This window comes from Argiope bruennichi, chromosome 7, assembly GCF_947563725.1.
Source record: "Argiope bruennichi chromosome 7, qqArgBrue1.1, whole genome shotgun sequence".
Lineage (NCBI taxonomy): Eukaryota > Metazoa > Arthropoda > Arachnida > Araneae > Araneidae > Argiope > Argiope bruennichi.
Genome location: NC_079157.1, coordinates 112,680,274 through 112,752,362, shown reverse-complemented (window position 1 = coordinate 112,752,362; position 72,089 = coordinate 112,680,274).

Sequence of the window (72,089 nt, the reverse complement as noted above, 5' to 3'; positions counted from 1 at the left end):
CATCAAAAAGTGATGGCTCAGTAGCATAAGCGTCAATAAAAGTCCACTATGATATTGTTTGGCTTCGAATCCAAACTAATATTTTCTGACATGTTCCGGAAAAACTTTTTTAAATACTTCAAAGATCCGGTTATGTAGTCTTCGTCCTAGTTCGATTTTGTTATTCGTCTTTCTTTTTCCCGTTTCCCAAAATGGACAAACAGGTATGAATCCGATTTAAAGATCAAAGGATTATAAATTGAATATTCATTATAAAAATGGCGTGAAACTAGGCAAGAGTGTAAAATTCTAAACCCCTAAACAAGCAATAATACAAAAGAGATGTCATTAATACTAAGCACACACAATATTTCCAATAAAAAAGCAGGGAGCCGAAGGCAGCCACTATTTGATCAAAAATATAAGAAATGTCAAAATATAGAACTGGCGAGAAGGTATTTTAACTTTTCTGTTCCTTAATTTAATTATATGAAATCCCGTTTTAATGCAACACGAGACATTTTAGGACTGAGTTTACAAAATTTTGTCTGATAATGAGGATGACGTTCTTCCCTGGAAATTTTGCTATAAGTTGTTGATTGCGTGATTTTAATGAATAGAATTTCTACATTTTATCGCGAGTCATTCAGTAAATAAAAATGTTTAAAATCATTCCAATATTTTATTTCAAATCTGCTATTCATGTGCTAGATGCAGAATTTGTGTTTGCGTACAGGAATTTGTCGAATCATTCAACTATCCCAAATGGGTTCATATAAATATTGAAGGGTATTAATAAAATGACATCGCACACTCTCACCTCACTGATTTTTTTCTTATTTCGCATTTAGGAATACACCTAATGAGTCACAGATTTCTATTAAAAATAATGCAATGTCCAGAAATGGAAAGGAAATATCAGTTTGTCCCCCTCCCCATCTGCCCTCACTGACTGGAATTTTGGATCACAAAAGTGCATGCCATCTGTTAAATCTCTAAATTATTTGTGTATATATATATATATATATATATATATATATATATATATATATATATATATATATATATATATATATATATATATATAAATTAAAAATTATAATTATAATAAAATTTGTTATATATTTGAATTTTTTAATTAACCTGCTATTTCTGTAAAAATTAAATCTTCATTTTTAACAATAAACAATTGTTTTATTCAACAACAGAACAAGTTACAAAATCAATTAAAATAGAGTATTACGCTTTGTTTTATGGTATTGTGTAACAATAAAAATAATATCGCAGTGTTTACTTAACTTTACAGAAACAATATAATTTAAACAGTGAGAATCTTTTAAGCAGTATCTTTGTTAAAAGGGCCATTTTTATATTTGAAACTGCTTGAGGTGTTGAGTTTGATTTTGAGCTCTTTTAAGAACGTATTTTTATTGATAAATAACATTTTTCCCGTAGTGAGAAATGGGTGTGCTGGAATATGTTTCTGTGGGCACATTCATGTGGATTTATTTTCGAGTTTTTGTAATGAATGAATGGATTTCTTGCGTTTACTTTATTCCATATATTTTGATATTGAAAAACTTTCTGATGAATGAATTTAAAAAACAAGATAATGGATGTCAAACATCAATGGATCACAAACCAAATAATGCCAAAATGGATGTTGGGACCTCCGTTGATGAAACATTTCTGCCACTTAACGAGGAAGAATCTGACTCGAATTCTAACATAGACGAAGCTTTAATCCTTCCTCAACCAGAACCAGCTACCACCACAATCACCCTAAACCCATTCCTCAATCCTTTTTTCGAGTATCTAACTTTTGATGACCCTCTGGCACATTTGGAAATGACTGAACCAGACGAACTTACCGCCTGTGCAGAGTGGATTATGAAACACCAAGCATTTTTTTAATCTTGAAATGAATGCATATATAAAAACTTCAGCAAACAATCTACAATAGCAATCTTTGAAAATTATTTGATCATCCTTTGTGGACCTCTGTTTATCAACATTCAAAAGTAATAGCTGTTTTTCAACCTTCAGAAAATGCAACTAGAAAAAAAATAGTCGAACAATCTACGGTTATGAACTGTGGAAAATGCCTGAAATCTCCTCATTCAGAACAGCCTTTTGTACCTAATCTTCTAACCTTCCGGATTCAAAAATAAAGCAAAGTTCCTCAAGCTCCAAAAGAAATCCAGTCATGGACATTTGTGTATATACTGTATATAGTTTTTTGTACATATTTTTTGTTGTTTGTATATATATATTTTTACGCTGCGGACCATTTTTATTGCTTTTATGATACACTTGTGATACTGTTTCCTGATGATGGACTTTTCAGTACTCGGACTTGACATGAAGACCGCATGCGGTCACCCTACTTGTGACTTCGTCTATCTATTGTATAATGTAAGAAATTCATCGAATTTTGAAGAGATTTTGCTGAAAGCTGAGATCGCTGTCCTTCTAACATTGCATCAAACATCTTATCCGAACATCGTTGCTTGAAGACAATTCATTTTGGACTCTTATCAATAGGCGCATTCAATAGCATTTAATTTTAATTTTGTTTCAAACCATCAACCCTCAAAATAAAATAGTCTCAACACCAAAATTGTCTCTATTACTGTGTTTATTTTCTTTTCAGATTTCATAGTTAGGTAAATTATTATTTGAATTCAGAATTTAAATTATTCTATAAATTATATTTCTGATGTCACATTCATAATTTGAATAAATAGTATTATTTTGTTTTATTTTTAATGGTATCTTCGCGGAAAAGGCTGCGGTTAAGAAGAGTTAGGCGCATTTAAAATTTAATATACTTGTATTTACTCTTTCAAAATATAGCTTTACTTTATATTTATTTTTATATTACTTTTTTATGATAATTATCTAACAAAATTAAATAAATGCAACTAATTTGTAGGAAAATACTTGCATAAGAGTGCATTTAACTTATTTTACATAACCGCACATCAATTTACACTTAGCTACTTTTTAAAGAGATTTGGGGAAAATTTTGAATAATTCTTTCTGAAATAACATCGATTATAAAAAATGGCGCATTTAATTGGATGCAAACATAATAGTATAAACGATTTAGTTGACTCCCTGATGTCACGATATCAAGGGCATATTTTATTTCCAGACTGATGTTATTGCCATATAAAATATTATCACAATTTATTTAAAAATAATAATTTCTTTAAAATTATTTTCAATCTAATTTAATAATATTTATCAAATTAAATGAATATTGAAGTAATCAATTTTTAAATATTTTAAAGCACATTCTTAATAATGCAGTAAGTCGAAAACATATATTTTAATTATCTTCTGGTTTTTAATCTTGATATATTTTGTTTTTAAAATACACTATCAGATGGCACCACTGGTGGGAAACCAATTTTTAAATTAATTAATGACTAACTGATAACTATGCTTAGAAAAAGTTAATCAGATTATTTTCATTGGAATTACATAAGCGTATAAAAATTCAATCTTCCGGAACACAGGGAATTGAATGAAAAAAGAATGACCGAATTTCCCCCTCACATACATGATATGAATGAAGGTGAGTGAAAGTTGTTAAAAATGTTAATTTTTCAGGAAATCTGTGGAAATTCTCTCTGCTAAGAGTGAAGTAGTCAGAGACGTATCACGTAGCACATAGGGAGTTTTACAGTTTCTTTGTACAACAATCACATATCAAATATTATACGTAACTTTCTGCAATAATTTTCAACTTAAAAATGGCCGTTTGCTCTTGTTGCTTTCATCTATATCTATATCTATACTTATAATAAAGCTCAATGTGTGTGTGTGTGTGTGTGTGTGTGTGTGTGTGTGTGTGTGTGTGTGTGTGTGTGTGTGTGTGTGTGTTGGCGCTCTACAGGCCAGACCGTTTGACATACAGCTACCAAATTTGGTACATGTATACCTTGGAGGTTGGGAATGTGCACCTGGGGTTTCTTTTTTCGAATTTTTAATTAGAATTTTAATTATTAATTAAAAACTAACTTTCCCGCCAAAAAAATCTTCCATTTTTCCCACCGCCAACTTTTCCGCCAAAACAATCTTCCATTATCCCCAGCGCCAAACGAGAAAGGCTTCAGTTTTTTTTTCTCCCAACAGTAATGAGGCTAGGGTTAAAATTTTTCGGCGGATTATTTCAATCGGTTCTGTTTATTTTCTTAATGTTTGATGCATTTAAAATTAAACATTGTTAATGAATCAATCTTTCAGATTCATTCTGAAGTACTTTTGAATTAAAATAAAACAGAATAAAGGAAATTAAAAATTCCTAATCCGCATAGCGTTACCCCAACTGGCGTAGAAAAAATCACGTATTTGCGTTACGTAACCGGCGAAGAAAATTCACGCATGCGCATTCTGTTCTGATTGTTGCCATGACAACGTTAATAATGGATGATTTAAATTATTTTTGGGTTAGTTGCATGCTTTTGTAAGTAAATTGTATTTATGTTAGTTATATATTTTTTGTATATGCTTATAGTTTTAAGTACATCGTTTTTTAAGTAGTTTTTTTAAAACCTGTTTTCAACCATTTATTTTAAACGATTCGTTTTATTTTCTTAGTGTTTGATGCATTTAAATTTAAACATTGTTAATGAATCGATATGCTCATAATGAATCTAAGAAAATTTTGTTGACCAACTCTTGAGATATTACATAAATTTAAAAAGATATTCTTTAGTACCCATAAAGTTTAAACGCTGAGTGACTCTGTTTTCAGTAATCAGATTATAAAAAAATGCTTTGTTTCAGTAAACAATATTATTATATTAATTGAAGATAAATTCTTTCCACTTTAATTTAAAGCATAAATTCTACGGGTGCTAACAGAAAATGAGAGAGATACATATTACGTTATGACTGAAGGCCTTTATAATATTATGAATGAATTATATGATAATCAAAATTTGAAGTTTTAAAATATTTTGATGAAGAAGCTATTAAAGTAGAAATTGCATAAAATATTTAATTATTAAAATTTTAACGAACATTAAGATTGGCGAACCGGCTGGTCGCCAAAGGTGGCTAGTATTTAATATATTCATACTTCTTTCTGATTTTTTTTCTGCTAGCTTCCTATTAAAATGGGCTTTTAACGAAACATTGTGCGAAATTTTCCATTTGTGCTTTAATTTGTGCAAAAGGGAATTAAATAGGCACTTAAAACGACCCAATATTCTCCCTCCATTTATATTTTCAAACATTTGGCAAGCCCGAAAAACCATTGCATACTGATTTTACCAACTTTGATTTCGTATGAAAGTGAATGATACCCAAATAAGTCGTCTGTAATCCCATTCTCATAACCATTTCCTATTTACGAGAGAAATCTCAAAAACATTATTTCACTCTTCAATCCCCATCTAGAGACAATTTGGCAGATTTCCCCAGTTGCAAGCACTAAAAATATTATTGAATGCATTGATTTCCCATTTTTTTATTTCATCTAAAAGCTAATGACTGTGGATGCAAATCATAAGTCATTTACTCATCTTTATCTCTAACTACAACGATTGACTGATTTTGGAAAATTATTATTTGTCAATTGATTGTTTTCACCTTCCAGCAAGTACTTCTAACTTAATCATCGTTGATTAAGTTAGAAGGTATTAGAAATAGTAAGAAAAAATGAATCCTGTGATTCCACTTTTATGAGCTGCCTCTTATCACAACAAATGTACAATCAAATAATAATTTTAATAATATAAGTAAAAGTTTTAAAAAAAGTTTTATTTTAAATTATGCTGCCATAGGAATGATAGAGCTTACAGATTTGTAAGCTATTCTTCCAAACGACGAAACCCTAAGGGTGGCAACGAAAATTTCAGAAATTTGCTCATGGCGGACGAGGACTCTATCAAATTTTTAATTTGAAATATCTTTCTAAGTGGCGAGGAATGGAGGGAATAGATGACCGCTAATGACGTATCTAGAATGAATGAGCATTTATATGAAAGAAAAATTATTGAAGTCGTTTCTCTGATTGTAGCTGAGGCACTCTGTCGTGTACTTTTTCTTTAGAGTCTGTACAATGAAGCGTTTTCAATTTCTCTCAGAAATAGAGGATGATAAAAAAAGTACTCCATGACATATCTAGAGACCAGTATTTTTAATGCAGAACTCTAATTGTATAAAATCGAGTTTACACTTTGAGGCTGGGGATTAGTTTAATTGTTTTTCTTGTATATATATATATATATATATATATATATATATATATATATATATATATATATAGATAAATATATAATGTATATGTAGGGAACATTTTTCAATTTCATTATTAGCGGATACCTTATTCATTATTGTAAAAAATCATAATTTAATTAGACTAATCATTTAATTTCGAAAGTATAGAAATTTTAATCAAATTCATTAGCTGCTTGCTTCAGTTGTGAAGAATTAAAATTGAACTAAAATAACCTATTATATTATAATTATTTTATGATGACATTGCAATAGCCTATGGCCCTCAAGAATATAATGGGTGAGAATTTTGGATAAAATGTATATTAACAAGGGAAAAATGACTATTCTCCGGTACATAATCCACCTATTTCTCATAATCTTAAATAATTCTTACTGATATTTTCTATAAGATAGCCTACAGTTCTCTCTTGTTTTTCAAATTCCAACATAAATTTTAAAAAAATGGTCTCTTTAAATATGTACTCCAACACAGCACTTTTATTCCGCTTAATTTCATTGTATGGACATTTTTAATTAGCTCGTGCGTCATTTACCGTATAAGTGATAACATAAAATTAATATTATTTCAATCTTATGATACAAAAATGTGAAATATCAAATAAATTCATTCCATATTAATACGTAATCAAACAGAAATGCTAATATTAAAGGCAAATTTTTACTATCAAAATCTAGTGGCCAAAAGAGGCCAGTACAAATGTATAATTCTCAATTTTAAATACTGTCTTAAATGATTTTTTGTTTAAAAAAGAAAATTTCGGAGAGGCTTTAGCATATAACGTATATATATATATATATATATTTATATATATAATGCTATAAGACCAATCTTAAACATTCAGATCCTTGTGGAGTGATAATATGCTAGTGCAAGACTCAAAGCTGAGTACTTTCCATGATCTATTGAATATTAGAACTAATTCTATGCAATAGGATTGTATCAACAGAGCTATGAAATGGAGAGTATTAAAAATCTTGACTAAGAGGAATTTTAATCAATTTAAACTAAGAGAGCTAATCCAAAAGTTTCTTCATATCCTAATTTGATTTATTTAACATTCTGTCAAACATTATAATCAAAAACAAATTGTCTTATCAGTTACAGAAACCTTATTAAACAAAACAAAGGCCTGATATGAAGGATCAGGTTTATGTTATAGTATTTTAATAAAAAAGAAAACAAATTTATCATGAAAATGCAGATATGTAAAAGTAATAACGAATAAGGAAATAGTACTTGTTAAAAATAGCTGTTTATCAGGGAAAGACCAACTGAGTTTTTTTTTCTAATAAAATTCTTGTTATAAAATTTTTATTTGTTTTATACTTTGATTGGAGAGCTATTGTGGAATGAATGTGCTTTAATGATGCTTAAATTTCAATAATCTGCATTTTCTGAACAAAAGTAAAGTTTTAAAAGTAACTGAAACCTTTATTCAAAGAATTAACCGTCACAACAAGTTTTAATAATTTAGGATTGATTCGTGCTTTTTAAAACTACAAATTAACTTTAATTTTCAGCAATTATAATATGAACACAAAAATATTTACTTTTTTTTTATCGTATTCTCCTAGGGTTTACATAACGGATATCAGATTAAGCCAAACTCGCCAAGCTTCATTATATTTAGGATTATAAGATTTCGCCAAGTTTGTACATTTCAATATTTGCTTAGCAAATTTTAATTTACTCAAGTTCGTCATATTCGATTTGAAATTTTTTGACGAATATTTACATTTTTTGGCAATTTATTGTCGTAAAAATAAGGAGAAACCCAATAAGTGTTTAATATAGTTGCAATTTCTTCTTGTATAAACACAAAAAATAAGACAAAAAAATCTTATTGCAAAATATAAGATTTGAACGATAGAAAAGGGAAAAAAATTGGTATTAATGAAAAGAATATTTTTTAAACATTAAATTGATGTGAAAATAGCTTTTCTGCAAGCAATATACTTAGAAAATGTTAATGAAAAACTTTATATTTTCTATTAACTTAAAATTTAATTTTAGAAAATTTAAAAATCATATACTATTTAAAGACTAACTTTCTACCATATTTGGTTGAGTAGGTCAAACATTCTACCTCACATAATGTTTCAACCATTTTTGCATCATTTTTGTTGTATCAAGCACAGCTAATGGGACAATTTACAAACAAATTCCTACCTAAATATATTATGTTAAATTAATGTAAAACCTTTAAAATGATTAAAATCTGTTAGATGGTGTATTAACTGTAAATTGTGTAATCACGATACAAACGTTGTTCGGAATTCACTACAGGGCAGACTGTTAGAACTGGAACTAGAAATGATCAAAACTATGAATGTTAACTACTTCATAGAATTACACACTAGATATTTTGAACTAGTAATTACAAAACATATTCTAATTTTAATGACCTGTAGTAAAGTTCAAATGGAAGAATATAGGCATAAAAATCTTAAAATATGTCTTATATAGATATAATAAATGGATGCCTTACACCACTGATATCAAAACACATTTATAAATAAGGAGTTTGAATAAGTATGTATTTTTATATTTTAAAATTTCTTAAAAAATATAATTTTCAATACTCTCAGATAAATTCTTGTAAAGATAACTATAGATGGCCCATTACTAAAAATTTTCAATTATAAAACTCAAAGTATTGTAAAAATTACATCTTTCAAAATTTCTCCTTAATTTCCTAAAATTTCTGCTAGAGTATTAATATAAATACTCAAAAACCATTAAATTTCATTTTACCCGATGTTTATGTATTACAGATGATCATGCACATATTCAATATTTCATTAGATTTTTTTATTCTTAAAATAATTTCAATGGCTTAACTTGTGTTTTGAGCCACATAATCAGTTTCAGTAAAACATTTTTTTTTTTTTTTTTTGGATATTTATATTTTTAGATAACTATTTTAAAAAAATCTTTCATTTTGGAAGTACATAAATAGTTGAAACTTTAAGGAAATAGAAAATTAAACAAAAGCATCTAATGTCATGTCACTTATAATATAATTTTATACTAAAGTGAGAATTTATATGAATACGTTCGGAATGACTTTTTTTGAAAATAGCTAATGGTTATTTTTGAAAAATGGTTATATTTTTCAATTGTTACATAACAAAAGGTTCAAAAGGATTTATGATACCAAATTATTCCTGTTAAAGGGAAAAAGTTTTTTCTGTTAGAAAAAAGTAGTTTTTTTTTTGTTTTTTTTTGGAGGCGGGGGGGGGGTTAAAAAGAGGTATTAAAGAAAATTTTCTGGTTTAGAAGTTTTTTAAATATTTTGCTTAAATTTTGCAAATAGCTTTAAAAATATAATATCTAGTTCCTGAACTAAAAAATAACCTGCACTTCTAGATATTTTTTAAACAATCGGGTTCGACTGATAAATTACGAGAAATTTTCCCTTTTTACACATTTGGTTGCATTGAAACAATTATAAAATATTTCTAAATAATAAATTACTTATTCTTTAACTCAAGAAACTACAGAACATACTGAAAAGTTGTTATACCGAATTTGAATTTAAAAAAATGAAATTAGAACTTTATTGATGAGGTTTTTTTGAAAGAAAATTCTACCAGAGATTAGAATTTGAGAAAATCGCATATAAAGATAGTATTGAAACCTATATAAAAGGAAATATAAAAATAGACCTAAAAACAAAATTCAAATGGTTTTTCATATTTTTTTAAATATAAAGAATATTAAATTTTTAAAAAATCAAAATTTTACAAAAAAAACTGCTTTCAATATAGTTTACTACCTTAAAATAAGAATCTTTCAAAGGCCAAAAGTTATAAATGGTTCGCTTTATATGTCGGGAGGGGTAGGTTGATTCGTTTGCTGATTTTATTCAAATGCGCGTGAAAATATTTGCCGAATACCTTTATTTGCTGTCGCCTATTTTGCTTCAAATTGAAAATTTGAAGCCATTTTGATTGAAAGATGTTCAAAACTGAAAAAAATTTTTAATGTGGTTATATTAAATTTTCCATTAGTTTTTGCTCTTTAAGAACTCCTTAAATATTACTTACTTACTTATAAAAATTACTTACTATTTAAGACTCCTAAAAAATATTAAGCTAACTTATTTTAGAACATTTGAATGTTTTCTTTAGTAAATTTATATTTTGCATTGATAAATGTATTTTGGAGAGATAATTAAAAGATTTTGGAAATTGAGAAGTGGTTGCTTGAAGAAATGTAAACACAAAAATATGCCCTATACGATTGATGATGATGACATGTCCACGTCACCACAGAAAAGAGGTGCAATAGCTTCTGAGAGTAAAGAACCCTGGGCAACCGAGGGCAGAAGTCTTAACTTCTAGCTTGTTTGAAGTTTACACTCACACACTCAATTTCACAACCTCTTTTTACAGGGAGGCTCATTCACACACCTCGCAGATAAAACACGAAATGAAGAACAACCATGCCCGAACCATGACTCGAATCTGGGACGGTCAGATCAAGGGGAAGACGCATTTCTCCTAGGCCAGGACGCCAGGCCCTTATGTATTTGAGAAATAATTTATCGATGACACATAAATTTCAACTTTCCCCTACTTCCTTTCAGCTTCAGTTACTGAATTTAAAATTCCTTCAATTCTTCCAATTAACATTTCCGTTTTGTTAAAGGAATTTAAATTTCCAAATATTAGGATTTATAATAACATGTTAAATGCCTTGTCATGAATTATGTTAGGAATAATATGTGATAAAGTATCTTATGAGAAACAGTTTTTTTTAAATAAATTTTGATTGTTTACAGCTTATTTTAGTATATTCCATAGGTCTTTCAAGTGAATAGAAAAAAAAACAGGTAACACAGTTTTGATTTATCGAAATTTTATTCAACAAAATTAGTAATTTGATGAATTAACATACGTGTAATTTCCAATACGTTAATAGCATTGTTTTAATTGTCATTTTTAGAATGAATCGTGTTTCGGTGTATGTATGCTTTTCTTGTAAAGATATTAGACACCTGTTTATATTAACATATTACACGATCTGTTTCAAGAAAATTCTTCATAGTGTTTCATTGCTTCAAAATTTTTTAAAAATAATACGGGTTGTACTAATTCAACGCTAAGCTTATTTATGTAATGCATCAAGAACTGAATTTCTAAAAAAAAATGCAAATAAAATTTTTAATGTTCATAAAGTTGTTATTTTATTGTTGAATTCTTAAAACATTATTTTATATATAACATATATTGATAAATTTAAACAATACCTTAAGAAAGTTATCATTTGAAAAGAAATAAAATATATTAATAGAAAAAAATTGAATTATTTAATGTTTTATCTACGTTCAGATTCTAGGTTATTTATTATTCTCTTCAAACTTGACCATTTTAAAACTGGTTTAAAAATTTGATTTCAAGATCTTTTATCTTTTTTACATTTCAGTTGTTCGTGGAAAAAAATATTTGTGGATCAAACAATTTTCAGTTCTATAATTTTAAAGTACAATCTTGTTGCCCATTTTTTTTCCTAACTGCACACCGGTAATACACAAAATGATGTTCGATGCTTCCCATATGCATATTGTATGCTTTTACAATAGCAGATTATTTTACATTAGCTTTTTGTTTCAGTTATTTTGACTGTTTTCTATCTGTTCCGATTGGCTTATTACCAATACACGTGAATAAGAGTCACGGATTTACTATCTTTCAACCTGACAAGGCACATTTTACTATCGTCTGTGACCAATTCATCCCATTCTATTCTTTTAATGCATTTATCAGAATTTTCGATACATGAAAAATTCCATTGCTCTCCCTAAAATCGCTTTGTCTTAGAAGTTCAACAATCTCCTCTTGGAGTTAAAGCCGCTTGATGTAAAAAAATTATTAATAGCTAATAAAATTCTGTATAATCTATACATGATGCCGGATTGAAATAAAAATGACTGACTACAAGGCAGCTATAAAATAAAATTTTCTTAATAAAGTTAAAAAATGAATATTTTTAAATTTATATCTTATTACATTATAGAACATAAGAATTATTTATTATAAAAAAATATACAATATATTCAAGGAAAATTTGAAAACAAGAGCTCAAAAGATAAACATCACAATGGATCGCAAGCAGTCTAGAAATGGGCACAAAACGCCTAAGACACACGTATGTGTACCTGAGTTAAATTTATATTTTCACCGTTTCTATTACAGATAAGAAGAAATACTTTGGTAATGACTTTAAAGGGGCACTAAGTATTTTATAAAAAATATACAAGAGTTTATTTTAGTAATAAATGTTAAAAATGGTACTTATATTGCTGAGTTTCCTTGTTCGACGCCATTTTCTTAAATCTCTAATTAATAGCGATGGATATGAATAAAAATGCCGAATTCTAGTGTTATTTATTGATGAAAAATGCAAGCTACATTCATAAATATTGAATTGCATGCATTTTTTCGTTAAAATTTTACTTTATCGGGTAAGGAAAATGAAAAAAAAAATGCAGGTACACATATGTGTACCTGCATTTTTTTTTTTTTTTTTCATTTTCACATATGTGTACCTCAGAACTGAAGGGGATTTATATATGCCTGAAATTCTCTTTTGTAAATAATTATAAATCTATAAACAAATAAATGAAACATCTTTTCAGCAAAATAAACTAACTATTAAGAGTTAATTTACTCAATGAAATAAAACTATTTTATAATTTTTATGAAACCTTCAAGGCATTAAAATTTGTATCTTGAATTTTAAATGGATTCACTACTTTCGTTTTGTTCTATTATGTTTTCTTTTCTAAATATTTTTAAAAACAATTGTGTCTGATTAAATCTTCAGCTTCGTACTGAACAAATGTATCGTGTCTAAATACGTGTAGAGTCCAAAATTTGTACGATTTTTTTTTACTAAGCTTACTAAGAAGTTGAGCAGTTTTATTTATTCTTTTAGAAAGTAAGTTTTCATTTTCGAACACAATTTGCATTTCTACCAAAGATTTTTATCGCCATTCTTCGAACTCTCTTATATTTAAAACTTTAGTATCCAATTTTTTTTTTTTCATGCTCTATAGCATCGAAATTCAAACTCGGCAAAAAAAGAAAAAGTTCCAAATTGCCAAAAACTTTGGCAGTATGGCGTTTGATGCAGATTGGTATTCAGAAGAGAAATTATACGTTTTGCTAGTGCCTTTTCTGCGCCACAAATTTCTGGCACCATAAAGTTTCCTGATTACTTCCATCCACATAGGATGGTGTTGTGTTATTGTGACGTAATTAACGATTGACGTGACGTCATCTAGACTGAAGAAATATGCGCAGATTTGTTTGTTGTAGGGAAGAGGATTAAATGAAAAATTAATTAAAAAAACTGAATTTCTATATATTAAATTGCGTAAGATTCGGTGGAATTACGTATAGAGTTTGAGAGATAAGCTATGACAACAATTTCACAGCTTTTATTGGATCGACTTCGAGGATTGATTAGATAAGAAAGTTTTCAAAGAAGTAACATCGTGCTTAATTTGCTATAGGTGATATTTATCTTGGCCAACTATTTCTTTATGGAGGAGCATTAAGGTGTTGTAATTCATATAAGTGCCCAATTTTAGTATTCATTCTGCATTTGGGAAAAAGAAGAGACGTATCATCATAAAGAAGCCTACGATCTCAATGAGATAGAATTAAGATGAAATGACCAATTATGTCTGTAATATAAATGCTAATTATTGTTGTAAGTATTTGAAATTGTTTATGTTAATAATATCTATTTAAATATAAATGTTAGTACTTAATATGCCTTTAAAAATATCTTCTCAAATTATTTTCACGCTTTTTAATAACTTTTATTCGATTTTTCTTTCATATTTCTCAGACGATTTATATCTACTTCGATAAAGAATTAAAATTTCTTAAAACTTGTGTCTCTATGGAATTTTTTTTATGTTTATAATTTTTAATTATCAGTTAATCATTAGTTATTTTAAATTTCGCTTCTGAGCTGAAGTTGCTATATATTAGTGACTGTAATATCACTAATATCATATAAAGATTGGATCTTTACTGACTGAATAGCCCAGGATGACTGAATTCTAATGTTCTTATCTTTAGTTTTAAACTGCATCTTTTTCAAAACAATGATGAGAAATACATCATTTTATATTATTTTAAATTAAGAAACGAAACGTTATTATATACATGTATAATATACAAAATAAAATTTGAAGAAATCGATTTTGAGTAGCGATGATTCATTTTATTCTTATTAATTTTAAGGAAACCGAACGATTTTTATCTATCGATAAAACTTCCTCTTCCTCATGGCGAGAGCAATACATTGAAGTGAACACAAAGTAATCAGGAAAGAGATAGAAAGAAAGATACAAACAAATCAGAAAGGCACCGATATAGTGTATTAAGATGGTGTTTGTTGCTATTTCCATGTTTTATAAAAACATCTTATCCTTTAGCGAGAAAGCCTTTAAATTATAGTCATGCTTCACACTCAAAATCTGCAGATCCTTCATCGCTTATCTGGAAATACGTATTTAGAGGCTATTACTAAAAAATTTTCTTGATATTTATATTTATAACAAAAGTTCTTTTCGAATACAATCTTGGTATCAAAATGACATTCTATTTTTCATCAAAATCAAAAATAGTTTACTATTCCTCATTTCATATTTAGATCACCTTCTTCTGTTTACGGACTTGTACACTGTTCATTGTACAGCGACTCATTTCCTATATACACGGATGGCTCCAAAACTCAGTCTCATGATGGCTGTGCATATGCTTGTGACAGTATTGTTATCAGTAAAACGAATTTACTTCAATTTTTACCTTAGATATCACATATTTATATCGTTCTATACAGTATATTGCGAGTAATATGTTTAAAAAGGCGATGAGTTATTCCGATCCTTGGAGATCCCTTCCAATCCCCATTCGAAAGACATGAGATTTTGCCTAAATTTCTGATGCTAGGGATTTGCTTAAGGATCTATTTAGAAATGTTTTTGAAATTCTTCTCCTTTGGATTCTTTCTCACGTGTGTATTCAAGGATATAAAAAACGGACAATGAGAAAAATCAGTGAACGCATTTTACAAAGATAGTATTCTTCATGATGTTGGCTGGTCTTGTATTTGTAAGTGGTTTTTCCAGAACTGCTTGGGTCATTGGAACTTTGAGACAGAAAAAAAAAAAACTGCACACTTTCCAACTTTTATAGAAACTTGGTTTTCCACCCTAAATTGTCGATGCGATATTATTTTAACATTATTATGAATTAGGTATTATCGAATATCTCCTAAACAACTACTCTTTGAGCAACCACCACCAACTTGCAACCTATGCAGTGATGGTTTAATTTGCTGATTTTTTTAATTGAATGTATCTTACTGGACTCATTGGGTCTTAAACATTTTGATTCAGTTATTTGTTGTCTTTTGCTTTTAAATGGACACAATCTTCATTTTAATATTTTCCTTTATTTAAATGAGGCTGGTTTTATAAAGGAAATTTGATTTCTTCTTATCGATGTTCTTAATTTAGGATCCCTTTCCTTAAATTAGGATCATATCCTTTTTAATATGTGATCATAAAGTTATTTTACATTTGCATAGTTTTAAACCGTAGCTTTTAAAGTTTGCATCTGGTATCGGAGCAAAATATCCAGAGAAGAGATATTACCCTAGGATAATACTCACTCACTTAATTATTCCCTCGTAATAGACGTTATCAGAGATTCCATATTTAAACCTCATTATAATTTGTAACGATTTTTTTTTTATTTTGCATTTAGGAATACAGTTAATAGGTCAAAAATTTATATAAAAAATATGCAATGTTGGAAAATGGAAAGGAGATATTGCAGAATTAACTTTATCCCCCCCTGCCACACTGGAATTTTGAATCACAAAAGTGCATGCTATCGGTTAACTCTCTAAATTATTTCTATATAAATATATACAAAATAAATATTTAAACAAATAATTATATATACAAATATATATAGTCTGTTAACTTTAAAATTTGTAATATATATTATTTTTAAAACTAAAGGACTATTTCTACAATATTTAAATCTTCACTTTTAACAATAAACAACTGCTTTATTCTATAACAGTACAAGTTATATCAACGCTTAAAATAGAGTATTACGCTTCTTTTTCTGGTATTGTTTAACAATAAAAACAATATCGCAGTGTTTGCTAAATTTTACAGAAACAATGTCATTTTAAACAGTGAGAATCTTTTAAGCAGTATCTTTGTTAAATTGGTCATTTCTATACTTGAAACTGCTCGAGGTGTTGAGTTTGATTTTGAGCTCTTTTAAGAACGTATTTTTGTTGGAGAATAACATTTTTCCGTTGTTTGAAATGGGTGTGCTAGAATATGCTTCTGTGGCCACATTCATGTGGATTTATTATCGAGTTTTTGTAATGAATGACTGGATTTCTTGCGTTTACTTTGTTTCGTATATTTTGATATTGAAAAATTTTCTGATGACTGAATTTAAAAAACAAGATAATGGATGTCAAACATCAATAGATCACAAACCAAATAATGCCAAAATGGATGTTGGGACCTCCATTGATGAAAAATTTCTGCCACTTAACGAGGAAGAATCTGCCTCGAATTTTAGCATAGACGAAGCTTTAACCATTCCTCATCCAGAACCAGCTACCACCAATCTAAACCTAAACCCTTTTCTCAATCCGTTTGTCGAGTATATAACTTTCGATGACCCTCTGGCACATTTGGAAATGACTGAACCAGACGAACTTACTGCCTGTGCAGAGTGGATTATGAAACATCAAGTATTTTTTTAACTTGAAATGAATGGATACATAAATACTTTAGCTAAAAATCTATAATAGCAATCTTTGAAAATTATTCGATCATCATTTGTGGACCTCCGTTTATCAAGATTCAAAAGTAATAGCTGTTCTTCAACCTTCAGAAAATGCAACTAGAAAATAAATAGTCGAACAATTTACGGTTATGAACTGTGAAAAGTGCCAAATTATTATAAGAAATCTTTTCCTCATTCAGAAACCGCCTTTTGTACCTACTCTTCTAACCTTCCCAATTAAAAAATAATGCAAAAGTTCCTCAAGCTCCAAAAGAAATCCAGTCATGGACATTTGTGTATATAGTGTATATAGTTTTTTGTACATATTTTTTGTTGTTTGTATATATATATATTTTTTACACTGCGGACCATTTTTATTGCTTTGCAAATATTTGTGATACTGTTTCCTGATGATGGACTTTCCTGTACTCGGACTGGACATGAAGACCGCATGCAGTCACCCTACTTGTGACTTTGTCTTTCTATAATGAAAGATATTAATCTAATTTTGAAGAGACTTCGCTGAAAGCTGAGATCGCTGTCCTTCTAACATTGCATCAAACATCTTATCCGAACATCGTTGCTTGAAGACAATTTATTTTGGACTCTTATCAATAGGCGCATTCAATAGCATTTAATTTTAATCTTCTTTCAAACCCTCAACCCTCAAAATAAAATAGGCTCAACACCAAAATTGTCTCTATTATTGTGTTTATTTTCTTTTCATTCTTATTACGCTTATGAATACTTATGCGCATAGTTAAGATTTAAAATATTTATATTTACTCTTTCAAAATAATGTTTTACAAAGTAATTATTTTCAAATTTTTTTTTGCAGTCAGGTAATGGAATTAAATAAACGCAGAAAGATACTTGCATAAGTGTGCATCTAACTGACTTTGCACAACCACGCATCAATTTACTCTTAACTATTTTTTAAACAGTTTTTGAGAATATTTTGAATAATGATTTCTTTCTGAAATAACATCGATTATAAAACATCACGCATTTTATTGGGTGAAAACATCATATAATAAATGTTTTAGTTGTGTCCTTGAAGTCACGAAATCAAAGACATATTTTAATTCCAGGCTGATGCTACTGTCATCTAAATTATTCACTCAATTTATTTAAAAAAAATATTTTCTTTAAAATTATTATTGAAAAAATTTAATAATATTTATTATGTTAAAATAATATTGAAGTAATTAATTTTAAAATAATTTTAAATATTTTTCACGTTGTACAATAATTAATAAAATCATGCTTAGAATTGACGCCGTTCAATTTTTCTGTTTAGAATTTAGTTCATTCGTTTTGCTCGCTGTTATATAGATAATGTACACGTCATGGAATTTTCTCAAATTCCATGATTTTCATTATTAGTTGATATCCTAGTTATGGATTATAGATTCATAATTTAATGTGACTAACCATTTAATAGATAATTATAAAAATATGGAATTTTTCCTCAAATTTCGTACCAGTTGGCTCCAGTTGTAACGAATCCAAAATATAGCTAAATGAATCGACTAAATTATAAATAATTTATGATAATATTGCAATAGCCTGTTGTCATCAAGAATATAACGAAAGAAAAGTGCGGGTAAAATGTTTATCAATGAGAGGAAAACGAGTGTTTTCTGATCACAAGATCCACCTGTTCTTTTATAACAGTATAGTTACTCTAAACTATTTTAAATTGTTTTCACATATATTTTTTGTAAGATAACCTATCATATACTTTCGGGTTCTAATAAATGCTGAATAGAAATGTTGGATGCACTCATTGCCTTTTCACGGCTTCAGAATAGCCTTGTCAACTCAAAACCGTAGAGGTTACACAAAATTTCCTTTCCATTATGAAATTTCAATTCAGAATCCATATGAAATAATTTCAAAGCGGTTTATCAGCATATAAATATATATACAGGTGGTTATCAAAATAATGGAAACCCCTTAGATTTATAAAGAATCTTCTATTAGTATGGTGTAGGACAGCCTTTGTCATTTAATACAGTTTGAATTCGCCTAGGGGTCGATTCATACAAGTGTTGAATAGGGTTTAGAGGAATATTGTACTATTCTTCTGCGCATGTGGGTGCACTTGACTCTTAAATTTTCGATTAAATATAGAAATATTTTGAAATTAAATTTTATTTTTGAAGTGTATAATTTGAAATTATTCATAGTAGCTGTGGGTATAATGGAGAAAAATAGCTAAAATAAATTTAAAAAAAAAAGGAATATATATAAAAACTTTTCTTATTTTCGAGACTCGTACCGAAGACCTGCAAAACTAAGTGGCGCGCCTTGCTGATCTTGCCACCAAGCCTCGTATCCCGAGATCGTCTGACCTGTCTAAGATTGAAACTGTGATTGGCCAAAAAAAGTTTTAAGACGATGTCAATCTGGTCTAAAAGCACAATGCTTTCCATACGACTGAATTCTGCGCATATGTGTGAACGTGAATCTTAAAATTTCGATTAAATATAGAAATATTTTGAAATGCCGGCGTCCTGACACAGGGGTAGCTCGTCTTCCCCGGGATTTGGGCTTCCTGGGTTCGAGTTCCGGTTTGGGCATGGTGGTTCTTCCGTTGCTCTATCTGTGAGATGTGTGAATGTGCCCTCCTATAAAAAAATGGGTAGTGCAGGCGAATGAGCGATGCGATGGTAGCAAAGTCGTATTCTTGGCCTAAGTTGGCGCTTCTATATAAACAAGAGACGCTCCCCCACCGGCTTAAATCGCTGTCTTCGCAACTGCGGACTTGTCCATGGCAAGTACCATAAGAAACAACAACAACAACATATTTTGAAATTAAATTTTGCTTTTGAAGTATATGATCTGGAATAACTCATAGTAAGTGTGGGAATAATGGAGAGAAATAGCTAAAATAAATTTAAAAAAGGAAAGAAAAATATATAAAAACATTCCTTGATTTCGAGATTCGAACTGAAGACTAGCAAAACGCAGTGTCAAATACATTATGAATGCAATTAAAATTCCAAATTATCTAAAATATCCCGTTTGGTATCTCACATTTTTATGGTATTACTTTGGTATCCATATTTTGAAAGCAAAACAAGAAAATATATTAAAGTTGTATTAAAACATTTATTTTTAGAATAGAATCATTATTATTTCTTCGAATTAAATATTTGCTCTTGTAGTAGAATATTAAATATATGTACTGCATACAAAATAGAATTTTCATTGTATTAGAAATGAACGCTTATTTTCCCTGCCTCCTAAAATAAAATCTGCCATTATGTAAGCTGTCGAAATCGGATATGCGTCCGATACTAGACCTTTGCGTTGTATGCTTCTTTATTGAGTATCATTCCGACACATGATTTACATGTAACTAATTTACGTTTGAAACTAATAAAATCAGGTATAGGATAGAAACAAATCTATTCATTCATCTTGTGCTTTTCTACTTTTAATTTAAAATCAACTCAATATTCTTCAAAGGACTTGGATGTATGTACGGCTTGTATTCAGTGAATGGATTTGCTATAGGAGTGGCTTTCAAGAAATTTAATACCTTTGTCGAAACAATTATTCGAAAGGAGACAAGAATATTTGGTAATTAAATACAAAATGAATTCGAATTACACAAACTTTATTTGCAAGTTTAATATACAAAAATTGGCCGTTTACAAAATTACTGTAACATAAAAAGTACAGCATAAATGCATTGAATTAAGAATTCAGTGCAAATATGAAATTAAATTTAACAGGTATCAAACTACTGTCTTATACAATAAGCTTAACTGGAATTCAAGCAATTTTGAAAATAAAAGTACTTAGTTAACATAAAATTGATATACTTGAAATGTAAAATTTAATACAAGTATTGATTATTAAAATGTAGTTAAAGAAACATTTATATAAATAATTAAAACACGTTTATATAAATTATTATTTAAGGATAGTATATAATTTGAACATTCATTCTAAGATTTTTCCAATACATAATTCAATTTAGAATAAGTGAAAATTTAATATTTTATTAAATAATTTCGAATAAAAATGGAAATTAGAAGCTTCTGAAAAGCTTATAAAACTTAATTTACTCGTGTTTTTAATAAAAGAAAGCAATCTAACCTACATTATTCAACATTCATCGCATCCATTCACTATTTTTCCCTCAACTAATACTTTCTTACACGCGAGTAGATTTTGAAATTTTGATTCATGCTAATCATGCGCGAGTATCATTTTCTACGAAAGCATGTTGATCATTGTGGTGATCAGGCACAATGATCAAATGCCTTCGAAGAATCCGAGGACATTATGATTGGCTGGCCGGCCGAGTCAATCAAAACATCCTCTATCCGCGGTTGTACACATTTAAGTAAAATTGAAGGCCAAAATGGCGAGATTTAGAAATCATTACTTATTATAAGATTAATGGTGAACTTGAAATATTAAGTATTACTAACTTTTTATTTTTAAGGAATAAATTAATCATTAATTTACTCTAAATAAATTTAACAAGAATAAAATCTTTTAAAAGCCTTACTGCAAATGGATGCAATGAACAGATGCTTATTTAATACAACTACAAATACTGGGTTAAAAATTTTTCTGACAGCATTGAAATTATATTACAAATGAATGGCCATTGATACCATGTTTTTAAATTTCTGTTCAGGAAAAATTAATTCTGGCATTTTATGATTATTCAAATGTGAAAACTAAAGAAAATAGAATAAAGTACTATCCTATCGCATAATTTAAGAATAATTACAGTTCCAATAATTAGTATTTCCAAATTCAATATATAAGAATAAGACATTTTTTGCAATGCCCAATAATGTTTCCCGTGTGCAAATACACAAGTTTGAGCGATATTTATTCTAAAAAATATTTAAATTTCAAACAATTTTTAAGAAAACAAAATAGACATGGGGACATCGCATTTTTTGTCATTTCTTTCATACAGGGTACAGACACGTTTCCCCCGCCATTGACAGTGATTGTTATGTTTTAAAATAGAAAAGCATACAAATACATATTAAAGCAAATTTCATCTTCATAAGTTTTAATAAAAAAAATTTAGAGATCTTGATAATAAAACATAAAACAATATTTCAAAGGCTAATGTTAAGACCCTTATAGAAAAACAAAATCAGTTGCTAAATCAGAATTATACGCGCATAGCCATTACAGTAAATATACTGAGTTTATGGTAACTTATTTCATAGTCATAAAGTGAAACTCTATTAATCATTAAATTTATTAAAAATGGGTGATAATTAATAAGAATAGAATCTTGATTTAAAAAAATAATTGCAAATGGATGCAATATAAAGATATTTGCTTAATATAGCTACGAAAATAGTGATAAAATTTCGCTAAGTGCTGAAATTAAATTTCAAATAATGATCTTTGATACCATGGTTTTAAATTTCTATTCAGGAAAAATGAATGAAATTGCTTTCACCATCTTTGACATTCAGTAATAAAAGAAAATAAAAGGAATACTATTTTATAGAATCTGTCAATAAAGTGAAAACTATCTGCAGACAATTACGCTGATGAGAAGGAATAACAGCTAATCGATTGACAATATCAAAAAATTAAATTTTTACAACTCTAAAAAGGCAATCGATGATTAAAAGTAATATTAGCAAATCATGAAGTGGCATTCTCTGTTGACAATGATGGAGAAATGTCGAAGGCAAATTAATTCGTTATATATTTTTTTTTATTTCCAGTAATTACAATTCTGTGACAGTGGTTGAGATCACTGGCTATATTGCTGGGGTACTAACAAAAGTTCTACTTGTTAACTTTTAATAAGAGTATGGTTGCAAATGAAATTTAAAAGTCGCTTTTATACATCTTGAGAGAAAAATTCTTCCGGTCTTGTTGGAAATTGGTTTTAGACAACCATCAAAAATCAAACACTATCAAATTTTAATTTATCCATAAAATGTTTCATATGTCTAGAATATTAAAAAAATACTTATTTCTAAAGGAGTAGAATATAAATATCAAATTTGAAGGAAATATATTGTTTGCCAAAAGCTATTAAATTGATATATGAATAACAATTTTCAAAGAAGTTCAGAAATGGTGATTCATATGCCAAACACATGTTTTGAATGATGTACATTCCAGGCACTTCAACCTTTTCCAAGTTCAAAAATAATTACTGCATTGGTTGAAAGAATTCTCCAAAAATATATAAATATTCAACACCTTAAAAATGGAAGAATAAAGCATTTCAGAGATGTATTGATATCCTCAAGTAATGTTAACTACATGTACATTTCCACTATGCAGATCATCGATAATATTTTGGCACAGAATATGCATTTTGGGTTTGGTCTAATATCAGAATTTTACAAGCTGCATCTGTTGGATCGAAATCGGATATTTCATCACTAAGGCTCCGAATTCTAATATTCGCTTGATGAAGATTCTGGTAGCCATCCGCTGTACCGTGATCATTTCGGCCAACTCATGTCAATATCTGAAAAGATTCAATATTTGAATTAATATAGGTCTGAAAATATCAAGAATATCTTTAAATTCTGGAGTAGAAGCGACTTCATTTCGCTCTTTAAATCAATTATTCAGTTTTTCGATAAGAGAATTTGCTTACAATTTCGTTATTCATAGAAGTGAAAAAAAAATTTTTAATGTAGATTTACTAACACCTCGCCTTACTTACCTTTTCGCTTTTTGAAATTTACAATTATTTTAAAATTGAATTGAAATTAGCTAAATAAAATACATATCTTTCCTGAATCTTCCGAAAATGTTTATGCTGTGAGGATCAGAAGTGGCGCGAATAATGAATGCTCAAACAACCTTCCAATAACCGCAGTCATTGGTGGTTATACTTCTGAATACAGTAGTTTATTTTTTGCCAAATCCTCAATACGTTCACAAAACCTTCTTAGGCTCTCAAAGCAGATGCATTCGTCAATAGGACAAAAAAATATGGTCTAAAGTTTCGCTGGAAAAATATTTCTTTCGTAGGTTTGTAGATGATATTTTCTGGTTTATTTCAATACTTGAAAATGACCTTACTGATATCAGTATGTACCGATTATTATGACTAACGAAGATGACATTTTAAATATTAACAGCAATATGTTTTTCATTCTAAAAAATGAGTTGATGAAAGAAGACACAAAACAAAATTATAAGGAAACATCTTTTACTTATTTCTCACATGCGCAAGTCTGAAAAGTTTTCTGGTCATGCAACATCTCTTGAAAGTCTGAACGATTCTCAAATGTCAAATCTGAGATTTCTATTATAATTCAGGAACTTGTCATGTCCTCGAATGTCATCTTAAGAGAATATTTACCATGAAGTAAGCACAATTAATGTGTATTGAGGTAGTGAGTATGGAATCGAAAAAGTCGTGTGATACCGAGTGCTAATGGGTTTTTTTTTTCAGAACAGTGGAATCGGTAAATTGTCAAACCTATTAATATAACCAACAAAATTAAAAGGTACACTTTCAGTTATTTGACAGTCGAGTCAAATGATTGGATACAATCTTCATTCCGATATGACAATTATCTTAATTTGCACAACTTACCGAAATCACTTCAGTACTGTTCTTTCCTGGGCATCCAGACATCCTCCGTAAATAGAGTTTGTAGCTAGAACTGAAAAGGACATTCATTCCATAGATGGAGAGTGTCGTTGTTCAAATAAATGACATCAGTTGTATTCTTTGCACAATGCGCTGCTGTAGAAAAAAGTATTTAGGTTTAAGTAAAGTGGTTCAAATGGATGTTATCTCAAATTCTTGCTGACATTACACAAAAAAGCGTCCAAATTAACATTGGTTCCATAGTTGAAAACGGTACAAGAAGAAATCTTCATGGATATTTTCTCCTATCGCAAGTTACACATGTTAAATCCACATGATTCTGATCTCGTTTCTTTGAAACCGCTTGTCTGGCATATGGAGAGATTATAAACCTTTCACTTTCAATCCACTGTGCAGATTGAATTTAAGTTTTGGTAACTTGCGAGTACCAAAGACGATGCATTTTGCAATATTTCTAGCTCTTAAAACTATCAATTAAATTTGTTGGATCACCGACTATAATTTATTTTTAAAAACGGTCCAAATTCCAAAATCCTCTTGAAGATTCCAGGTATTTCCTGTTGAGCCATGGTCATTTCGGACAAGACATGTCTATCTGAAAAAATTAAATAATTTAAATCAGCAGATATGAAAACATCCATCAAGAATATCGTGAAATGCAGGAGTATACTCAATTGAAATTTTGCACTTTCAAACTACACCGGTAATTCAAATCCCGAAAAGAATTTGCTATTTTATTTATAGAATGAAATTTACCGTTTCTTAACCAAGAAATGTTTTAGAATTTTCATCAGGTCATTTTATATTTAAAACTAAATCTTTTCGTATTTGAAATACATCAGTAAAACATTTCATCCAACCATTTCATTCATTCATTCTAAAAAAGAATTCTAATTTTTTTTCGAGCGACAGCCTATTTATTTAGAAATGGAGCATCCAGTTTATTAATTATTCTTCAGGCACAATTATTGATTATACTTGATATCATAAAGTTTATATGAAAACGAACTTTTTTTCGTTAGAATGCTCTTCTAAAAATAGAACCACAATATGCATCGAGATAATATATGAAATTTCATTTAAGAACAAATGAATTTTAATTTTGTAAGACTGCAATTTTAATTTCATAAAATTTCTTAATTAGATGCTTAAACAAGAATTTGAGGATCTTAACAAAAAAAAAACATTTACTTTTATGACAAATGAAGCATCGAAAAGAAAATACAATTTTTTTACTTATTAGTAATACGCTTGGTCATTCTAGAAAGTTTCACTTTGATCCATACAGAAACAATACAAAATGACCTAAAATATTTTTTTACCTTTTCATAAGTGCTGGAACCATTATCTGAAATGGTTCCTGGCCAAGCAGTATTTTTCTAGAGACGATGACATTCAGATGACCATTCCAAGCAGAATTCCCTGTCAGGTGAGTAATTATTGGAAACCCAGATATACAAATTTGTCTCATGGAATGACACGCATTTAATATTTCAATTCTTGTAGTTCCTATATTGGGAGGAATCTGAATGAAATATTTTGATAAATGCTTCTAAATAATTATCTTTCGCATCTTTTTTGTAGCCACCATAAACTTGCTTTCTAGATGAAAAAATTAGTTTCCAAATGCCATATCGTTTTGTCAGTTTAATAAATTTGGAGTACTTACTGTGCCTTTGGATACATAGACGTATCTTAAGCAAATAATTCCTCGCATCCAGCGGAATTGATGTAGATAGATGGCATGTGTACGGAACTGAGAAAATACGGTGGTTGTCGGCATACCTTTATCCCGCAAAATGGTATCTATTAAATGTCAACCAGCATATGAAACATGAAATAAAATGAGTACATTTTTATAGTTCCATTTACCATTTGATCAAATCAAATGATTTTATTTAATATTCATTTCGATATAACAATTATAAATAGCATAACTTACCGATATTACTTCTTTGTCAAACAATAACATGTTTTCTGGTCATTTGAACACCTGATATCCGTACTATTTGCCAACAGCTGTAAAGGCAGTCATGGGGAATGACGTTGTGGATTTGTTCCCATTAAACCCAGATGTCTGCTCAGGATAATCTGCTTCTCTAATGATTTCTGTGACTTTCCATTCCACTCAAATGATTAAAAAAATGTAATGAATCCAACAGAAACTACGTGGTTTTAGTGAAACAGTTTAAATACATGATCTAATGTTCCAATTATTTTTACACATTGAACATGCCGACTTAACATTCATTCATTCGCCACATTTGTAGAAAACGGCACAAGAAAACAATCACCATGGTTCTTGCCTCTGTCATATTAGCCTGTACCATGTAAAATCCATATAATTGTGGCACTCGCATCGTTTAGAAGATACGTGTATTGAATATCCGGAGATTATTAATGTTTCTTCCTCATTCTTTCTAAGGATCCATAAAGCGTGTATATTTTAATTTATTTTAGAAAATTTCAAATAGTTTAAAAATAGTTTAGTGGCCACTAACTGTTAGCGATAATCGATTTTAGATAGATATGGATATTATTCTGGTTTAAAATAATTTTGTAGGATCATCTGCGTTGAAACTCAAAGGTTCAGAACATAACTGTAATTCAATTCAGAAAGTAAAGATGACCGTTTTTAAATTTTCGAAGGTGAATTGCAGGAAAGTGATCAAGTCATGCTTTTTTGTTTACAATATGCAAAGTTTTTCTCAAAAAACGTCTTTGTCTAAAAGCATTTTATATTTTAAAAAAGTTCTATGAAAAGAAGAATTTTTTTTTACATATCTAAGTACAAAGAATTGCAATACGAGATGTGTAAATAAGTTTAGAATAGCTACATTTAATTTTTATCTCTAAAGCTCAGTGACCCAAGTTTTCCTATCGATGCCCTAGCCAATTACTTATTTTCATTGAAAGTTAGTGAAATTCTCCCTGTATTCGATATAAGAGGTTATTCAAAACTTCCTTTTTGTTGTGATATGGAACGAACTAAATTGTTTCTAAATTCTGGGAGGAGAGAAGTTGAAATAAGCTGAGCTACTTTATTCAGAAGAAATGACACGCCTTCAACTTGAAAAATGTCGTATCAGTGTAGGGTTGACCGATAATACAAGCCTCAATCAAAACCAACTTCTTTTAAAGAGTGCGAAATTGTTACATCAATTAGAAGAATATTATAAAATTTTGGTTGAAGCTGAATGCAGGTTGGAAGACATAGACGAGACGTTGTATTTTTAATTTCATTTTATTCTATTCCCAGTGGTAGGCATGATTTTTTACAAGACGCAGCGGGGCACAAAAGTAGAAGTATAAAAGAAGTGAAAGAAGTGAAAAATGGGCGAACAAAGGATCACTAGTCTTATATAACATAGGATTTCTGGCCAGGTGCCAATTCAATACACGTGGTGACCTTTGACACCTTTTCAAGGGCAACCGAAGATATCACTTTCTCTTGATACGTAGTACTGATGGTGCATTATTTTTACAGAGGAATTAAAGCGAAAGTGGAATTGGATCACGAAATAAGAGAATATTTTAGAATGAAGTTACGATGGGCTAAATTAAGATAAAATCTTGGAAATTAATTTGTATTAAATTAAGAGTTTAAAATATCATTACACACACACATATTATATTATATATATAGAGAGAATACCAAATAGCCGAGACACAAAATAACTTTTCATATAAGATTGGGATTTTAATTACAAGATGGAGAAAGGAGGGTGGTTAAAAGAATGAAATGTTTCATAATTGAACTTTATGAAAAAGGAATTATTGTTTTATATGACAAGAACTACGACTTGAAATTTAAAAGACAATTAAAATTCACTTTTACTCGAAATTATAGAAATTTTAAAATTGACTTATACTTAATTCCAGTGAAGCGGTCCTCCTAAACCCTCCTAAATAAGAATAAGTGAATATTATTCGAAGAAATTTACAGATTCTCTAAAAGCGTCCATAAAATAAATTATTTTTACTAGCATTTGAAATTGTATGGGAAAACTGATTTTTAAGGACTTCTGTCCGTGAAATTTCAAATTTAATGAAATATGAATTTGAATCATTTCTGCTCCTCAGAAAGTAAGCATTAAAATGCTATGTACCGATTCTACTCAACACTCAAAAATTTACTCTATTTATTGGTTACAATCCTTATGAATTGCATTTGTTGTCTTAATCCGAGATTTCTCATTATGAGAGATTTTCTGAAATAATGTCATGAAGCAAATTTCATTAGTTCAGTCGATTTATCCGTTAATTTATTGTTCAATCTTCAGATTTGAGAAAATTCCAAGGAAAAGTGGGAACTCGGCATAGTTAATCAGCCATGCATCCATCACAAAAGTTAAAAAAAAAAAAAAAATCGTAACTGCTGGATTGGTGGAATTAAAATTCAAAATGTTTTTTTTTTCTTTTTTAAATTATCATCAAAGGCCTTCAGATATGAACTGTGTTTAACATTTTCGAATTGGCTAAGCATTCTGTTAAGCCCTTTTTCGCAATACGTCGATCTGTCCTACTTTCTATCGAAATATTGTTCGTAATGTGAAATTAAGTTATGCTGAAATAGTTGAAGTAGCTTATTCTTATGAAGTAAACAATTGCGGTACCATTTTTTCATTTAACATTTTCCATTTTCACAATTCTGAAACACACACACACACATTTTATACACTAGGACAAAACTCACGAAATCACAATTCACACATGCATTGCCCACGCAGACGCCACTACTCCGAAATTACAATCCACACTCACACATGCATTGCCCACGCAGACGCCACTACTCCGAAATTACAATCCACACTCACACATGCATTGCCCACGCAGACGCCACTACTCCGAAATTACAATCCACACTCACACATGCATTGCCCACGCAGGCGCCACTACTCCGAAATTACAATCCACACTCACACATGCATTGCCCACGCAGGCGCCACTACTCCGAAATTACAATCCACACTCACACATGCATTGCCCACGCAGGCGCCACTACTCCGAAATTACAATCCACACTCACACATGCATTGCCCACGCAGGCGCCACTACTCCGAAATTACAATCCACACTCACACATGCATTGCCCACGCAGGCGCCACTACTCCGAAATTACAATCCACACTCACACATGCATTGCCCACGCAGGCGCCACTACTCCGAAATTACAATCCACACTCACACATGCATTGCCCACGCAGGCGCCACTACTCCGAAATTACAATCCACACTCACACATGCATTGCCCACGCAGGCGCCACTACTCCGAAATTACAATCCACACTCACACATGCATTGCCCACGCAGGCGCCACTACTCCGAAATTACAATCCACACTCACACATGCATTGCCCACGCAGGCGCCACTACTCCGAAATTACAATCCACACTCACACATGCATTGCCCACGCAGACGCCACTACTCCGAAATTACAATCCACACTCACACATGCATTGCCCACGCAGACGCCACTTCTCCGAAATTACAATCCACACTCACACATGCATTCCCCATGCCGCTTCCATCACCACCCTCGACATTTCAATCCACACTATCACATTCATTGCCCAAGCCGCTTCCATCACCACCCTCGACATTTCAATCCACACTATCACATTCATTGCCCAAGCCGCTTCCATCACCACCCTCGACATTTCAATCCACACTATCACATTCATTGCCCAAGCCGCTTCCATCACCACCCTCGACATTTCAATCCACACTATCACATGCATTGCCCACGCAGACGCCACTACTCCGAAATTACAATCCACACTATCACATGCATTGCCCATGCCGCTTCCATCACCACCCTCGACATTTCAATCCACACTATCACATTCATTGCCCATGCCGATTCCATCACCACCCTCGCCATTTCAATCCACACTATCACATTCATTGCCCATGCCGCTTCCATCACCACCCTCAAACATTTCAATCCACACTATCACATTCATTGCCCATGCCGCTTCCATCACCACCCTCGACATTTCAATCCACACTATCACATTCATTGCTCATGCCGCTTCCATCACCACCCTCGACATTTCAATCCACACTATCACATTCATTGCCCATGCCGCTTCCATCACCACCCTCGACATTTCAATCCACACTATCACATTTATTACCCATGCCGCTTCCATCACCAACCTCGGCATTACAATCCACACACATTACACAAACCGCTTCTAGCACCACCCTCGAAATTGACTGCAATCCTCACACACGCCTACGCCGTCACCACCCGTTATCCGAAACCAGAATTCATACACTACGTAAGCCGCCAACTACACCTCCTGCCCATGATTCTCTCATAGCAACACATGCACTGCTAACACCAGGCCTAGGGCACAATTCCCATACCCTAACACACATAATTACTCACTCCGGTAACTTCATACATTTCCGATTCTTAACTTTTCATACATCATCCGAAAACCGGACGAGTGAATTATTTCTGTTCTACAACACAATCGATGGCGAAATGACTTACAATGCTTTCATATTACCCATTGACTCTTTCCACATTCGACTATGTTGCATTCATTGCATACTCCATTCATTGCATAATGCGCTATTGCAGAGATTAGGCTTCACACACAATACCCAAATAAAGTACATTAATACTCTTCTTCGCAATATATCTATGCGTAACACGAGACGTGAAAACTTTACATCACTAGGCAATTCTTATTTGAATTATGTATTTCAAACTGAGAACAAAACACACGACAGTAGCCCCATATTACGTCAAGGAGATCAAATATTTTGCATTGAAATTGACACGAAAACAGAATTTAAAAAATACCGAACCCAGGGTTTCTTTATGATGGTTTTGATGAGAGACATTTATTAAAGGGAAATAGTAAATAAAACAATACTTTCTCATAAGCAAATGACGAATCCTAACATTCGAAATTCCAGAAAATTATTTCCTATATTCCGTACTGCTTTCCCTGACAATTTATGAATTTTAATATTAGATTTCTCTCAAAGTGCAATACTAGCTTGTCCAAACCCGATCTCTACCCATTCCCGATTATGTCTCTGAACTCAGAAAAATTCGATTCATTGCAATCCAATTACATTATGAATAAATCAAATTTTAATTTAAGTGCTGTTTGTTTTGGATAATGCACGAATCGTTCGATTCTTAACTTTAAAGATACCTATTTGGATGCACGAATCTGACGTAAAGCATGGAGCACTATTATTAACATTTTCGTTTCATTTCTTTACATTACTCTTTCAAATATACGAACTGAAAATATTTCGAATATTAATGGCACTAAGATGGATACGAGACTGAAAGTATTTTTTTAAATTTCAGCTAATAACATTTTGAATTTTAACGTTAATCTAACGAAGTCATTTTCAGGTGGAAAACGATAAAAATACATCTCCACTGAAGTGTTAAAAAAAATAATTTCAAGTATCAGTATGTCCGAGAATTCATGATTTGAGTGAATAAAGACAAACTCAACGATATGAAAGCGGGTAATACTAACCAAATAGCTCTAAATATAATATATAAAAATATCAAATATGTTAATTTATTAAATATGTTAATTATACGCAATTTAGATTTTTTTCCATTATTATAAGCCTACACGAATGCCATCAAACTAAATAGGGGAACCTCCACTACTAATAAAAAGGTATTCAAGGAATTATTTCATTTTAATGTGAAACAACAGTGTGCCATTAAAGAAAATTTAAAGGAAATAATTAGTTCGAACAGCAAGAGGACTATCGGCAATTTCATTAGGCACTATGGATTCAAAATACCAATTAACGAAAAGCACTTCATTCATACTCAATAACAGCAACTACAAAGTAATGCCATTTAATATCCTATGAAATGTCAGTGAAATCTGTTAGAATTTCAATAGAACAGAATTGGAAAATTGTCTTATAAGTCAGAAATTTATTTCAAAAAAAAAATGGTAAAATAATTTTTAGAATTAAAAAAATCTTTTCCAACTTGCTTTTACATTTTTACCATCCAGAATAAAAGTTTTGTTTTCATCACACATATTTTAACCTCGAATTCTCGAAATGTTCTTAAGCATTTAACTCTAAATCATTTCCCTAAACATAGAAAATTTGAAATTCTTCAGTTCTATAGTGCAGGAAATGAATAGTCTTAACGCTTGGAGTTTTAAAATATGTACCAACATTTTATTCCTTTTCTTACAAAACAATTCATCTTTGATTCGATAAAATCCTGCTTTGACCCTAACATCAATTATCAACTATAAAATTAAATTTTAAGCGCAACACCACCAAAATTCACCTTCCGATTAAGTATTTAAACTTACTTTGACAGTAAATTTCTCCAAATGAAAAATTTAATTTTTACTACTCAATCCGCGATTTTCCATATCACAATTCATAAGCAAAAGTTGGAATAACATATAATCAGCAAAACTAGATCACGTTTGAATATTAGGTAGAAACTACAGGAATTGGAAAAAAGCTCGTGGAAGTTTTCAATATTAATTAGAAATATACCGAAATGATACTATACCGGGATTTAAATGAAAGCCCTTTATGAAGAATCCATATTTAGAGGGTATTTGATCGCTAAATAAGAAAAAAATAGCGAAAAATACTAGAATAAAACTGAACAACATTTTGTGTGATTTTGGAAAATTCACTTTAATGATTTTAATAGTAATTATTGTATCGGAAAAATAAATTTCGGTTTCAACTTCAGGGAATTGTAATTATTGCCAGGTTACTCTTGCTCTGCGGTTCATTCATTTCTGAAATAATTCGATTGCTCTGTATTCAAATTACCTTTCGTGTTCTTTGAAAATGATCCTGATTGGAATTAAATTTGCTCGATTTGTAAATTCTTGGAAGTCAACAAAATCTAAACCTCTAGTATTTTGAAAGAATAGGGAAGAAACATTTATAATTTCTGAATATTCTATGCATGTAATCTCTAAGCGGGTGAGATGCCACAATTTTGTAGACATACCTGGTCAGTCGAATGCGATAGAGTGGGAAATCCAAAAGAAAATATCTTCCTCTTCCATCTAAAAAGGGCTTGGTTCAGTGTGGTGCGATTCAGATGGGGATCTTTTCCGAAACCAGCTTGGATCCAGTCTTGTATTTTCAAAAAGAAATCGAAAGGACGACACTTGGCAGCGACGATAACTTCGATATATGAATCCATCACATAAGGGGAGTTGGGTATAAAAATAAAGTGTGAAGTAGAAGCGACACCTTGAAGTTACCTTATTGCGGAATGATGAGCTGCAAGAGAAAATGTGATTTGTAATATTTACACAAATTATAAACAAACTGCAAAAGAATTTTTTTCTTCCATTTTTTTCGAATTGGGACATAATTTTATATTGATTCATATCAAAACATTTTTTTTGCTTCACGATTATTTCGCATTACGAATAAAACTCGGGAACGAATTATACTTGACAAAGCGGAATTTCACTGCGTCTCTTATCTAGACCACCAAGCCACTGTTTACAGTAGTAAATTCATCCTTGAGTTGCTTTATTTAGCTTTACAATTACATAGATAATGTAACAGAATGAATGAATAATTTTTCATTGCACAAGGGCTAGAGCTGACCAAGCTGCATCAAAGGAGAATGCAAAGTATGTTAAAAACGCAATAAAATATCAATATGCGAAGATCTCACAGCATGGCAGAAAACATGATCTTGCCCTAACATACAGATGTTACAGTCCTATGCGTTTAATAACATTTTACGTAAGATGAAGGAAATAACTTTCATTGGCATTACTACAAATATTTTCTCACATTACATTTAAAAAGTTTCTCTTTAGCACTTTGAAATCGTTACTAGTTTTACAGGGTTTTCCTATGGCAGCACAGTGATCTTTTTTTATGCGATAAATGTTACTTTGAAATATTATTTACAACAAGTAAGCTGTGGTAATAATATTTTATTGCACAAGAGTCATCGGTGACGCCGACGGCTTTGAATATGTTTACAAAATGTTATAGTAATGTAATTGAGATTTCTATTTCTTCCATTCTAAGCATTTTAAGAAAACTACAACACGAAATTAGAGCTTTGCGACGGTTTTGCAGAACCTTCTGTCAAAAAATAAAGCAAATGTAGAGTGCAAATGCAAAAAATCATGGGTTTATATTTTATATATAAACAAAACTTTTTGATATGTTTTATACAGCATTACTTTGTTTCCACACATTTGTATTAACGACAGTAAATGGTAAAAATTTATAAATATTGATATTCTTTCAAATCTTGTCTCTCAAGAAACCTCTTCATGCCAGTCATAGCATCACAGCCAAGTCGAATATCTGTCACCTCTAATCCCTATGGCATACAACGTATTAATAGTTCCTTGCTATTAGAGGCAGGGACTATCAAAATTTACTTCCTACATCATGCTGCTTTTTTTAAGAAATTTTTCAAATAGGCCAGCAAGCTTTCCACTAATTGCGAGGTTTGATGACGCTCATTAAGCACTGAATGTAATACTCTTCGTGCAGGCATTTGGACCCGAAACTATTCAATTTGGCTAATAGTAACTTTCTGAGGAGTGGCATTCACAAAAAGATTCCTTTCCCCAAAAAATTTTAGATTTTTAATTAAAATTTAAATTTATGCCCGAATTTCTACTAATGAAAAACGTTTCTTCGACCATTCTGGAACATATGACAATAAACCCATTTTTATACGAAATCTAATCTTTTCATGGATACTAAATTTTTTCAGCGTCTTTCATTTTTTCAAATTTAGTTTTAAAAATAGTAACAACGCTTATATTCTGTAATACTAATTCAGCTTACTAATGATTTTCATCTTTATTACTAGTAAAAATGCAGATAATTATCACCTAAATCATTTTTAATTAAGGGAAACGTTGCCTTGCCGATTTTATATCAATTTGATACTAGGCTGCCACAAGCAAATTCATTTGGATGCTGGTGGATATCAAATCCCTGATACAAGAACCCATCATTATTGCTAATTTTATCTTGCGAAAGACGTACAACAGTTTTTATTTTGCTCAAAAAACAGATGTATTCGAAATTCAAAAGACTTGAAATGCGCTTTATCTAAATTCGGGAGGATTTTACAGTGCAATTTTTTCCACTAATAATGTGCCAAAGCAAAGTAATTTTGAATAGAAGTGAAACTACCACTATCTGCGACACTATAGATTTTTTTTTTAACTTTGAAAAGAATACAAATTATTTACTAAAAAGTTAAATAAACAAGAAAAACTACTAGGACAATAGTGAAATGATGAACTGAATTATGTTCATTTTTTAATTTAAATCATATTCTAAGTCATAAAAATAAATTATTTCTTTAATAGAAAGTAGGCATTTGGAAGAATTCGTTAACTTCAATAACAGTTCTATACAAAACTAGTTTGAATGATTTTTTTATTTATTTTCCCATTCAGATATCTTCCGTTTCATGAAAAATAAGAATTCTGTCAAGTTTTGCACTTTCTCATATGTGTTATTTTTTGTAAAAAGAAAGTCCTAAAATTTCCTATTATATGAATTTTTTGTACACTTATTTATAAGATGAATCTCGAACATTCTCCGTTTTTGATACCATTTTGAATAAAATATTCCTTAGAAAAACTGAAACGCCAGATTTTCCTATAGTAGGATTGTATTGTCGAATTTTCAAATGAATTTCCCGATTCCAGAAACGAATTGAACAAAAATATAAACAATATAATATTATATTTCATAGCAATTAAATTCCATAAAGCTAATGAAAAACTTTCACATTTCAAATTGATTCATTTCAATTTAGTAAGTGACACTAGTCATGGTTTACACAATAATTATATAAATTGTGCTACACATTTAAAATCCCGGTTCTAAGTATTAACAGCAATTATATTCATGTAAACTCGATAAAAAAACACAACTTACCCATTATCATTTGTCCAGCATCAATAGTGAACAGGTTTTAAAAATGGTACCTGCTAGTACTGAAGACTTCGGTACATTTAAAACATTCAGCAATACAATGGACATTAATAAATTGCATTACCTTTCAGGTTCGAAAATATACAGACATTTTCTATAATTTACAAAATCAGTCTTCAACCTTACCCAAGGAACAACAAAATGGGAACTAGCAAATCTTCAGAATATTTATCGGTTTTTGAGAGTCTTGAAATTTTTCACCAATCCTTCTCTTCTTCTAAAGATAAATGTAAGGTGGCTACTCAACAAGCCGATATAAAAAAAGGGCTACGAAAAAAGTTATCCAAATTTGAACCCGAAAGAAGCAAACGTAGTAAATATAAATATTATTAAATAAGCAACAATGATTTCGATATATTTGAAAAGAAATTTTTCGGATTTTGTAGAAAATGAATGCAAAGTGAAACAAAGGTGGCCTGTAAAATTATTAGCAATCATAGGTTATCATTTTATGTGCTATAAGCGTATTTTCACATAAGACATCAAAAAGTGATGGCTCAGTAGCATAAGCGTCAATAAAAGTCCACTATGATATTGTTTGGCTTCGAATCCAAACTAATATTTTCTGACATGTTCCGGAAAAACTTCTTTAAATACTTCAAAGATCCGGTTATGTAGTCTTCGTCCTAGTTCGATTTTGTTATTCGTCTTTCTTTTTCCCGTTTCCCAAAATGGACACACAGGTATGAATCCGATTTAAAGATCAAAGGATTATAAATTGAATATTCATTATAAAAATGGCGTAAAACTAGGCAAGAGTGTAAAATTCTAAAACCCTAAACAAGAAATAATACAAAAGAGATATCATTAATACTATGCATACACAATATTTCCAATAAAAAAGCAGGGAGCCGAAGGCAACCACTATATGATCAAAAATATAAGAAATGTCAAAATATAGAACTGGCGAGAAGGTATTTTAACTTTTCTGTTCCTTAATTTAATTATATGAAATCCCGTTTTAATGCAACACGAGACATTTTAGGACTGAGTTTACAAAATTTGGTCTGATAATGAGGATGACGTTCTTCCCTGGAAATTTTGCTATAAGTTGTTGATTGCGTGATTTTAATGAATATAATTTCTATATTTTATCGCGAGTCATTCAGTAAATAAAAATGTTTAAAATCATTCAAATAATTTATTTCGAATCTGCTATTCATGTGCTAGATGCAGAATTTGTGTTTGCGTACAGGAATTTGTCGAATCATTCAACTATCCCAAATGGGTTCATATAAATATTGAAGGGTATTAATAAAATGACATCGCACACTCTCACCTCAGTGATTTTTTTCTTATTTCGCATTTTGGAATACAGCTAATGAGTCACAGATTTCTATTAAAAATAATGCAATGTCCAGAAATGGAAAGGATATATCAGTTTGTCCCCCTCCCCATCTGCCCTCACTGACTGGAATTTTGAATCACAAAAGTGCATGCCATCTGTTAAATCTCTAAATTATTTGTGTGTGTGTATATATATATATATATATATATATATATATATATATATATATATATATATATATATATATATATATATATATATATATATATATATATATATATATATATATATATATATATATATATATATATATATATATAAATTAAAAATTATAATTATAATAAAATTGGTTATATATTTGATTTTTTTAATTAACCAGCTATTTCTGTAAAAATTAAATCTTCATTTTTAACAATAAACAATTGTTTTATTCAACAACAGAACAAGTTACAACAGCGCTTAAAATAGAGTATTACGCTTTGTTTTATGGTATTGTGTAACAATAAAAATAATATCGCAGTGTTTACTTAACTTCACAGAAACAATGCAATTTAAACTGCGAGAATCTTTTAAGCTGTATCTTTGTTAAAAGGGCCATTTTTATATTTGAAACTGCTCGAGGTGTTGAGTTTGATTTTGAGCTCTTTTAAGAACGTATTTTTATTGATAAATAACATTTTTCCCGTAGTGAGAAATGGGTGTGCTGGAATATGTTTCTGTGGGCACATTCATGTGGATTTATTTTCGAGTTTTTGTAATGAATGACTGGATTTCTTGCGTTTACTTTATTCCGTATATTTTGATATTGAAAAACTTTCTGATGACTGAATTTAAAAAACAAGATAATGGATGTCAAACATCAATGGATCACAAACCAAATAATGCCAAAATGGATGTTGGGACCTCCGTTGATGAAACATTTCTGCCACTTAACGAGGAAGAATCTGACTCGAATTCTAAGATAGACGAAGCTTTAACCCTTCCTCAACCAGAACCAGCTACCATCCAAATCACCCTAAACCCATTCCTCAATCCTTTTTTCGAGTATCTGACTTTTGATGACCCTCTGGCACATTTGGAAATGACTGAACCAGACGAACTTACTGCCTGTGCAGAGTGGATTATGAAACATCAAGCATTTTTTTAAACTTGAAATGAATGCGTATATAAAAACTTCAGCAAACAATCTACAATAGCAATCTTTAAAAATTATTTGATCATCATTTGTGGTCCTCCGTTTATCAGCATTCAAAAGTAATAGCTGTTTTTCAACCTTCATAAAATGCAACTAGAAAAATAATAGTCGAACAATCTACGGTTAGGAACTGTGGAAAATGCCTGAAATCTCCTCATTCAGAACAGCCTTTTGTACCTAATCTTCTAACCTTCCGGATTCAAAAATAAAGCAAAAGTTCCTCAAGCCCCAAAGGAAATCCAGTCATGGACATTTGTGTATATAGTGTATATAGTTTTTGTACATATTTTTTGTTGTTTGTATATATATATATATTTACACTGCGGACCATTTTTATTGCTTTTATGATACATTTGTGATACTGTTTCCTGATGATGGACTTTTCTGTGCTCGGACTGGACATGAAGACCGCATGCGGTCACCCTACTTGTGCCTTTGTCTTTCTATAATGAAAGAAATTCATCGAATGTTGAAGAGATTTTGCTGAAAGCTGAGATTGCTGTCCTTCTAACATTGCATCAAACATCTTATCCGAACATCGTTGCTTGAAGACAATTCATTTTGGACTCTTATCAATAGGCGCATTCAATAGCATTTAATTTTAATTTTGTTTCAAACCATCAACCCTCAAAATAAAATAGTCTCAACACCAAAATTGTCTCTATTACTGTGTTTATTTTCTTTTCAGATTTCATAGTTAAGTAAATTATGATTTGATTTCAGAATTTAAATTATTCTATAAATTATATTTCTGATGTCACATTCATAATTTGAATAAATAGTATTATTTTGTTTTATTTTTAATGGTATCTTCGTGGAAAAAGCTGCGGTTAAGAAGAGTTAGGCGCATAGTTAAAATTTAATATACTTGTATTTACTCTTTTAAAATATAGCTTTACTTAATATTTATTTTTATATTACTTTTTTATAATAATTATCTAATAAAATGAAATAAATGCAACTACGTTGTAAGAAAATACTTGCATAAGAGTGCATTTAACTTATTTTACATAACCGCACATCAATTTTCACTTAGCTACTTTTTAAAGAGATTTGGGGAAAATTTTGAATAATTCTTTCTGAAATAACATCGATTATAAAAAATGACGCATTTAATTGGATGCAAACATAATATAATAAACGTTTTAGTTGATTCCCTGATGTCACGATATCAAGGACATATTTTATTTCCAAGCTGATGTTATTGTCATATAAAATATTATCACAATTTATTTAAAATTATTTTAAATCTAATTTAATAATATTTATCAAATTAAATGAAAATTGAAGTAATCAATTTTCAAATATTTTAAAGCATATAATGAATAATGAAGTAAGTCGAAAACATATATTTTAATTATCTTCTGGTTTTTAATCTTGATATATTTTGTTTTTAAAATACACTATCAGATGGCACCACTGGTGAGAAACCAAATTTTAAATTAATTAATGACTAACTGATAACTATGTTTAGAAAAAGTTAATCAGATTATTTTCATTGGAATTACATAAGCGAATAAAAATTCAATCTTCCGGAACACAGGAAATTGAATGAAAAAAGAATGACCGAATTTCCCCCTCACATACATGATATGAATGAAGGTGAGTGAAAGTTGTTAAAAATGTTAATTTTTCAGGAACTCTGTGGAAATTCTCTCTGCTAAGAGTGAAGTAGTCAGAGACGTATCACGTAGCACATAGGGAGTTTTCCAGTTTCTTTGTACAACAATCCCATATCAAATATTATACGTAACTTTCTGCAATAATTTTCAAGTTAAAAATGGCCGCTTGCTCTTGTTGCTTTCATATTTAATATATTCCTACTTCTTTCTGATTTTTTTTCTGCGAACTTCCTATTAAAATGGACTTTTAACGAAACATTGTGCGAAATTTTCAATTTGTGCTTTAATTTGTGCAAAAGTGAATTAAATAGGCACTTAAAACGACCCAATATTCTCCCTCCATTTATATTTTCAAACATTTGGCAAGTCCGAAAAACCATTGCATACTGATTTTACCAACTTTGATTTCGTATGAAAGTGAGTGATACCCAAATAAGTCGTCTGTAATCCCATTGTCATAACCATTTCCTATTTACGAGAGAAATCTGAAAAACATTATTTCACTCTTCAATCCCCATCTAGAGACAATTTGGCAGATTTCCCCAGTTGCAAGCACTAAAAATATTATTGAATGCATTGATTTCCCATTTTTTTATTTCATCTAAAAGCTAATGACTGTGGATGCAAATCATAAGTCATTTACTCATCTTTATCTCTAACTACAACGATTGACTGATTTTCGAAAATTATTATTTGTCAATTGATTGTTTTCACCTTCCAGCAAGTACTTCTAACTTAATCATCGTTGATTAAGTTAGAAGGTATTAGAAATAGTAAGAAAAAAATGAAACCTGTGATTCCACTTTTATGAGCTGCCTCTTATCACAACAAATGTACAATCAAATAATAATTTTAATAATATAAGTAAAAGTTTAAAAAAACGTTTTATTTTAAATTATGCTGCCATAGGAATGATAGAGCTTACAGATTTGTTAGCTGTTCTTCCAAACGACGAAACCCTAAGGGTGGCAACGAAAATTTCAGAAATTTGCTCATGGAGGACGAGGACTCTATCAAATTTTTACTTTGAAATATCTTTCTAAGTGGCGAGGAATGGAGGGAATAGATGACCGCTAATGACGTATCTAGAATGAATGAGCATTTAGATGAAAGAAAAATTTTTGAAGTCGGTTTCTCTGATTGTAGCTGAGGAACTCTGTCGTATACTTTTTCTTTAGAGTCTGTACAATGAAGCTTTTTCAATTTCTCTCAGAAATAGAGGATGAGAAAAAAGTACTCCATGACATATCTAGAGACCAGTATTTTTAATGCAGAACTCTAATTGTATAAAATCGAGTTTACACTTTGAGGCTGGGGATTAGTTCAATTGTTTTTCTTGTAATTATATATATATATATATATATATATATATATATATATATATATATATATATATATATATATATATATATAATTTTATGATGACATTGCAATAGCCTATGGCCCTCAAGAATATAATGGGTGAGAATTTTGGATAAAATGTATATTAACAAGGGAAAAATGAGTATTCTCCGGTACATAATCCACCTATTTCTCATAATCTTAAATAATTCTCACTTATATTTTCCATAAGATAGCCTACAGTTCACTCTTGTTTTTCAAATTCCAACATACATAAAAAAAAATGCTCTCTTTAAATATGTACTCCAAAACAGCACTTTTATTCCACTTAATTTCATTGTATGGACAATTTTAATTAGCTCGTGCGTCATTTACCGTATAAGTGATAACATAAAATTAATATTTTTTCAATCTTATGATACAAAAATGTGAAATATCAAATAAATTCATTCCATATTAATACGTAATCAAACAGAAATGCCAATATTAAAGGCAAATTTTTACTATCAAAATCTAGTCGCCAAAAGAGGCCAGTACAAATGTATAATTCTCAATTTTAAATACTGTCTTAAATGATTTTTTGTTTAAAAAAGAAAATTTCGGAGAGGCTTTAGCATATAACGTATATATATATATATATATTTATATATATAATGCTATAAGACCAATCTTAAACATTCAGATCCTTGTGGAGTGATAATATGCTAGTGCAAGACTCAAAGCTGAGTACTTTCCATGATCTATTGAATATTAGAACTAATTCTATGCAATAGGATTGTATCAACAGAGCCATGAAATGGAGAGTATTAAAAATCTTGACTAAGAGGAATTTTAATCAATTTAAACTAAGAGAGCTAATCGAAGAGTTTCTTCATATCCTAATTTGATTTATTTAACATTCTGTCAAACATTATAATCAAAAACAAATTGTCTTACCAGTTACAGAAGCCTTATTGAACAAAACAAAGGCCTCATATGAAGGTTCAGGTTTATGTTATAGTATTTTAATAAAAAAGAAAACAAATTTATCATGAAAATGCAGATATGTAAAAGTAATAACGAATAAGGAAATAGTACTTGTTAAAAATAGCTGTTTATCAGGGAAAGATCAACTGAGTTTTTTTTCTAATAAAATTCTTGTTATAAAATTTTTATTTGTTTCATACTTCGATTGGAGAGCTATTGTGGAATAAATAGGTTTTAATGATGCTTAAATTTCAATAATCTGCATTTCTGAACAAAAGTAAAATTTTAAAAGTAACTGTTACCTTTATTCAAAGAATTAACCGTCACAACAAGTTTTAATAATTTAGGATTGATTCGTGCTTTTTAAAACTATATTTACAAATTAACTTTAATTTTCAGCAATTATAATATGAACACAAAAATATGTACTTTTTTTTTTACCGTATTCTCCTAGGGTTTACATAACGGATATCAGATTAAGCCAAACTCGCCAAGCTTCATTATATTTAGGATTATAAGATTTCGCCAAGTTAGTACATTTCAATATTTGCTTAGCAAATTTTAATTTACTCAAGTTCGTCATATTCGATTTGAAATTTTTTGACGAATATTTAAATTTTTTTGGCAATTTATTGTCATAAAAATAAGGAGGAACCCAATAAGTGTTTAATATAGTTGCAATTTCTTCTTGTATAAACACAAAAAAATAAGACAAAAAATCTTATTGCAAAACATAAGATTTGAACGATAGAAAAGGGAAATAAATTGATATTAATGAAATTTTTTATATTTTATAAAATATTTTTTAAACATTAAATTGATGTGAAAATAGCTTTTCTGCAAGCAATATACTTAGAAAATGTTAATGAAAAACTTTATATTTTCTATTAACTTCAAATTTAATTTTAGAAAATTTAATAATCATATACTATTTAAAGACTAACTTTCTACCATATTTGGTTGAGTAGGTCAAATATTCTACCCGACATAATGTTTCAACTATTTTTGCATCATTTTTGTTGTATCAAGCACAGCTAATGGGACAATTTACAAACAACATCCTACCTAAATATATTATGTTAAATTAATGTAAAACCTTTAAAATGATTAAAATCTGTTAGATGGTATATTAACTGCAAATTGTATAATCACGATACAAACGTTGTTCGGAATTCACTACGCGGCAGACTGTTTGAATTGGAACTAGAAATTATCAAAACTATGAATGTTAACTACTTCATAGAATTACACACTAGATATTTTGAACTAGTAATTACAAAACATATTCTAATTTTAATGACCTGTAGTAAAGTTCAAATGGAAGAATATAGACATAAAAATCTTAAAATATGTCTTATATAGATATAATAAATGGATGCCTTACACCACTGATATCAAAACACATTTATAAATAAAGAGTTTGAATAAATATGTGTTTTTAGATTTTAAAATTTCTTAAAAAATATAATTTTCAATACTCTCAGATAAGTTCTTGTAAAGATCACTATAGATGGCCCATTACTAAAAATTTTCAATTATAAAACTCAAAGTATTGTAAAAATTACATCTTTCAAAATTTCTTCTTAATTTCCTAAAAATTCTGCTAGAGTATTAATATAAATACTCAAAAACCATTAAATTTCATTTTACCCGATGTTTATGTATTACAGATGATCATGCACATATTCAATATTTCATTAGATTTTTCTATTCTTAAAATAATTTCAATGGCTTAACTTGTGTTTTCAGCCACATAATCAGTTTCAGTAAAACATTTTTTTTTTTTTTTTTTTTGGATATTTATATTTTTAGATAACTATTTTTAAAAAATCTTTCATTTTGAAAGTACATAAATAGTTGAAACTTTAAGGAAATAGAAAATTAAACAAAAGCATCTAATGTCATGTCACTTATAATATAATTTTATACTAAAGTGAGAATTTATATGAATACGTTCGGAATGACTTTTTTTTTGAAAATAGCGTTAAAATGGTTATATTTTTCAGTTTTTACATAAAAAAAAAGATTTCAAAGGATTTATGATACCAAATTATTCCTGTTAAATGGCGCAAAAGTTTTTTCTGTTAGAAAAAGGTAGTTTCTTTTTTGGAGGCGGGGTTTAAAAAGATGTATAAAAGAAATTTTTCTGGTTTAGAAGTTTATTAAATATTTTGCTTAAATTTTGCAAATAGCTTTAAAAATATAATATCTAGTTCCTCAATTAAAAAATAACCTGCACTTCAAGATATATTTTAAACAATCGATTTCGACTGATAAATGACGAGATATTTTCCCTTTTTACGCATTTGGCTGCATTGAAACAATTATAAAATATTTCTAAATAATAAATTACTTATTCTTTAACTCAAGAACCTACAGAACATACTGAAAAGTTATTATACCGAATTTGAATTTAAAAAATGAAATTAGAATTTTATTGATGAGGTTTTTTTGAAAGAAAATTCTACCAGAGATTAGAATTTGAGAAAATCGCTTATAAAGATAGTATTGAAACATATATAAAAGGAAATATAAAAATAGACCTAAAAACAAAATTCAAGCGGTTTTTCATATTTTTTTAAATATAAAGAATATTAAATTTTAAAAAAATCAAAATTTCACAAAAAAAGGCTTTCAACACAGTTTCCTACCTTAAAATGAGAATCTTTCAAAGGCCAAAAGTTATAAATGGTTCGCTTTATATGTCGGAAGGGGTATGTTGATTCGCTTGCAAATTTTATTCAAATGCGCGTGAAAATATTTGCCGAATTCCTTTATTTGTTGTCGCCTATTTTGCTTCAAATTGAAAACTTGACACAATTTTGATCAAAAGATATTCAAAATTGAAACAAATTTTTAAGTGTGGTCATATTAAATTTTCCATTAGCTTTTGCTCTTTAAGAAATATTTAAGACTCCTTAAAATGTTATCCTTAAACGAACTTTACAACTCCTTAAAATGCCGAACTTTAGTGTTATTAATTGATGAAAAATGCAAGCTACATTCACAAAGATTGAATTGCATGCCTTTTTTCGTTAAGATTTTACTTTAGCGGGTAAGGAAAATGAAAAAAACTGCAAGTAGACATATATGTACCTCAGAACTGAAGAGGATTTATATATGTCTGAAATTCTCTTTTAGAAATAATTATAAATCTATAAATAAATAAATGAAACACTATTTTAGTAAAATAAACTAATTATTAAGAGTTAATTTACTCAATGAAATAAAACTATTTTATAATTTTTATGAAACCTTCAAGGCATTAAAATTTGTATCTTGAATTTTAAATGGATTCACTACTTTCGTTTTGTTCTATTATGTTTTCTTTTCTAAATATTTTTAAAAACAATTGTGTCTGATTAAATCTTCAGTTTCGTACTGAACAAGTGTAACGTGTCTAAATACGTGTAGAGTCCAAAATTTGTACGATTTTTTTTACTAAGTTTACTAAGAAGTTGAGCAGTTTTATTTATTCTTTTAGAAAGTAAGTTTTCATTTTCGAATACTATTTGCATTTCTATCAAAGGATTTTCATTCCATTATTCGAACTCTCTTATATTTAAAACTTTAGTATCCAAATTTTTTTTAATGCTCTATAGCATCGAAATTCAAATTCGGCAAAAAAAAATTCCTAATTGCGAAAAACTTTGACAGTATGGCGTTTGATGCAGATTGGTATTCAGAAGAGGAATTATTCGTTTTGCTAGTGTTTTTTCTGCGTCACAAGTTTCTGGCACCATAAAGTTTCCTGATTGATTCCATCCACATAGGATGGTGTTGTGTTATTGTGACGTAATTAACGATTGACGTGACGTCATCAAGACTGAAGAAATATGCGCAGATTTGTTTGTTGTAGGGAAGAGGATTAAATGAAAAATTAATTAAAAAAAACTGAATTTCTATATATTAAATTGCATAAGATTCGGTGGAATTACGTATAGAGTTTGAGAGATAAGCTATGATAACAATTTCACAGCTTTTATTGGATCGACATCGAGGATTGATTAGATAAGAAAGTTTTCAAAGAAGTAACATCGTGCTTAATTTGCTATAGGTGGCATTTATCTTGGCCAACTATTTCTTTATGGAGTAGCATTATGGTGTTGTAATTCATATAAGTGCCCAATTTTGATATTCTTTCTGCATTTGGGAAAAACAACAGACGTGTCATCATAAAGAAGCCTACGATCTCAGTGAGATAGAATTAAAATGAAATGACCAATTATGTCTGTAATATAAAGGTTAGCTATTGTTGTAAGACTTTGTAATTGTATATTTTAATCATTTGTATTTAAATATAAATGTTAGTCCTTAAAATACCTTTAAAAATATCTTCTCAAATTATTTTCACGCTTTTTAATAACTTTTATTCGTTTTTTCTTTCATATTTCTCGGAAGAGAATTCAATTTTTATTTACTTCGATTTATTTACTTAAAATTTCTTAAAATTTGTGTCTCTATGGCAAATTTTTTATTTTTATAGGATTTAATTATCAGTTAATCATTAGTTATTTTAAATTTCGCTTCTGAGCTCAAGTTGCTATATATTAGTGAATGGAAAATCACTAATATCATATAAAGATTGAATTTTTACTGACTGAATTGCCCGGGACGAATGAATTCTAAAGTTCTTATCTTTAGTTTTAAACTGCATCTTTTTCAAAACAATGATGAGATATACATCATTTTATATTTTTTTAAATTTAGAAATTAAACGTTATTATATACATGTATAATATACAAAATAAAATTTGAAAAAATAGATTTTGTGTACCGATGATTCATTTTATTCTTATTAATTTTACGGAAATCGAACGATTTTTATCTATCGATAAAATTTACTCTTCCTCGTGGCTAGAGCAATGCACTGAAGTGAAAACAAAGTAATCAGGAAAGAGATAGAAAGAAAGATACAAAGAAATCAGAAAGGCACTGATATAGTGTATTAAGATAGTGTTTGTTGCTACTTCCATGTTTTATAAAAACATCTTATCCTTTATCGAGAAAGCCTTTAAATTATAATCATGCTTCACACTCAAAATCTGCAGATTCTTCATCGCTTATCTGGAAATACGTATTTAGAGGATATTATTAAAAAATTTTCTTGATATTTATACTTATAACGGAAGTTCTTTTCGAATACAATCTTGGTATCAAAATGACATTCTATTTTTCATCAAAATCAAAAATAGTTTACTATTCCTCATTTCATATTTAGATCACCTTCTTCTGTTTACGGACTTGTACACTGTTCATTGTACAGCGACTCATTTCCTATATACACGGATGGCTCCAAAACTCAGTCTCACGATGGCTGTGCATATGCTTGTGACAGTATTGTTATCAGTCAAACGAATTTACTTCAATTTTTACCTTAGATATCACATATTTATATCGTTCTATACAGTATATTGCGAGTAATATGTTTAAAAAGGCGATGATTTATTCCGATCCTTGGAGATCCCTTCCAATCCCCATTCGAAAGACATGAGATTTTGCCTAAATTTCTGATGCTAGGGATCTATTTAGAAATGTTTTTGAAATTCTTCTCCTTTGGATTCTTTCTCACGTGTGTATTCAAGGATATAAAAAAGCGGACAATGAGAAAAATTAGTGAACGCATTTTACAAAGATAGTATTCTTCATGATGTTGGCTGGTCTTGTATTTGTAAGTGGTTTTTCCAGAACTGCTTGGGTCATTGGAACTTTGAGACAGAAAAAAAAAACTGCACACTTTCCAACGTTTATAGAAACTTGGTTTTCCACCCTAAATTGTCGATGCGATATTATTTTAACATTATTATGAATTAGGTATTATCGAATATCTCCTAAACAACTACTCTTTGAGCAACCACCACCAACTTACAACCTATGTAGTGATGGTTTAATTTGCTGATTTTTTTAATTGAATGTATCTTACTGGACTCATTGAGTCTTAAACATTTTGATTCAGTTATTTGTTGTCTTTTGCTTTTAAATGGACACAATCTTCATTTTAATATTTTCCTTTATTTAAATGAGGTTGGTTTTATAAAGGAAATTTGATTTCTTCTTATCGATGTTCTTAATTTAGGATCACTTTCCTTAAATTAGGATCATATCCTTTTTAATATGTGATCATAAAGTTATTTTACATTTGCAAAGTTTTAAACCGTAGCTTTTAAAGTTTGCATCTGGTATCGGAGCAAAATATCCAGAGAAGAGATATTACCCTAGAATAATACTCACTCACTTAATTATTCCCTCGTAATAGACGTTATCAGAGATTCCATATTTAAACCTCATTATAATTTGTAACTATTTTTATTTTTTTTGATTTTGCATTTAGGAATACAGTTAATAGGTCAAACATTTATATAAAAAAATATGCAATGTTGGAAAATGGAAAGGAGATATTGCAGAATTCACTTTATCCCCCCCTGCCACACTGGAATTTTGAATCACAAAAGTGCATGCTATCGGTTAACTCTCTAAATTATTTGTATATAAATATATACAAAATAAATATTTAAACAAATAATTATATATACAAATATATATAGTCTGTTAACTTTAAAATTTGTAATATATATTTTTTTTAAAACTAAAGGACTATTTCTACAATATTTAAATCTTCACTTTTAACAATGAACAACTGCTTTATTCTACAACAGTACAAGTTATAACAACGCTTAAAATAGAGTATTACGCTTTGTTTTCTGGTATTGTTTAACAATAAAAACAATATCGCAGTGTTTGCTAAATTTTACAGAAACAATGTCATTTTAAACAGTGAGAATCTTTTAAGCAGTATCTTTGTTAAATTAGTCATTTTTATGCTTGAAACTGCTCGAGGTGTTGAGTTTGATATTGAGCTCTTTTAAGAACGTATTTTTATTGGTGAATAACATTTTTCCCGTTGTTAGAAATGGGTGTGCTAGAATATGTTTCTGTGGGCACATTCATGTGGATTTATTTTCGAGTTTTTGTAATGAATGACTGGATTTCTTGCGTTTTCTTCCTTCCGTATATTTTGATATTAAAAAATTTTCTGATGAATGAATTTAAAAAACAGGATAATGGATGTCAAACATCAATGGATCACAAACCAAATAATGCCAAAATGGATGTTGGTACCTCTGTTGATGAAACACTTCTGCCACTTAACGAGGAAGAATCTGCCTCGAATTTTAGCATAGACGAAGCTTTAACCATTCCTCATCCAGAACCAGCTACCACTAAAATCAACCTAAACCCTTTCCTCAATCCGTTTGTGGAGTATATAACTTTCGATGACCCTCTAGCACATTTGGAAATGACTGAACCAGACGAACTTACTGCCTGTGCAGACTGGATTATGAAACATCAAGCATTTTTTTAACTCTTGGAATGAATGGATACATAAATACTTCAGCGAACAATCTACAATAGCAATCTTTGAAAATTATTTGATCATCATTTGTGGACCTCCGTTTATCAAGATTCAAAAGTAGTAGCTGTTCTTAGACCTTCAGAAAATTCAACTTGAAAAAAATAGTCGAACAATCTACGGTTATGAACTGTGGAATGTGCCTGATTATTATAAGAAATCTCCTCCTCATTCAGAACAGCGTTTAGTGCCTAATCCTCTAAACTTCCGGATTCAAAAATAAAGTGAAAGTTTCTCGAGTTCCAGAAGAAATCCAGTCATGGACATTTGTATATAGTGTATATAATTTTTTGTACATATTTGTTGTGGTTTGTATATATATATATTTTGCACTGCGGACCATTTTTATTGCTTTGCAAATACTTGTGATATTGTTTCCTGATGATGGACTTTCCTGTACTCGGACTTGACTTTAAGACCTCATGCGGTCACCCTACTTGTGACTTTGTCTTTCTAAAATGAAAGAAATTCATCTAATTTTGAAGAGACTTCGCTGAAAGCTGAGATTGCTGTTCACCTAACATCGCATCAAACATCTTTATCCGATCATCGTTGCTTGAAGACAATTCATTTTGGACTCTTATCAATAGGCGCATTCAATAGCATTTAATTTTAATCTTCTTTCAAACCCTCAACCCTCAAAATAAAATAGGCTCAACACCAAAATTGTCTCTATTATTGTGTTTATTCTCTTTTCATTCTTATTACGCTTATGAATACTTATGCGCATAATTAAGATTTAAAAAATTTATATTTACGCTTTCAAAATAATGTTTTACAAAGTATTTATTTTCAAATTACTTTTTTGATGATAGTTACTTAATGGAATTAAATAAACTCAGAAAGATACTTGCATAAGTGTGCATTTAACTGACTTTGCACAAAAACGCATCAATTTACTCTTAACTATTTTTTAAACAGTTTTTGAGAATATTTTGAATAATGATTTCTTTCTGAAATAACATCGATTATAAAGCATCAACCATTTTATTGGGTGAAAACATAATATAATAAATGTTTTAGTTGTGTCCCTGATGTCACGATATCAAAGACATATTTTAGTTCCATTCTGATGCTACTGTCATATAAATTATTCACTCAATTTATTTAAAAAAAATAATTTCTTTAAAATTATTATTAAAAAAATTTAATAATATTTATTATGTTAAATTAATATTAAAGTAATTAATTTTAAAATAATTTTAAATATTTTTCACGTTGTACAATAATTAATGAAATCATGCTTAGAATTGAGGCGGTTCGATTTTTCGGTTTAGAATTTAGTTCATTAGTTTTGCTCGTTGATATATAGGTAATGTACACGTCATGGAATTTTCTCAAATTCCATGATTTTCATTGTTAGTTGATATCCTAGTTCTGGATTATAGAATCATAATTTAATGTGACTAACCATTTAATACATAATTATAAAAATATGGAATTTTTCCTCAAATTCCGTACCAGTTGGCTCCAGTTGTAACGAATCAAAAATATAGCTAAATGAATCGACTAAATTATAAATAATTTATGATAATATTGCAACAGCCTGTTGTCATCAAGAATATAACGGAAGAAAAGTGCGGGTAAAATGTTTATCATTGAGAGGAAAACGAGTGTTTTCTGATCACAAGATCCACCTGTTCCTTTATATCAATATAGTTACTCTCAACTACTTTAAATTGTTTTCACATATATTTTTTGTAAGATAACCTATCATATACTTTCGGAATCTAATAAATGCTGAATAGAAAAGTTGGATGCACTCATTGCCTTTTCACGGCTTCAGAATAGCCTTGTCAACTCAGAACCGTAGAGGCTACACAATATTTCCTTTCATTATGAAATTTCAATTCAGAATCAATATGAAATAATTTCAAAGCGGTTTATCAGCATATAAATATATATACAGGTGGTTATCAAAATAATGGAAACCCCTTAGATTTATAAAGAATCTTCTATTAGTATGGTGTAGGACAGCCTTTGGCATTTAATACAGCTTGAATTCGCCTAGGGGTCGATTCATACAAGAGTTGAATAGGGTTTAGAGGAATATAGTACTATTCTTCTGCGCATGTGGGTGCACTTGACTCTTAAATTTTCGATTAAATATAGAAATATTTTGAAATTAAATTTTATTTTTGAAGTGTATAATTTGAAATTATTCATAGTAGCTGTGGGTATAATGGAGAAAAATAGCTAAAATAAATTTAAAAAAAAGGAATATATATAAAAACTTTTCTTATTTTCGAGACTCGTACCGAAGACCTGCATAACTAAGTGGCGCACCTTGCTGATCTTGCCACCACGCCTCGTATCCCGAGATCGTCTGACCTGTCTAAGATTGAAACTGTGATTGGCCAAAAAAAGTTTTAAGACGATGTCAATCTGGTCTAAAAGCACAATGCTTTCCATACGACTGAATTCTGCGCATGTGTGTGAGCTTGAATCTTAAAATTTCGATTAAATATAGAAATATTTTGAAATGCCGGCGTCCTGGCACAGGGGTAGCTCGTCTTCCCCGTGATTTGGGCTTCCTGGGTTCGAGTTCCGGTTTGGGCATGGTGGTTCTTCCGTTGCTCTATCTGTGAGATGTGTGAATGTGCCCTCCTATAAAAAAAGGGTTGTGCAGGCGAATGAGCGATGCGTGGGTAGCAAAGTCGTATTCTTGGCCTAAGTTGGCGCTACTATAAAAACAAGAGACGCTCCCCCACCGGCTTAAATCGCTGTCTTCGTATCTGCGGACTTGCCCATGGCAAGTGCCATAAGAAACAACAACAACAACATATTTTGAAATTAAATTTTGCTTTTGAAGTATATGATTTGGAATAACTCATAGTAAGTGTGGGAATAATGGAGAGAAATAGCTAAAATAAATTTAAAAAAGGAAAGAAAAATATATAAAAACATTCCTTGATTTCGAGATTCGAATTGAAGACTAGCAAAACGCAGTGTCAAATATATTATGAATGCAATTAAAATTCCAAATTATCTAAAATATCCCGTTTGGTATCTCACATTTTTATCATATTACTTTGGTATCCATATTTTTAAAGCAAAACAAGAAAATATATTAAAGTCGTATTAAAACATTTATTTTTAGAATAGAATCATTATTTCCTCGAATTAAATATTTGCACTTGTAGTAGAATATTAAATATATGTACTGCATACAAAATAGAATTTTCATTGTATTAGAAATGAAGTCTTATTTTCCCTGTCTCCTAAAATAAAATCTGCCATTATGTAAGCTGTCCAAGTCGCATATGCGTAAGATTCTTGACTTTTGCGTCATGGATGCTTCTTTATTGAGTATCATTCCAACACTGTTCCGAACCTTCTCCAGTGTTCTTTTTAATCAATTTACTATAATATCTCCGTGTGTGTATTTTTCTGTACAGAATAAATGCTTTAAATAATCCTTCATAACTCTCCCTTTCCTTTGTATAAATCTAAAGCCGAATTATTTTTCCCCTGTGACATTTTATACCTGTTTAGAATAGTACACTCGGAGAAAGCTGTTCTATTCCCGGTGAGAGTTTTAGTGGCATTTTTTCCTCAAAAATTGCAAATATTTTTTTAATAAAATTTAGATGAATTATAAATAGAAGTACAATTTCAATTCATTTACAGATTTTCTACCTATACCTCACACATTTACGATTTTTGTTTTGACTTCCAGATTTAATAAAAAAATTTTTCTGTTGATACTTTGATCAAATATTTAAGTTTTATAATAATGCAATTTTCATTTATGTGAAGTTTCGCACTCTTACGATCTTCTTTTGATAGTTAGTCCTTTTATCTAGAGACGAAGACCAGAATACATTCATAATAATTAAATATTGCAATTATAAAACTGACAAAGAATTTTCACTACAATAAAAATTCACTACCTATTCACATTTTTCAAATCGGTAAAGAGTAGAAATAAAGATATCAAAATAAAAAAAATATTTAAATGCGATAGTATATATGTATTATTTAATAACCAATTTGAAGTTCCGTTGTTATTTTTCATATTAAAAGTAAACTTTACAATTCAAATATAACTAGTTCAAATTTTTAAAAATGCATTCTCCACTAAGTTAAAGATCTTAAATGTGCCCATTGACTATCAGGAATGAACATGCCAGTAGTTTTTAGTTTTAAATTCGAAGACAGATGAATTCGACTTGAACATAATGAAATTTCTATGAACACATTGTTAAAAAGCAGACAAAAGTTCCATTTCGTCATATTCTACTAATGCATTTCTAGAGCATGGCCTATTTCTAACTTTTTATTTATACTCTTTCATTAAAATGGCGAATGAATTCCAATGATTTACATGTAACTAATTTACATTTGAAACCAATAAAATCAGGTAAAGGATAGAAACAAATCTATTCATTCATCTTGTGCTTTTCTACTTTTAATTTAAAATCAAATCAATATTCTTCAAAGGACTTGGATGTATGTACGTCTTGTATTCAGTGAATGGATTTGCTATAGGAGTGGCTTTCAAGAAATTTAATACTTTTGTTGAAACAATTACTCGAAAGGTCACAAGAATATTTGGTAATTAAATACAAAATGAATTCGAATTACACAAACTTTATTCGCAAGTTTAATATACAAAAATTGGCCGTTTACAAAATTACTATAACAAAAAGTAGAGCATAAATGCATTGAATTAAGAATTCAGTACAAATATGAAATTAAATTTAACAGGTATCAGACTACTGTCTTATACAATAAGCTTAACTGGAATTCAAGCAATTTTGAAAATAAAAGTACTTAGTTAACATAAAATTGATATACTTGAAATGGAAATTTAATACAAGTATTGATTATTAAAATGTAATTAAAGAAGCATTTATATAAATAATTAAAAAACATTAATATAATTATATAAGGGTAGAATTTGAACATTCATTTTAAGATTTTTCCAATACATAATTCCATTCAGAATAAGTGAGAATTTAATATTTTATTAAATAACTTACAATAAAAATTGAAATTAAAAATTTCTGAAAAGCTGATAAAACTTAATTTACTCGTATTATTAATAAAAGAAAGCAATCTAACCTACATTATTCAAAATTCATCACTGCATCCATTCACTTTATTCTAAACAAATTACATTATATTCGAGGAGATTTACAGAAGTTTTGATTCATGCTAATCATGCGCAAGTATCATTTTCTACGAAAGCATACTGATCATTGTGGGGATCAGGCACAATGATCAAATGCCTTCGAAGAATCCGAGGACATTATGATTGGCTGGCCGGCCGAGTCAATCAAAACATCCTCTATCCGCGGTTGTACACATTTAAGTAAAATTGAAGGCCAAAATGGCGAGATTTAGAAATTATTACTTATTATAAGATTAATGGTGAACTTGAAATATTAAGTATTACTAACTTTTTTATTTTTAATGAATAAATTAATCATTAATTTAATCTAAATAAATTTAACAAGAATAAAATCTTTTAAAAGCCTTACTGCAAATGGATGCAATGAACAGATGCTTATTTAATATAACTACAAATACTGGGTTAAAAAATTTTCTGAAAGCATTGAAATTTGATTACAAATGAATGGCCATTGATACCATGTTTTTAAATTTCTGTTCAGGAAAAATTAATGCTGTGCATTTTACGATTATACAAATGTGAGAGTTAAAGAAAAGAGAATAAAGCACTATCGTATCACATAATTTAAGAATAATTACAGTTCCAATAATTAATATTTCCAAATTCAATATATAAGCATAAAACATCTTTGCAATGTTCAACACTGTTTCACGTAAACAAATACATAAGTTTGAGCAATATATATTGGAAAATATTTAAAATTTCAAACAATTTTTAAGAAAACAAAATAGACATGGGGACATCGCATTTTTTGTCATTTCTTTCATACAGGGTACAGACACGTTTCCCCCGGCCATTGACAGCAGTGATTGATATGTTTTAAAATAGAAAAGCATACAAATACATATTAAAGCAAATTTCATCTTCATAAGTTTTAATAAAAAAATTTAGAGATCTTTATAATAAAACATAAAACAATATTTCAAAGGCTAATGTTAAGACCCTTATAGAAAAACAAAATTAGTTGCTAAATCAGAATTATACACGCATAGCCATTACAGTAAATATACTGAGTTTATGGTAACTTATTTCATAGTCATAAAGTGAAGCTCTATTAATCATTAATTATCACCCATTTTTAATAAATTTCATAAGAATAGAATCTTTATTTAAAAAATAATTGCAAATGGATGCAATATAAAGATATTTGCTTAATATAGCTACAAAAATAGTGATAAAATTTCGCAAAGTGCTGAAATTAAATTTCAAATAATGATCTTTGATACCATGGTTTTAAATTTCTATTCAGGAAAAATGAATGAAATTGCTTTCGCGATCTTTGACATTCAGTAATAAATGAAAACTAAGAATATTTTGTAAAATCTGTCAATAAATTGAAAACTATCAGCAAACAATGCTGATGAGAAGGAATAACAGCTAATCGGTTGACAATACCAAAAAATTAAATTTTTAGAATTTTAATAAGGCAATCCTTGATGAAAAATAATCTTAAATCATCCAATATCATGAAAATGCATTCTCTGTTGACAATGACGGAGAAATGTCAAATGCAAATTAAGTCGTTATACATTTTTATTTCTAGTAATTAGAATTCTGTGACAGTGGTTGCGATCTCTGGTTATATTGCTGGGTCAGTAACAAAAGTTCTACTTGTTAACCTGTAATAAGAATATGGTTGCAAATGAAATTTAAAAGTCAATTTTATACATCTTGAGAAAAAAATTCTTCTTTAGGTCTTGTTGGAAATTGGTTTTAGACAACCATCAAAAATCAAACACACTATCAAATTTTAATTTATCCATAAAAATGTTTCATATGTCTAGAATATTAAAAAAAATACTTATTTCTAAAGGAGTAGAATCTAAACAAACTTTGTAGGAAATATATTGTTTGCCAAAAGCTATTAAATTGATATATGAATAACAACTTACAAAAAAAGTTCAGAAATATTGATTCATGTGCCAGACACATGTTTTGAATGATGTGCATTCCAGGCACTTCAACCTTTTCCAAGTTCAAAAATAATTACTGCATTGATTGAAAGACTTCTCCAAAAATATATAAATATTCAACACCTTAAAAATGGAAGAATAAAGTATTTCAGAGATGTATTGATATCCTCAAGTAATGTTAACTACATACGCATTTAGATTTCCACTATGCAGATCATTGATAATATTTTGGCACAGAATATGCATTTTAGATTTGGTCTAGTATCAGAATTTTTCAAGCTGCATCTGTTGGATCGCCATCTGATATTTCATTACTAAGGCTCCGAATTCTAATATTCGCTTGATGAAGATTCTGGATGCCATCCGTTGTACCGTGATCATTTCGGCCAACTCGTGTCAATATCTGAAAAGATTAAATATTTGAATTAATATAGATCTGAAAATATCAAGAATATCTTTAAATTCTGGAGTAGAAGCGACTTCATTTCGCTCTTTAAATCAATTATTCAGTTTTTCGATAAGAGAATTTGCTTACAATTTCGTTATTCATAGAAGTGAAAACAAAAATTTTAAAATCTAGATTTACTAACACCTCGCCTTACTTACCTTTTCGCTTTTTGAAATTTACAATTATTTTAAAATTGAAATTAAATTAGCTAAATAAAATACATTTCTTTCCTGAATCTTCCGAAAATGTTTATGCTGTGATGATCAGAAGTGGCGCAAATAATGAATGCTCAAACAAACGCCCAATAACCGCAGTCATTGGTTGGTGGTTATACTTCTGAATACAGTAGGTTATTTTTTGCCAAATCCTTAAAACGTTCACAAAACCTTAGGCTCTCAAAGCAGATGCATTCGTCCATAGGACAAAAAAATATGGTCTAAAGTTTTACTGGAAAAATATTTCTTTCGTAGGTTTGTAGATGAAACTTTCTGGTTTATTTAAATACTTGAAAATGACCTTGCTGATATCAGTATGTACCGATTATTACGACTAACGAAGATGACATTTTAAATATTAACAGCAATATGTTTTTCATTCTAAAAAATGAGTTGATGAAAGAAGACACGAAACAAAATTATAAGGAAACATCTTTTACTTATTTCTCACATGCGCAAGTCTGAAAAGGTTTCTGGTCATGCAACATCTCTTGAAAGTCTGAACGATTCTCAAATGTCAAATCTGAGATTTCTATTATAATTCAGGAACTTAGCATGTCTTCGAATGTCATCTTAAGAGAATATTTACCATCAAGTAAGTACAATTAATGTGTATTGAGTATGGAATCGAAAAAGTCGTGTGATAACGAGTGCTAATGGGTTTTTTTTCAGAACAGTGGAATCGATAAATTGTCAAACCTATTAGTATAACCAACAAAATGAAAAAGTACACTTTTAGTTATTTGACAGTCGAGTCAAATGATTGGATACAATCTTCATTTCGATACGACAATTATCTTAATTTGCACAACTTACCGAAATCACATCAGTACTGTCCTTTCCTGGGCATCCAGACATCCTCCGTATATAGAGTTTGTAGCTAGAACTGAAAAGGACATTCATTCCATAGATGGAGAGTGTCGTTGTTCAAATAAATGACATCAGTTGTATTCTTTGCACAATGCGCTGCTGTAGAACCAAGTAGTATTTAGGTTTAAGTAAAGTGGTTCAAATGGATGTTATCTCAAATTCTTGCTGACATTACACAAAAAAGCGTCCAAATTAACATTGGTTCCATAGTTGAAAACGGTACAAGAAGAAATCTTCATGGTTATTTTCTCCTATCGCAAGTTACACATGTTAAATCCACATGATTCTGACCTCGTTTTTTTGAAACCACTTGTCTGGCATATGGAGATATTATAAACCTTTCACTTTCAATCCACTGTGCAGATTGAATTTAAGTTTTGGTAACTTGCGAGTACCAAAGACGATGCATTTTGCAATATTTCTAGCTCTTAAAACTATCAATTAAATTTGTTGGATCACCGACTATAATTTATTTTTAAAAACGGTCCAAATTCCTAAATCCTCTTGAAGATTCTAGGCATTTCCTGTTGAGCCATGGTCATTTCGGACAAGACATGTCTATCTGAAAAAATGAAATAATTTAAATCAGCAGATATGAAAGCATCCATCAAGAATATCGTGAAATGCAGGAGTATATTCAATTGAAATTTTGCACTTTCAAACTACACCGGTAATTCAAAATCCCGAAAAGAATTTGCTATTTTATTTATAGAATGAAATTTACTGTTTCTTAACCAAGAAATGTTTTAGAATTTTCATCAGGTCATTTTATATTTCAAACTAAATCTTTTCGTATTTGAAATACATCAGTAAAACCTTCCAACCATTTCATTCCTTCATTCTAAAAAAGAATTCTAATTTTTTTTTCGAGCGACAGACTATTTATTTAGAAATGCAGTATCCAGTTTATGAATTATTCTTCAGGCACAATTATTGATTATACTTTATATCATAAAGTTTATATGAAAACGAACTTTTTTTTCTCGTTAAAATGCTCTTCTAAAAGAAAAACCCACAATATGCATCGAGATAATGAAATTTCATTTAAGAACAAATCCATTTTAATTTTGTAAGACTGCAATTTTAATTTCATAAAATTTCTTAATTGGATGCTTAAACAAGAATGAGGATCTTAACAAAAAAACATTTACTTTTATGACAAATGAAGAATCGAAAAGAAAATATAATTTTTTTTTACTTATTAGTAATATGCTTGGTCATTCTAAAAAGTTTCACTTTGATCCATACAGAAACAATACAAAATTACCTACAAATATTTTTTTACCTTTTCATAAGTGCTGGAACCGATTATCTGAAATGGTTCCTGGCCAAGTAGTATTTTTCTAGAGACGATGACATACAGATGACCATTCCAAGCAGAATTCCCTCTCAGGTGAGTAATTATTGGAAACCCAGATATACAAATTTGTCTCATGGAATGACACGCATTTAATATTTCAATTCTTGTAGTTCTTATACTGGGAGGAAGCAGAATGAAATATTTTGATACATTCTTCTAAATAATTATCTTTCGCATCTTTTTTGTAACCATCAGAAACTTGCTTTCTAGATGAACAAATTAGTTTGCAAATGCCATATCGTTTTGTCAGTTTAATAAATTTGGAGTACTTACTGTGCCTTTGGATACATAGACGTATCTTAAGCGAATACTTCCTTGCATCCAGCGGAATACCGAACTGAGAAAATACGGTGGTTGTCTTCATACCTTTATCACTCAAACCAGTATCTATTAAGTGTCATCCAGCCTATGAAACATGAAATAAAATGAGTACATTTTTATAGTTCCATTTACATTTGGTCAAATCAAATGATTTTATTTAATATTCATTTCGATATAACAATTATAAATAGCATAACTTACCGATATTACTTCTTTGTCAAACAATAACATGTTTTCTGGTCATTTGAACAGCTGATATCCGTACTATTTGCCAACAGCTGTAAAGGCAGTCATTGGGAATGATGTTGTGGATTTGTTCCCATTAAACGCAAATGTCTGCTCAGGCTAATCTGCTTCTTTAATGATTTCTGTGACTTTCCATTTAACTCAAATGATTAAAAAAATATAATGAATCCAACAGAAACTATGTGGTTTTAGTGAAAAAGTTTAAATACAAGATGTAATGTTCCAATCATTTTTAACATTGAACATGCCAACTTAACATTCATTCATTCATTCATTCATTCGGTACATTTGTAGAAAAAGGCACAAGAAAACAATCGCCGTGGTTCTTGCCTCTATCGTATTATCCTGTACCATGTAAAATCCATATAAATATGGCACTCGCATCGTTTAGAAGATACGTGTATTGAATATCCAGAGATTATTAATGTTTCTTCCTCATTCTTTCTAAGGATCCATAAAGCGTGTATATTTTAATTTATCTTAGAAAATTTGAAATATTTAAAAAATAGTTTAGTGGCCACTAACTGTTAGCGATAATCGATTTTAGATAGATATGGATATTATTCTGGTTTAAAATAATTTTGTAGGATCATCTGCGCTGAATCTCAAGGTTCAGAACACAACTGTAATTCAATTCAGAAAGTAAAGATGACCGTTTTTAAATTTTCGAAGGTGAATTGCAGGAAAGTGATCAAATCATGCTTTTTTGTTTACAATATGCAAAGTTTTCTCAAAAAAAGTCTTTGTCTAAAAGCATTTTATATTTTAAAAAAGTTCTATGAAAAGAAATTTTTTTTTACATATCTAAGTACAAAGAAGTGCAATACGAGATGTGTAAATAAATTTAGAATAGCTACATTTAATTTTTTATCTCTAAAGCTCAGTGACCCAAGTTTTCCTATCGATGCTCTAGCCAATTACTTATTTTCATTGAAAGTTAGTGAAATTCTCCCCGTATTCGATATATGAGGTTATTCAAAACTTCCTTTTTGTTGTGATATGGAACGAACTAAATTGTTTCTAAATTCTGGGAGGAGAGAAGTTGAAATAAGCTGAGCTACTTTATTCAGAAGAAATGACACGCCGTCAACATGAAAAATGTCGTATCAGTGTAGGGTTGACCGATAATACAAGCCTCAATCAAAACCAACGAAATTGTTACATCAATTAGAAGAATATTATATAAAATTTTGGTTGAAGCTGAATGCAGGTTGGAAGACATAGACGAGACGTTGTATTTTTAATTTCGTTTTATTCTATTCCCAGTGGTAGGCATGATTTTTTACAAGACGCAGCGGGGCACAAAAATAGAAGTATAAAAGAAGTGAAAAATGGGCGAACAAATGATCACTAGTCTTATATAACATAGGAATTCTGGCCAGGTGCCAATTCAATATACGTGGTGACCTTTGACACCTTTTCAAGGGCAACCGAAGATATCACTTTCTCTTGATACGTAGTACTGATGGTGCATTATTTTTACAAAGGAATTAATTAAAGCGAAAGTGGAATTGGATCACGAAATAAGAATATTTTAGAATGAAGTTACGATGGGCTAAATTAAGATAAAATCTTGGAAATTAATTTGTATTAAATTAAGAGTTTAAAATATCATTACACACACACATATTATATTATATATATAGAGAGAATACCAAATAGCCGAGACACAAAATAACTTTTCATATAAGATTGGGATTTTAATTACAAGATGGAGAAAGGAGGGTGGTTAAAAGAATGAAATGTTTCATAATTGAACTTTATGAAAAAGGAATTATTGTTTTATATGACAAGAACTACGACTTGAAATTTAAAAGACAATTAAAATTCACTTTTACTCGAAATTATAGAAATTTTAAAATTGACTTATACTTAATTCCAGTGAAGCGGTCCTCCTAAACCCTCCTAAATAAGAATAAGTGAATATTATTCGAAGAAATTTACAGATTCTCTAAAAGCGTCCATAAAATAAATTATTTTTACTAGCATTTGAAATTGTATGGGAAAAAACTGATTTTTAAGGACTTCTGTCCGTGAAATTTCAAATTTAATGAAATATTAATTTAATTTATTTCTGCTCCTCAGAAAGTAAGCATTAAAATGCTACGTACCGATTCTACTCAACACTGAAATATTTACTATTTATTGGTTACAATCCTTATGAATTGCATTTGTTGTCTTAATCTGAGATTTCTCATTATGAGAGATTTTCTGAAATAATGTCATGAAGCAAATTTCATTAGTTCAGTCGATTTATCCGTTAATTTATTGTTCAATCTTCAGATTTGAGAAAATTGCAAGGAAAAGTGGGAACTCGGCATAGTTAATCAGCCATGCATCCATCCCAAAAGTTAAAAAAAAAAAAAAAAATCGTAACTGCTGGATTGGTGGAATTAAAATTCAAAATATTATTTTTTTCTTTTTTAAATTATCATCAAAGGCCTTCAGATATGAACTGTGTTTAACATTTTCGAATTGGCTAAGCATTCTGTTAAGCCCTTTTTCGCAATACGTCGATCTGTCCTACTTTCTATCGAAATATTGTTCGTAATGTGAAATTAAGTTATGCTGAAATAGATGAAGTAGATTATTCTTATGAAGTAAACAATTGCGGTACCATTTTTTTATTTAACATTTTCCATTTTCACAATTCTGACACACACACACATTTTATGCACTAGGACAAACCTCACGAAATCACAATTCACACATGCATTGCCCACGCAGACACCACTACTCCGAAATTACAATCCACACTCACACATGCCTTGCCCACGCAGACACCACTACTCCGAAATTACAATCCACACTCACACATGCCTTGCCCACGCAGACGCCACTACTCCGAAATTACAATCCACACTCACACATGCATTGCCCACGCAGACGCCACTACTCCGAAATTACAATCCACACTATCACATGCATTGCCCATGCCGCTTCCATCACCACCCTCGACATTTCAATCCACACTATCACATGCATTGCCCATGCCGCTTCCATCACCACCCTCGACATTTCAATCCACACTATCACATGCATTGCCCATGCCGCTTCCATCACCACCCTCGACATTTCAATCCACACTATCACATGCATTGCCCATGCCGCTTCCATCACCACCCTCGACATTTCAATCCACACTATTACATGCATTGCCCATGCCGCTTCCATCACCACCCTCGACATTTCAATCCACACTATCACATGCATTTCCCATGCCGCTTCCATCACCACCCTCGACATTTCAATCCACACTATCACATGCATTGCCCATGCCGCTTCCATCACCACCCTCGACATTTCAATCCACACTATCACATGCATTGCCCATGCCGCTTCCATCACCACCCTCGACATTTCAATCCACACTATCACATGCATTGCCCATGCCGCTTCCATCACCACCCTCGACATTTCAATCCACACTATCACATGCATTGCCCATGCCGCTTCCATCACCACCCTCGACATTTCAATCCACACTATCACATGCATTGCCCATGCCGCTTCCATCACCACCCTCGACATTTCAATCCACACTATCACATGCATTGCCCATGCCGCTTCCATCACCACCCTCGACATTTCAATCCACACTATCACATGCATTGCCCATTCCGCTTCCATCACCACCCTCGACATTTCAATTCACACTATCACATGCATTGCCCAAGCCGCTTCCATCACCACCCTCGACATTTCAATCCACACTATCACATTCATTGCCCAAGCCGCTTCCATCACCACCCTCGACATTTCAATCCACACTATCACATTCATTGCCCAAGCCGCTTCCATCACCACCCTCGACATTTCAATCCACACTATCACATTCATTGCCCAAGCCGCTTCCATCACCACCCTCGACATTTCAATCCACACTATCACATTCATTGCCCAAGCCGCTTCCATCACCACCCTCGACATTTCAATCCACACTATCACATTCATTGCCCAAGCCGCTTCCATCACCACCCTCGACATTTCAATCCACACACATTACACAAACCGCTTCTAGCACCACCCTCGAAATTGACTGAATCCTCACACACGCCTACGCCGTCACCACCCGTTATCCGAAACCAGAATTCATAAACTACCTAAGCCGCCAACTACACCTGTCCATGATTCTCTCATAGGAACACATGCACTGCTAACACCAGGCCTAGGGCACAATTCCCATACCCTTACACACATAATTACTCACGCCGGTAACTCCATACATTTCCGATTCTTAACTTTTCATGCATCATCCGAAAACCGGACGAGTGAATCATTTCTGTTCTACAACACAATCGATGGCGAAATGACTTACAACGCTTTCATATTACCCATTGACTCTTTCCACATTCGACTTTGTTGCATTCATTGCATACTCCATTCACTGCATAATGCGCTATTGCAGAGATTAGGCTTCACACACAATACCCAAATAAAGTACATTAATACTCTTCTTCGCAATATATCTATGCGTAACACGAGACGTGAAAACTTTACATCACTAGGCAATTCTTATTTGAATTATGTATTTCAAACTGAGAACAAAACACACGACAGTAGCCCCACATTACGTCAAGGAGATCAAATATTTTGCATTGAAATTGACACGAAAACAGAATTTAAAAAAATACCGAACCCAGGGTTTCTTTATGATGGTTTTGATGAGAGACATTTATTAAAGGGAAATAGTAAATAAAACAATACTTTCTCATAAGCAAATGACGAATCCTAAGATTCGAAATTCCAGAAAATTATTTCCTATATTCCGTACTGCTTTCCCTGACAATTTATGAATTTTAATATTAGATTTCTCTCAAAGTGCAATACTAGCTTGTCCAAACCCGATCTCTACCCATTCCCGATTATGTCTCTGAACTCAGAAAAATTCGATTCATTGCAATCAAATTACATTATGAATAAATCAAATTTTAATTTAAGTGCTGTTTGTTTTGGATAATGCCCGAATCGTTCGATTCTTAACTTTAAAGATACCTATTTGGATGCATGAATCTGACGTAAAGCATGGAGCACTATTATTAACATTTTCGTTTCATTTCTTTACATTACTCTTTCAAATATACGAACTGAAAATATTTCGAATATTAGTGGCACTTAAATGGATACGAGACTGAAAGCATTTTTTTTTAAATTTCAGCTAATAACATTTTGAATTTTTACGTTTATCTAACGAAGTCCTTTTCAGGCGGAAAACGATAAAAATACACCTCCACTGAAATGTTAAAACAAATAATTTCAAGTAATAGCATGTGCGAAAATTCATAATTTAAGTGAATAAAGACAAACCCAACGATATGAAAGCGGGTAATACTAACCAAATAGCTCTAAATATAATATATAAAAATTTAAAAATATCAAATATGTTAATTTATTAAATATGTTAATTATACGCAATTTAGATTTTTTTCCATTATTATAAGCCTACACGAATGCCATAAAAATAAATAGGGGAACCTCCACTACTAATAAAAAGGAATTCAAGGAATTATTTCATTTTAATGTGAAACAATAGTGTGCCATTAAAAAAAATTTAAAGGAAAGAATTAGTTCGAGCAGCAAGAGAATGTTGAAAGTAACGATCGGCCATTTCAATAGGCACTATGGATTCAAAATACCAATTAACGAAAAGTACTTCATTCATACTCAATAACACGTATTACAAAGTAATGCCATTTAATATCCCATGAAATGTTAGTGAAATCAGTTAGAATTTCAATAGAACAGAATTGGAAAATTGCCTTATCACTCAGAAATTTATCATTTCAAAAAAAAAAAAAAAAAAATGGTAAAAGTATTTTCAAAAAAAAAAAAAAAAAATCTTTTCCAACTTGCTTTTACATTTTTACCATCCAGAATAAAAGTTTCGTTTTCATCACACATATTTTAACCTCGAATTCTCGAAATGTTCTTAAGCATTTAACACTAAATCATTTCCCTGAAGATAGAAAATTTGAAATTCTACAGTTCTATAGTGCAGGAAATGAATAGTCCTAACGCTTGGAGTTTTAAAATATGTACCAACATTTTATTCCTTTTCTTACAAAACAATTCATCTTTGATTCGATAAAATTCTGCTTTGACCCTAACATCAATTATCAACTATAAAATTAAATTTTAAGCGCAACACCACCAAAATTCACCTTCCGATTAAGTATTTAAACTTACTTTGACAGTAAATTTCTCCAAATGAAAAATTTAATTTTTACTACTCAATCCGCGATTTTCCATATCACAATTCATAAGCAAAAGTTGGAATAACATATAATCAGCAAAACTAGATCACGTTTGAATATTAGGTAGAAACTACAGGAATTGGAAAAAAGCTCGTGGAAATTTTCAATATTAATTAGAAATATACCGAAATGAAACTATACCGTGATTTAAATGAAAGCCCTTTATGAAGAATCCATATTTAGAGGGTATTTGATCGCTAAATAAGAAAAAAATAGCGAAAAATACTAGAATAAAACTGAACAACATTTTGTATGATTTTGGAAAATTCACTTTAATGATTTTAATAATAATTATTGTATCGAAAAAATAAATTTCGGTTTCATCTTCAGGGAATTGTAATTATTGCCAGGTTACTCTTGCTCTGCGGTTCATTCATTTCTGAAATAATTCGATTGCTCCGTATTCAAATTGCCTTTCGTGTTCTTTGAAAATGATCCTGATTGGAATTAAATTTTCTCGATTTGTAAATTCTTGGAAGTCAACAAAATCTAAACCTCTAGTATTTTGAAAGAATAGGGAAGAAACATTTATAATTTCTGAATATTCGATGCATGTAATCTCTAAGCGGGTGAGATGCCACAATTTTGTAGACATACCTGGTCAGTCGAATGCGATAGAGTGGGAAATCCAAAAGAAAATATCTTCCTCTTCCATCTAAAAATGGCTTGGTTCAGTGTGGTGCGATTCAGATGGGGTTCTTTTCCGAAACCAGCTTGGATCCAGTCTTGTATTTTCAAAAAGAAATCGAAAGGACGACACTTTTCAGCGACGATAACCTGGATATATGCAATCCATCACCTAAGGAGAGTTGGGTATAAAAATGAAGGCGTCGCTTCTACTTCACACTTTCAGTTACCTTATTGCGGAATGATGAGCTGCAAGAGAAAATGTGATTTGTAATATTTACGCAAATTATAAACAAACTGCAAAAGAATTTTTTTCTTCCATTTTTTTCGAATTGGGACAGATCTTTTTATATTGATTCATATCGAGAATTCTTTTTCGCTTCACGATTATTTTGCATTACGAATAAAATTTGAGAGTGAACTATACTTAACAAAACGGAATTTCACTGTGTCTCTTATATAGGCCATTCAAGCACTGTTTACAATAGTAAAAATTCAGTTCAGTTAAATTAGCTTTACAATAGCATAGGAAATGTAGCAGAATGAATAATTTTTCATTGCACAAGGACTAGAGCTGACCAAGCTGCACCAAATGAGAATGCAATGTCTATGTTAAAAACGCAATAGAATAATATTAAAATATATGAACATCTCATAGCATGGTAGAAAACATGATCTTGTCCTAACACACAGATGTTACAGTCCTATGCGTTTAATAACATTTTACGTAAGAGGAAGGAAATATAACTCATTGGCATTACTACAAATATTTTCGCACATTTACAATTAAAAAGTTTCTTCTTAACACTTTGAAAGCGTTACTAGTTTTCCAGGGTTTTGCTGTGGCAGCACTGAGCTTTTTTATGTGATAAATGTTACTTTGAAATATTATTTACAACAAGTAAGCTGTGGTAATATTTTATTGCACAAGAGTCATCGGTGACGCCGACGGCTTTGAATATGTTTACAAAATGTTATAGTGATGAAATTGAGATTTCTATTTCTTCAATTCTAAGCGTTTTAAGAAAACTACGATACGAAATTAGAGCTTTGCGACGGTTTTGCATAACCTGCTATCAAAAAATAAAGCAACTATAGAGTGCAAATGCAAAAAAATCATGGGTTTATATTTTATATATGAACAATACTTTTTGACATGTTTTATACAACATTACTTTGTTTGCACACATTTGTATTAACGACGGTAAATGGTAAAAATTTATAAATATTCATATTCTTTCAAATCTTGTATCTCAAGAAACCTCTGCGCGCCCGTCATAGCATCACAGCCAAGTCGAGTATCTGTCACCTCTAATCCCTATGGCATACAACGTATTAATAGTTCCGGGCTATTAGAGGCAGGGACAGTCAAAATTTACATCCTACATTATGCTGCTCTTTTAAGAAATTTTCCAAATAGGCCAGCAAGCTTTCCATGAATTGCGAGGTGTGATGGCGCTCATTACGCACTGAATGTAATATTCTTCGTGCAGACATTTGGACCCGAAACTATTAAATTTGGCTAATAGTAACTTTCTGAGGAGTGGCATTCACAAAAAGATCCCTTTCCCCAAAAAATTTTAGATTTTTAATTAAAATTTAAATTTATTCCCAAATTTCTACTAATGAAAAAAGTTTCTTCGACCATTCTGGAACATACGACAATAAACCCATTTTTATACGAAATCAAATCTTTTCATTGATACTAAATTTTTACAATCTTTCATTTTTTCAAATTTAGTTTTAAAAAATAGTAACAACGCTTATATTCTGCAATACTAATTCAGTTTTCTAATTATTTTAATCTTTATTAGTAGCAAAAATACAGATAATCGTCACCTAAATCATTTTTAATTAAGGGAAACGTTGCCTTGCCAATTTTATATCAATTTGATACTAGGCTGACACAAGCAAATTCATTTGGATGCTGGTGGATATCAAATCCCTGATATAAGAACCTATCATTATTGCTAATTTTATCATGCGAAAGAAATACAGCCGTTTTTATTTTGCTACAAAAAACAGATGTATTCGAAATTCAAAAGACTTGGAATGCGTTTTATCTAAATTCAGGAGGATTTTACAGTGCACTTTTTTACACTTGTATTGAACGAGAGGCAATAATGTGCCAAAGCAAAGTAATTTTGAATAGAAGTGAAACTACCACTATCTGCGACACTATAGATTTTTTTTAACTTTGAAAAAGAATACAAATTATTTACTAAAAAGTTAAATAAACAAGAAAAACTACTAGGACAATAGTGAAATGATGAACTGAATTATGTTCACTTTTTAATTTAAATCATATTCTAAGTCATAAAAATAAATTATTTCTTTAATAGAAAGTAGGCATTTGGAAGAATTCGTTAACTTCAATAACAGTTCTACACAAAACTAGTTTGAATGATTTTTTTTATTTATTTCCCATTCAGATTTCTTCCGTTTCATGAAAACTAAGACTGTTTGCATTTTTTATATGTGTTATTTTTCGTAAAAAGAAAGTTCTAAAATTTTCTATTATATGAATTTTTTTTGTACACATATTTGTAAGATGAATCTCGAACATTCTCCGTTTTTGATACCATTTTGAATTAAATATTCCCTAGAAAAACAAACGCCTCATTTTCTCATAGTAGAATTGTATTGTCGAATTTTCAGTTGAATTGCCCTATTCCAGAGATTAACTCAACAAAAGTTTAAACAATATAATATTATTTTACTTTATAGCAATTCAATTCCATGAAGCTAATGAACAACTTTCACATTTTAAATTGATTCATTTCATTTTATTGAATGACACTAGTCATGGTTTACTCAATAATTATATAAATTGTGCTACACTTTTAAAATTCCGGTTCTAAGTATTAACAGCAATAAACCTGTTCGGAAAAAAATATATTGAGAATGGATATTTCAGTCAAAAAAGTGTTCGAATCTACAATAAATAAAATACTCTTATTTCTTTATTATATTCATGTGAACTCGGGAAAAAAAAACAGCTTACCCATTATCATTTAGTCCAGCATCTATAGTGAACAGGTTTTAAAAATGGTACCTGCTAGTACTGAAGACTTCGGTACATTTAAAACATTCAGCAATACAATGGACATTAATAAATCGCATTACCTTTCAGGTTCGAAAATATACAGACATTTTCTATAATTTACAAAATCAGTCTTCAACCTTACCCAAGGAACAACAAAACGGGAACTAGCAAATCTTCAGAATATTTATCGGTTTTTGAGAGTCTTGAAATTTTTCACCAATCCTTCTCTTCTTCCAAAGATAAATGCAAGGTGGCTACTCAACAAGCCGATATTAAAAAAGGGCTACGAAAAAAGTTATCCAAATTTGAACCCGAAAGAAGCAAACGTAGTAAACATAAATATTATTAAATAAGCAACAATGATTTCGATATATTTGAAAAGAAACCTTTCGGATTTTGTAGAAAATGAATGCAAAGTGAAACAAAGGTGGCCTGTAAAATTATTAACAATCATAGGTTATCATTTTATGTGCTATAAGCGTATTTTCACATAAGACATCAAAAAGTGATGGCTCGGTGGCATAAGCGTCAATAAAAGTCCACTATGATATTTTTTGGCTTCGAATCCAAACTAATATTTTCTGACATGTTCCGGAAAAACTTCTTCAAATACTTCAAAGATCCGGTTATGTAGTCTTCGTCCTAGTTCGATTTTGTTATTCGTCTTTCTTTTTCCCGTTTCCCAAAATGGACACACAGGTATGAATCCGATTTAAAGATCAAAGGATTATAAATTGAATATTCATTATAAAAATGGCGTCAAACTAGGCAAGAGTGTAAAATTCTAAACCCCTAAACAAGCAATAATACAAAAGCATAATAGTAAGCATACACAATATTTCGAATAAAAAAGCAGGGAGCCGAAGGCAGCCACTATTTGATCAAAAATATAAGAAATGTCAAAATATAGAACTGGCGAGAAGGTATTTTAACTTTTCTGTTCCTTAATTTAATTATATGAAATCCCGTTTTAATGCAACACGAGACATTTTAGGACTGAGTTTACAAAATTTTGTCTGATAATGAGGATGACGTTCTTCCCTGGAAATTTTGCTATAAGTTGTTGATTGCGTGATTTTAATGAATAGAATTTCTACATTTTATCGCGAGTCATTCAGTAAATAAAAATGTTTAAAATCATTCCAATATTTTATTTCAAATCTG